This window comes from Borostomias antarcticus, assembly GCF_949987555.1.
Source record: "Borostomias antarcticus genome assembly, chromosome: 14".
Taxonomy (NCBI): domain Eukaryota; kingdom Metazoa; phylum Chordata; class Actinopteri; order Stomiiformes; family Stomiidae; genus Borostomias; species Borostomias antarcticus.
This window is the reverse complement of record NC_140247.1, coordinates 1,861,963-1,934,051: the sequence shown is the minus strand read 5'-3', so window position 1 is coordinate 1,934,051 and position 72,089 is coordinate 1,861,963. Positions and strand designations below refer to the sequence as shown.

The 72,089-nt window shown below is 43.6% G+C and overlaps 2 protein-coding genes across 2 annotated transcripts; both read right to left on the bottom strand.

Annotated features, from left to right (window-relative positions):
- Positions 1-13,627: 13,627 nt before the first annotated feature.
- Positions 13,628-27,940, bottom strand: elovl6 (ELOVL fatty acid elongase 6). The gene is made up of 4 exons (XM_084448758.1): positions 27,796-27,940; positions 17,107-17,238; positions 16,759-16,910; positions 13,628-15,193 (listed from the first exon to the last, which is right to left on the bottom strand). The coding sequence occupies exons 1-4, from the start codon at positions 27,876-27,878 to the stop codon at positions 14,754-14,756; spliced, it is 807 nt and encodes a 268-aa protein (XP_084304884.1). The 5' UTR covers positions 27,879-27,940; the 3' UTR covers positions 13,628-14,753.
- Positions 27,941-43,141: 15,201 nt separating this feature from the next.
- On the bottom strand, positions 43,142-45,988 carry pitx2 (paired-like homeodomain 2; the record flags this gene model as incomplete). Its single annotated transcript, XM_084448808.1, has 3 exons — positions 43,142-43,705; positions 44,871-45,067; positions 45,796-45,988. The coding sequence occupies 3 exons, from the start codon at positions 45,986-45,988 to the stop codon at positions 43,142-43,144; spliced, it is 954 nt and encodes a 317-aa protein (XP_084304934.1).
- Positions 45,989-72,089: the final 26,101 nt, after the last annotated feature.

The following is a 72,089-nucleotide window of genomic DNA, read 5'->3' as shown; positions in this document are numbered from 1 at the left end:
AAATACTGTGATCTTCATCAAGACCGGGAAGTTTTTTCAAGTTTTTTTCATTTTCAACAACTTGATACACTGAATTGGATTGACATGTTTTGAGTCAATGTTTGCATTATGTTTGCCGGTAATAAAATCATTATATGCACACAGACATATTTACAAAATTGGATCGTCAAATTATTCACATTCATGTAATTTTAATACAGAGAAAGTCTTAACAGCAATAAAGTCAGCTGAGACACTTGAAGCCGTATGCTTCTTTTTTGGGGGTTCAAAAGCAAAACTAAAAATCTGTGTAATCAGTCAATAATCAAAGACGCTGTCAAACCCGTTCATCACCCCATCTCTCATGCTCTGATTCTCCTGAAAGAGAAAGCATGGATATCACCTTGTCTCCAGACTCATTCCACCACCACACTCCCAACTTTAGGGAGGTAAAGTGAGGCACAACTGTACCCGAGCAGCAGGGCTGGAGGCGGAGATTATCCCTCATCCTGGTTCCCTCGGTGCAGTCAACTGAGCACTGAGACGCTGGGGAACTGGGGATGAGAGTGACCTGTCTACACTCTTATGAAGTTAGGAGAATAAAAACCTTTACATGTCCTTTCATGGATTGTTTATCATGGAGTTCTGTCTGTCTGTCTGTGTCTGTCTGTCTATCTCTCTGTCTGTCTGTCTGTGTCTGTCTATCTCTCTGTCTGTCTGTCTATCTCTCTGTCCTTCTGCCCCCTCACTCTATGTCTCTTTTCATTCTCTGTCTCTCCATCACATCCCATTCTCTGCCTCTCCATCACATCCCATTTTCTCCCTCAGTTAAAGACTGCTGTGCTCCAGTGATGATGTGTTTCTCTCTTGGTTCAAATGGTCCTTTCTATAACATTCTGTCAATGCTAGTAGCCGTTGTTCATACTCTCCCTCTCTCCTCTCTCTCAAGCTTCACTAAGGACAGATAATAGAGAGAGGAGCAGGCCCCTTCTTAGTTTCGAGTGAAGGGGGAGAAAACAAAGCACTTTCCTTCAAAAACCATCAGTGGCCACATCGATATTGATTTCCTGGCAAGACACACTTATCATTATATTGGCCTCGATCACGGTTAACAGGCAGGTTAGGGTACCACTCTAAACAAGAGTAGATCGGCGCTGTAAAAAAGATGAAATTGGACCCCTGTGTCAATTTATTTAGTATTACTCCTCAATAGAGGGCAATAGAGTCAATAGTAAGTAAAAAAAAAAAAGTCTTTATTTTCAAAAAGGTGTTTATTTTTATATTATTTTAAGGATGTATTAATCAAACTTCAATGTTTTGTATATGATATATGTTCATGTTCATGCTGTCTGTTGATAGTTTTGCTACTGCATTCAAAGTTTCTGAACACAGTTGCTTCCTATTGTAAGGAAGGTATTTTTGAGCCAGAGATAGACAGGGAGAGAGAGAGGAGGAGGAGGATCTCTGTCCCCATCACCATCTGTGCGCATCGTGATGTAGAGGGAACCAGAAGCTCCCTGTCCTCTCTGTCTTTTCTTCTTCTCCCTAACAGAGTGCAAAAAGTGGATCATTTGGATTTTGAGATGTGTGCCACAGTCCAGTCACATTTTCAGCGTCAGCTGTTGGGAATTAAAACCAGGGGATCAAGGGATGAGTGAGGTAATCCACCTGAGAGAGGGAGGGGGGGGGGGTAGGTAGAGAGAAAGAGTAGGAGAGAGATAGTGAAACAGAGTGAAAGAGCAAGAAAAGGAAAAAGAAAAACAGAGTGTGAGATAGAGAAGAACCAAAAATGACTAAAGGAGAGCAGAGGGAGGGAGCGAGGGAGAGTCAGAGAAAGAGTGAGCCAAAAAACGCGAGAGAGAGAGAGAGAGAGAGAGAGATAACACAACTTCTCTTTTCCCTACAAGACAAGGAGCCCCCTCTTTCTTTGTTTTGGAAGGTTTCTGTCAGATGGGAGCAGCTACCTCTCTCCAAAGAGTTCACAGATGAAGGGGCCTAAAGAAAGCATTAGCCTCCCACTCAAAGGCTTTGCTCTGATCCTCCAGGTCACTGGTGCCCCCCCCCGGCCCATGACCTGGGACAGGCAAGGCTCTGGGCAGATTTAGAATGGGGGTGGGGGGGGGGTAGGGGGTAATGCATGTATTTAGGCATGGACACATGTGCCAAACACTCTTGGGTCTATCAAAGTGCGTAAGTGTGTGTCCTTTTACCTTGTTGCCCCTTTGTCGGTGTCGTCTTGTGAGGGGGTTATGGGGGGGACTTGTGAAGAGTGTGTTTATGTGTGCTAAGCCAGCAACCTGGCACCTTTGTCATTTGCACTGGCCTGCTGTGGTGCCGATCATCAACACAAAGAAATACGACAGACAGATGTATTACACACAAAAACCATGTACACAGCGTTACTGTACGGCTGGACTCAGTTTGTTTTGTTTCAGTTTGATTGTGAAATTGAATTCCACAATAAAGCATTATACAGTATATAAGGCATATACTGTTTGTGTGTATATATATATATATATATATGTGTGTGTGTGTACATATGTACATGTATTCTAATGTATATCCTAATGTGTATATATAATATATATATATATATTCTACTGTACTGATACTCAAAGCTTTTCATATTATTCTACATCTGTTCATGCTGATGTTTCATAGTGTGTGTGTAGACTAATGCATATAGTTAACTACTTGGATTCAGTTGAATATGACTGTAGGATTGGTAAATGTATAAATTGTGATAATATGGACACTACTCTCAAATAAGGCTACTTTTGGTCATTTGTTGCAGTAGCTACTGTATATGGAGTCGAGTGAAGACTGATGCACGGGTATTATTGTTTAATCTGAGACATGAGCTTCTTCTGTCCAGGAGGTGGCGATGGTGGACAACTAACATCTTCCCAGCCCATATCCTCCAGTTAGCCTCTCCCGATATCACACTCTACTCCGATGCCCACTTTCATATTGACATGCTTCAAATCATGCAGCAAACATCAGCATCTTCAAAAGGTTGTGACCTATCTGCTTAAGGATGCGACATTTGTGAATTCCATGAATGCCCACGCAACCTCAAACAAGCTTACGAGTAAATGCGTGAGATCAGACTATCTATTAACAGCCTAATGTATTTTACATAATGGCAAAATGTCTAACTAATAAGAGAAGGAAGGTCCGCACACTGTTTCAATAGCCCCCAAAGTGATTTAATAAAGCGTCAACAACAACAACAACGTCTCGGCCTTCTTAAATATATATATATATATATATATATATATATATATATATATATATATATATGTATATATATATATATATATACACACAGTCTATACAGAGGGAATGGGTTGGTCCCAAGTGGGGTCAAGGTTTAAAGTTCACAAAAGGTATGGTTTCAAACAACTCGTCACATTCTGCCACAGTTGTATACAAATATAAATAGATAGTGGTCACATTCACAATATACAGTAGCTGAGTAGGCATAACATTGTTAAATAGGCTGGGTACAATAAAGGAGTAGATGGCTTTATAGACTCATAGATAATAGCTTAGTACTATAGGCTAAACTTAAAGGAATATGCTCGTTTTTGACAACCTGGACCTTATTTACGACATATTATAAGAAGTTTGACTCACCCAGATCACTTTTTTGTTGTTCGGAGGCCTGTAGAAGAAATATAAAATCCAGCGCGAGCCAGTATATCCATGTAATGGCGGCGCACGGGGCATAGGGAATGCCGTTTCTCAAAATCCATTTTCGGCCGCTAAACGGTTGTTTTCATCAATCACATTGCATGAATCGACAGTTGATATTCCTCTACGCCAGCCATTGTTTTGGTTCCAAATAAGGGATCTTGATCCTCTGTAACAAGCCTCTTTACAAGCCGCTCCCCCACTTGCTCCAGCACGCATGCGCACAGGCCAGCGCGCAGACTTGCTATTCTCCGTCTGTAGGCTACACTCGCGGCTCACATTCTCTGCGCTACGATCGGATTGTTGGTGCCTAGAATATTGTGTGCAATATGGCTGAATATTTGTCAGATTTAGAGGATCTAGAAAATCCGATCGTAGCGCAGAGAATGTGAGCCGCGAGTGTAGCCTACAGACGGAGAATAGCAAGTCTGCGCGCTGGCCTGTGCGCATGCGTGCTGGAGCAAGTGGGGGAGCGGCTTGTAAAGAGGCTTGTTACAGAGGATCAAGACCCCTTATTTGGAACCAAAACAATGGCTGGCGTAGAGGAATATCAACTGTCGATTCATGCAATGTGATTGATGAAAACAACCGTTTAGCGGCCGAAAATGGATTTTGAGAAACGGCATTCCCTATGCCCCGTGCGCCGCCATTACATGGATATACTGGCTCGCGCTGGATTTTATATTTCTTCTACAGGCCTCCGAACAACAAAAAAGTGATCTGGGTGAGTCAAACTTCTTATAATATGTCGTAAATAAGGTCCAGGTTGTCAAAAACGAGCATATTCCTTTAAGCAATTGACCACGAGAGGCAGTGGGTCACAGGGGATCTTACCACAGCTACGGGGCGTCGTTAGGCCCAACGCGACAGAGACGCGATATTCACAAAAAACACTCAGTCATAACATTGTCATTTATTTACCGCTCATTCTTATCATTTTAGTATTTACAAAATCTTCCGCGATAGGCTATAGTTCTGAATTAAATGGTTGCCAGGTAACATTCGTCCATTTGGGTTGGCCTTGTTCACATAAACCATAAGGCATATAGGCCTAATTCGGTTGGTTCACGTTTATTTGAATATTTCCAGCCATGGTGCAGTTATTAAAACACTTCTCCAGAGCACTCTTGCTCGTAGGAGTGTGGAAGTGTTGTAGTCGGACTGATGAGTGCGTTTTTGTAATAGGATATGTTAAAGGTGAGGTTGCTGCGAGTGGTTGCCACGCCTACCTCTTGATTTTATCAATGGCCTCGTCAATGAGATTGACGGCGCATTAATACTAATTGTTATGCGGTCGCAGCCGTGGGTTACAGAGTATTTTACCACGGCTGCTAGCCAATCAGAATCAAGTATCCCAACTCCGCTATCGCGTCGGGCCTAACAACGCCCCGTAGCTGTGGTGAAATTAAGCAATAAACCACTCGAGGCCGTGTGTTATAATAGTGATTTTATAACAGCTAGGGGGCGGAGTGCCTTAAACCCCCCTAGCTGTTATAAAATCACTATAACACACGGCCTCGAGTGGTTTATTGCTTTTATACAACGGTTACTACATCTATTAGTGTAAAATAGACACACAGCAATGTAAAATATTAACATTTATTAAAAACGAAGCATCATTCCCTCAATTCCGCGGAGCAAAATAGTTCCCCTAACAAATGGGTTGCCAAGCAACAACAACAACTACAATGCATTGGATCAAATGGGAGGCGCATTAATACTGAAAATGGAATGATATGCGGTCCCAGGTGTGTGTTACAAAGTATTTTAACACGGCTTCCAGCCAATCAGAATCAAGAACCAGAACTAACCGTTGTATAATAAACAAATATGACCCACGCTCGTTTATTTATGGGCAGTGTCTCTACCACATAAATTCAATGACTGACATAGAACCACCAGGTAACCACATTTTTAAACAGCTTCTATAACATCCAGTGACAAAACCCTAGTTGATTGACCACGAGAGGCAGTGAGTTACAGGGGATTTTACCACAGCTACGGGGTGTTGTTAGGCCCGACGCGATAGTGGAGGGCCTAGAACCCCCATAGCTGTGGTAAAATCCCCTGTAACCCACTACCTCGAGTGGTCAATTGCTTTTCTACAACGGTTACTACATATATATATTCACAAAAAACACTCAGTAGTAACATTCAATCATTTATTTACTGATCATTCTTATCATTTTAGTATTTACAAAATCTTCCGCGATAGGCTATAGTTCGGAATTAAATGGTTGCCAGGCAACATAGGCTATCTTGCCTATTTGGTTTGGCCTTGTTCGCATAAACCAAAAGGCATAACTCGGGTGGTTCACGTTTATTTGAATATTTCCAGCCATGGTGCAGTTATTAAAACAGTTCTCCAGAGCACTCGTTTTTGCTGGTAGGGGAAGTGTTGGAGTCAGACTGATGAGTGCGTTTTTGTAATAGGATACGAAAAAGGCGAGGTTGCTGCGAGTGGTTGCTACGCAAAGCATAGCCTACCGCTTGATTTTATCAATGGCCTCGTCAATGAGATTGACGGCGCATTAATACTAATTGTTATGCGGTCGCAGCAGTGGGTTACAGAGTATTTTACGACTGCTGCTAGCCAATCAGAATCAAGTATCCAAACTCTCCGTTGTAGAATCCCCTGTAACCCACTGCCTCTCGTGGTTAATTGCTTAAATATCCAATGTAAGACTCATATGTTATAAATTCTGGTGTAATTAAAGCAATAGTAAAGGAGGAAACTGTAACAAGCAAAATCATAGACAGACTTGTACAATTATAACAAGGCCAGGTCGAGCCTGGCTTATGTGAGTTCTTCTCATTTGTAGGAGCAGGCTCCTTGGTCACCTCTTCTGCCACAAAGTCCTCTTCCGGAAACACATCCTTGTTAAAAGGCCACAGCCCACAGGCCCTGAAGCCCACCACCCCTTTCTGGATATTGGCCGCCTTGTTGTAGGCCTGTGAGAACAGACCAGCCATGTTGTAAATGTCTATCCTCTTCCCCGGGTGTGTAGTCATCCAGCTGTTGGTTGCCCTGTTGTACTCAGCCTTGAGACTCTTGAAGAGCGTGCGATCAAGCGGCTGCACCCGATGGCTGGAGTGAGGAGGGAGAGTGATGAGGATGACTCTGCGTTCCCTTGCTAGGAGGACAGCCTCCAAGGTCTTGTGGGAATGGTGGCCATCCAGGATCAGGATGTGAGGGGTGTCTGGGGTGCAACCCACATGGGCACAAAAATGTTTGAGCCAGTCTACAAAAAGGCTGCTGTCTATCCAACCAGAATCTGAGACACCACCGATGGACCCAGCAGGGGCTCCGTTGAGCAGAAGTGGGTTCATCCTCTTGCGAGGGAAGATGAACATGGGTGGCACATATTGTCCCGCAGCACTCATGGCACACACCACTGTGACATTGAAGCCGCGCTCCGCACTTGTCATTCAGCCAACCTGTCTCGCCCCTTTTGTGGCCACCACTGACTGAGGCTTCTGGACGTTTTGGATGCCTGTCTCGTCCACATTCCAGACATTCATGGGGCCAAAATGGGTGAAACGTTTCAGCTCCTCCTCATAGATGTCGAAAAACTGTGCCACCTTTGGCTTATTAAAGCCAACAGCCCTTGCCAGACTAGTGGCTTGTGGGACACGCACAGACAATGAAGGGTGTCGCTCCATAAAGGCATAGAACCAGTCCATCCCAGCCTGTTTGGAATGACAGTTAAAGGGATGATCCACTCCACACCGCTCGGCCAAATCAAAAGCCAGTCTCCTGACATCTTTGGGTGTCAACCCAAACAGTGTCTTCTCCATCATTTGGATGTGGTGTGCAAGTTCTTTTTCACAAGATGGAAAGAAGACTGCCTTTCTCCCCACGCAGAGATGGCCTGGTTTCCTCACCTTCGAATCACTGTGCCACCTCAAGGTCTTGGCTGGCACCTTGAACATGCGGGAGGCTCCCTTTAAGCTCTCTCCATTTTCGATAGCTTTGAGAGCTCCTTGAAGTGCCTGCTCCCCATAGCTACCGCGGTTTGACTTTCTCTTGTAGTTTCTCATCTGCAAAAAAGTCAAATGTTAGCCTAATGTTGCCTATTTATTAACCTTAACTCCACTCCTACCCCTTAACCTAACCCTTACCAGCCCCCCAGCTACCACCAACCAACCCTAAATCCTAAACCCAACCACCTTACTGTGGGATGTATAGCCTTAAAGAAAAAAGTACATAAAAATAAAAATTCCTCAGAATTTGCTTACAAAATTGCTAGCTAGCTAGTTAACATGCTAGTTAACATATATGCTAGCTTAGTCTACTACCAATATTTCTTTATTTATTGCAGTTATGACTTATACCAACTATAAATAACTATAAATTATAGCTAGCAAACTAACTATGAAAAATAACTTTGAATAAACAAGCCACAAGTGCCCAAAAGGAGCAAACGGGCCTCGGGGGCCTTTTGCCCCATCAGAGGGGGGGCCTTTTGCCCGAAAAACAGTCCCATGAAAAAAACTTATCTTCATAAAAAACTATTATGCTTTTTTTCTCTGAAGAAGTGGATTATTTCTTCTAACGCTCAATTCACACCACAGCGATAACAAAAGCGGAATTCCACTAAATGGGTGTGTCCGAAACGTCAGACACACCCACGTCACCTTTGGGTGCCTGGATAAAGAAATAATTTTTCGAACCGATATATTTGACAGAATCAGTATTCTACGCAAGCTAGTTCTTAATGCTAATTCAGACGGGCTCTCTTTTTTCGGATATCTTTATAGTCCACTAGGGACTTGTCGTACAGGACAGGGTTTGAGGACACGTCCACAATTAAACGGTCGTCCATCTTCAGAGTTTGTTTCAGGAGGGAACATGTTCTTTGACACAACAGCGAGCCTCTGCTTTCTGATTGTTTGCCGCTTTTTTATTTTGCCGCCAAAGTTGAACTTTTCTCAACTTTTTCGCACCGCTTTTTGCTGGCTCCGCCCCCGTTATAGCGAATTTGTTGCTCACCATAGACAATGAATGGAATCCCGCCACTTTTTCAAAAGGCGGCAGCGGAATTCCGCTGATGGTGTGAATTGAGCGTAAGCACTTCCTAATGACATAACAAAAATAAGTGAAGAAGTCTAATTTCATTACATCATGTTAACAACTTCACTTTCAGGATGACCAAAAATAAGATCAACTTACCTCAGAATTGTACCAGTGGAATAATTTGACCTTGAAGTGATGGGACCTTAAAAGAGTGCATTGCGCAAGAGTAGCAGTAGCCAGGGAATGTGTTGAAATTAAATTGGGCGCCATCTGGTGGTTTTGTGGAGAAATACAGCCAGGTGGCCTTTTACCTCACACTACCCCATAGCCTAATAACATCACCAGCAACTATAGCTAGTTGACCTAGGCTAACCTAGCGTACTAGCCAGATAGCTGCTGTGGCTGCATGTAACGTTAGCCATGGTCTAAATAGCCGTGGCTTTCAGCTAGCTAGCACTAGATAGATATGAATATATATATATATATATATATATATATGAATTACTGTCGTACCCACTTGCTATGCATTACCAACTGCTAGTCAAAGCTTTGTGTATTTACTTGATGATAAGGCTATCTTAGCATATAATTTTGCATTAAGGGAGGTGGGCATAGGTCCCACCCCTATTCCAGAGGCAAGCAAAAAATCTGTATCACCTAGGGGCCAGAAAAGTGACCGTAGCGCCACTGTGTGAAGCCGCAGGGCGCCGTAAGAATAGCAAAACTCACCTCTGCCCCGTACCCTTCGCCTTACCTATTGTATTTATTTTGCTGCTCGCACTTTTGCTTTAGCACTAGATATGCTCTTAGCCACTTGCAATGCAATTATTGTAAGCCGGCAAAGTCGCTTTGGATAAAAGTGTCTGCTGACTAATTTAATTAAAGTAGACCAGCTGACACCCTGGTATGTTAGCTAACAAGCGTTGCATACCTTAGCTAACTGCATTTCCCAATTTAACAGTGATAAACATGATATAACTGAAGCTGGCTACATAAAATACCATTTGTAAATAAAACGCATTACTTCCGCATTCCACGATTACAATAGAAATCTATGGAAGTTTATACAACAATAGTTCTGGTTCTTGATTCTGATTGGCTGGAAGCCGTGTTAAAATACGTAACACACACCTGGGACCGCATATCATTCCATGCTCAGTATTAATGTGCCTCCCATTTGATCCAATGCATCTGTTGCTTGGCAACCCTTTTGTTAGGGGAACTATTTTGCTCGGCGGAATTGGGGGAATGATGCTTCGTTTTGAATAAATGTTAATATTTTACATTGCTGTGTGTTTATTTTACACTAATAGCTGTAGTAACAGTTGTATAAAAGCAATAAACCACGAGAGGCCATGTGTTATAGTGATTTTATAACAGCTTCGCATCGTGCTTAACAACGCCCCCTAGCTGTTATAAAATCACTATAACACACGGCCTCTCGTGGTTTATTGCTTAAGTTGCAACTCTCAACGGTTCCCAGTCAATGAAAATTCGACATAGTGAGCTTCTTTCTATGGCCAATGCCTTGCGATATCTAAAATCATCCCCCTTCTATGCATTTGCCATTATTTGGATGGACGTATAACAAATTGATTGATCATCTGAGAGATGTTTGGGCACAGTCACATGCTCCCAGATACACATCCAGGAAAAATTGTCCTGTGATTATGCAAATTAATATGCAAATGAAGTTGGTGTACATCTGCAGCAGAGATGCAAATCTGAGGGCCTCACTAGGAGCCTTGGTTATATCTTCTTCTTAATTAGCTTTAGAGCGTCACAAATGAATATCAAAGGAGCATTAATGAGAAAAGACATTTGGGACCCAGACCGCTGTTTTGCCGTTGAAGGTTCGTCAGTATTTACAGCAGTTTGAATGAATCAATTCAAGGAGGACAAGCTAGAGAGTATGAGACATGCTCATATTACAGCCACAATACTGCAGTGAATGTACTCTGTGTGCAGGAGTGACAGTTGTGATTTGTGTGAAAGAATTCTGCTTGTATGCTTCACAGCAGTGATAATCACAAAAATGAAGTCTCCGACATAACTTCAGGCGAGGCACGAACGTCACGGCCGGGGTAGTCGGCAGAGGTTAATCAGTCACGCATGACGCCAGCACCAGCTGACTGTCAGCTGTCATAGCATTGGTTCAGCTCACTAGAGCGCATGTATTTAAGCTGTCAAAACATGTCATTGTTCGCGCTTGCCATTACTGCTGGTTGTGCATTGCATGCTCGCCCCACCTCCTCCCCTGCTCCTCCTGCGTTTGTCGATGTCATCTCTGTTGTTGTCGTTGCTCTCTGTCCGGGGGTCATGCTTGTCTGGTATTCCACTATGCGTCGGCTAGTGGAAGCCAGAGTAGACACCAGCTGGTCTCTGTGGCTCTCCGTGGTGACCGTGGGCCGAAACATCTCCGAAGGGCCATCCAGCGGTCCCTCCGGTCGCCATGGAGGCAGAGACACTAGGCTGTATCTCCCTCGGAACCCACGAAGCGCTGGCCCGTGGAGGCCAGGGACTATAATGTACAGCAGTCCCCCTGTGGCTCTCTTTGACGGTCTTAGTGGGCTGAGTTACCTCCGAGCGTCTTCCCGATCGCGGCCCACTCTGATCGTCATGAGGCAGGGGGCTAGATGCCGTTTCCCCCTTTCTGGCTCTCTGGGCCAAGCTGGCCCAGAGGGGGGGAACACCTAGATTGCCTCCCCCTGCTAACGCGCTTTCCACATCGGTGGAAGGCAGGGGGCCCCCCGAACAGAGCACACCGCCAAAATTCATATGCTATGTATTTATGCCACATGATAATAAATGTTCAAATTTGACAAAAGTGATCTCGACTGAAACATGTTTTATGTTCATTATTTCAGGGACATGGTTCTGAGATCAGTATTCTGACTGATATTTGGTATGGGGTTTTATGAGTGCACTTTCACATGGACAGCAAGCTGGCTAACACCTAGGCTTCAGCTCAACAGGATAACACAGCCATGGGAATTACACTACTGGACTACTGGAATTCTTACCTAGTTGACCACATGGACATACAGGCTTGCCTCAACTTTGCCATCATTAATGAACGTGTTGATAGCACAGGAGATATTGGAAAGTGGTTTACCAAATAGACATGCTTATCATGGTTAGTGGCATACTCAGATATGGATCACACCACATACAGTACGATTATTTGAATCAGTCAACTACAGCTCCAGTGAAACCAATAGCAAAGCAGTAGAGACTTGCAGTACTGTATGTGATGGGCCAATGTGTATCTTGACTTGTTACTGTGGTGAATGAGTCAGTCTTCTTGTAATGTTGCACGTATTATGGGTTTGTTGCCACTAACAACAAACTGTTAGTAAAGCCTAGCATGGTGTCTACATGGAGTAAGAACTAGTATGGTGTCTACATGGAGTAAGAACTAGTATGGTGTCTACATGGAGTAAGAACTAGTATGGTGTCTACATGGAGTTAGAACTAGTATGGTGTCTACATGGAGGAAGAACTAGTATGGTGTCTACATGGAGTAAGAACTAGTATGGTGTCTACATGGAGTAAGAACTAGTATGGTGTCTACATGGAGTTAGAACTAGTATGGTGTCTACATGGAGTAAGAACTAGTATGGTGTCTACATGGAGTTAGAACTAGTATGGTGTCTACATGGAGGAAGAACTAGTATGGTGTCTACATGGAGTAAGAACTAGTATGGTGTCTACATGGAGTAAGAACTAGTATGGTGTCTACATGGAGGAAGAACTAGTATGGTGTCTACATGGAGTTAGAACTAGTATGGTGTCTACATGGAGGAAGAACTAGTATGGTGTCTACATGGAGTAAGAACTAGTATGGTGTCTACATGGAGTAAGAACTAGTATGGTGTCTACATGGAGGAAGAACTAGTATGGTGTCTACATGGAGTAAGAACTAGTATGGTGTCTACATGGAGTAAGAACTAGTATGGTGTCTACATGGAGTAAGAACTAGTATGGTGTCTACATGGAGTAAGAACTAGTATGGTGTCTACATGGAGTAAGAACTAGTATGGTGTCTACATGGAGTAAGAACTAGTATGGTGTCTACATGGAGGAAGAATCCTAGTAAGAACCCAATGATTTTCTGTTCCCTCTTTAGATGGCATGCAGCTTACAAAGGCTTCGTCATGCCTTCATGAAGTCTCTATAAGCATGACATAAAGGTGCCACAAAGCATCTATAACCATATGTCACACTTTATAAAGGTTCATAATGTCATAACTGTGGTGACATATCCACCAATTTAAAACAACAATGTTCAATAAGAACACAGTGGAATGTAAATCATACTTCTAGCTTTGTTGAATAGCATACAGTAGGCCATGTTGGTTTGAGGTTATAGAAACCGGCTGCAACCATTACATATGTTACGGTTACTTTATTTTCTGTCGAAACTGCCAGATGGAATCCCTGCTATAATTGTACACTGTGCTCCTACAGTAATATACAACTTAACCAGTTTAGGACCTCTTGATAGGACAAAAATTAATTACATTAACCAACACAGGTAAACTTCAGTGTTTAAAATGACTCTGTCTTTCCCTCACATGTACTTCTACACGCACAAACACACCTGTTCACAATCATGGTAAAAAAACAAAACATGCCGACACACATCCTTGTCACTGTCTATTCTGTACATTATTCAAGACAGGATGAATGATTGAGTATGTGACCTAAATACTATTTTTGCAGTGCACATATGACAGTCTGCAGCATAAGTGCACTAAGAACATAAACAGAATAAAAGGTAAGTATAGAGCCAGGATAAGTGTGCTTGAGACCAGAATAAACACACATGACACAATAGGCAGAATCACACTCCTTTTTTTTTTTTGCTCTCATGGTTCATACGTTAAGATCCGCAGCAACAAATGCTTTACATTGATACAGTGCAAATGCACAACAGCACGACAGACACCATTAAATCATACATGTTATTTTAAGTCATTACAGTGGATTTTGCATGTTTTATCCTTTTTTTTTTTACTCAACATATATGTTTTTATTTCAGTTCTTTTCAACGTTCAAATACAGACTGGTCCTCGTTACATTTTGTGAGACCCTTTCTCTCATGAAGTCTTTGGAAATTGATGGCGAGTCACTTTCCAGTATGGTCAGCGACTTAAATGAGGTTGTTACAGGCCATGAACAGATCACTGTGAGCATCCGTTTCCCATCATGCCGCTCGTACAGGATGGTCACATGACTCATTTTCCTCTAGTAGGCTAACTTCAAACGTTCTGACGAACTAAGCAGACACGTGATGCCTTTTGGCTTGTTGTAGCCCAGTAGTGATGTCAAACTCGTCTGCCCTAATGATATGCATATTATATGAAAGAAAGAGAACCTGAGAAAATATTGTTTGCAATGCATGAAAGGCCCACAGAAGGTACAGTGTCATTCACTCCCATCTGTTTACATAATCACCCACCAACACACAGCAACCATCATAAAAACATCCTCTCTCTTACTCTTGCACACCAGCGACTAAAACAATGTGACATATGAAAACAGAACAACACAACGAGGAAAGACAGTGCCAAAAAAACACAGATGGTTTCAATCCAACATTGCATCCATCCATGTTCATAAGTATCAATTCATTTCTTATCTATCTAGTAAACATACCCTATACTGCGGGTAGCTCTACTTCCTTTATCCAGTAATCAAAAGTCCCTTCGTTAATTTATCTTTTTTCTTATTTATTCTTAAATATGGCGAATAAAATGGGGGCATTGGAACATGAGGCGTGGGAGCGCCGGCAGATCGTTGCCATAGAGGCGCCTCCTTAGTGCTGCTCGCCAGTGATGTCACCTCAGCTGGAGGCGTTTGCATCGACGCGTTAGTAGTATACTCAAGCACAAACAGCAGCCGCCTTCCTCAACCCCCGAGTCCTCCGAACCTCACCTCAGCCTCTCTCCGCCTATCCCATTTGCCCGTCCGCCTGTCCGTCAAGCGCTTCTCCCCCTTGTCATTGATCCCTGTCTCTCCTTTCCTTTCCTACGCCCTTTCTTCCTCCCCGACGCGTTCACTGGGCCTTCCTGGCTGCCGCCGCCGCCGCCCTGGCCTTGCCGAAGTACGCCTCCACGAAGAACTGGATGAAGAGCACAAAGTAGCTGAGGTACATGAGCGAGGACCAGACGATGTTCTGCACGTGTGACGGGCACTCCTGGCCCTGCTGCATCCAGGAGTACACCAGGTAGTTGACCACGCAGCCCACCAGCATCTGCGTGATCTGGGTCAGCGTGATGAACATGGCGAACTTGCGGGACACCCGGAAGCCGGCGGCCCGCAGGGCGTAGTAGGAGTACATGACGGCGTGAACCAGGTAGTTCATGGTCATGAACCAGCCGCCGCCCGCCACCATGTCCTTGTAGGAGTACCAGGAGTAGAGCAGCACGGTGATGTGGTGGTACCAGTGGAGGAAGATCAGCTTCTGCTTCCGCAGCACGATGAACAGGGTGTCTCCTGCAGGTGGGAGAGAGAGATAGACAGGGAGGGGAAGAAGAGAGAGAGGTGTGGGGGGAGAGAAGAGAGAGGGAATAGCAGAAGGGGGTGGGGGAGGCTTAGTGAGGGACAGTGAAGTTGGAGATCTCTTTGAGAAGAGAAAACCCACACCCTTGAACAGATGAGCATTAGTCAACCAACACAATGTGGACAGCAAAGGGAAACAAGAACATCCCATTCTGGAGAGTGGCTGGTTTTTCATGTCCTACCTGACTAATTGATGTAGCCACTGATTGATTTTGAGGTGTGGAAATTCACCAGAGGCCTTTCAGTGACTCAGCACCCAGCCTGTTCCCTGTATGTAAAAGTGTGTTTTTATAGCATCTGTGTGTGTGTGTGTGTGTGTGTGTGTGTGTGTTCCACAGAAGCCTCACCTACTTCGTTCTCTGTCAGCACTCGTGAGGGAGAGAGAGAGAGGGAGAGGGAGAGGGAGAGGGAGAGGGAGAGGGAGAGGGAGAGGGAGAGGGAGAGAGGGAGAGAGAGTGAGTGAGAGGGAGAGAGAGAAAGAGTGAGAGAGAGAGAGAGAGTGAGAGAGAGAGAGGGAGAGAGAGAGCGCGGGGAGAGAGAGTGAGAGAGTGAGAGAGGGAGAGAGAGAGAGAGAGGGAGAGAGAGAGAGAAAGAGTGAGAGAGAGAGAGAGAGAGAGAGGGGGAGAGAGAGTGAGAGCGAGAGGGAGAGAAAGAGTGAGAGAGAGAGAGGGAGAGAGAGAGAGAGAGAGAGAGAGAGAGAGAGAGAGAGAGAGAGAGAGAGAGAAATGTGTGTGGTATGTGCGTGTGTGTGTACTTCTCCTATGCCTGTCTGTGTAACCCTCTGTAATAGTGAGCAGCACCAGGGCTAAGTGGGTGCTGTGCTCCATCTGTGGGTCTCAGTAGTGGGTCATGGGCCAGCAGATTTGGATGACACCCAGCCAATAGGAGCAGGAGGCAGAGGGAGGGGCTTGTGTGCCCCCCCCCCCCCAGTGGAGCCCCAGTGACTGTCGAGCAAAGGCAAACACAATAGGATCACATGGGCAGAAAATGGATTCTCAGACACATCCCCCCCCCCCCTTCCCCCCAGGACATTTAGAGAGGCAAGGGGTCAGCAAACAAGGGCCCGTTTAGAGAGGCAAGGGGTCAGCAAACAAGGGCCCGTTTAGAGAGGCAAGGGGTCAGCAAACAAGGGCCCGTTTAGTGGAGGGGGCAGACATTTCACTGATGTGTCCGCCGGGGATAGAAAGATGTCTAGCGTGTCAGACGTTTGTAATTGGGTGTGTAACTGAGTGTAAAATTCTGGTGGTGGCGTATGAGAGAATTTTCGGGGGATCGTCCCTGACTTCAGGTTATGGGTTTTGTAGTCCTGTAACAGAGGTTATGAGCATGAACACCTTCATTATTCACAGCCCTATTACCTTCCAATAGGTCTTGGGTGTAGCTAGGAAGCTGCACTTGATGTGCATCCATGTTGCTACAGCAACAGCTAATAGGGATGTGTTTTCGAAAGCACATTCCTCGCGTGATTAAAAAAAGGATAGCAACGCATGACTCCTTACCCAATTCCGGTGCTTTACTGAGCACGAACGCATACGCCCAGAACTTGCTGACTGGACCGTTGTAGAAGCTCTGATCGCACACGGACTGCTGGAGCCCTTTGGTCATCAGGATGTGTGTCATGAAGCTCCCAGTTCGGACAGCGCCGAATATACTGGAGGAGAATAAAGAGAAGCCTATCAGAACACGTCAGGCTGAAGTCGTCGCCCACGCACACTGGTGAACACCTGATTGATTATTAGCAACCGACAAAGCAACTCACCAGTGCAAATGAGAATTTGTTGACGAAGCTTGGGACATACACAGAAAAATCTTGTTCTGTGTCTCGTCTTGAAAGTGCCGTCCCTTACCTGAAGACTGCGAGGGTGAGGGACCAGAGCACCAGCGGCTTCCTCAGCTCAAACTTCTCTCTCTGTTTCATCACATGGCGCCCACCGAGTATGCAGGCCGCGTAGAGCGCAGAGAAGAGGAAGGACTTCTTCCTGTCAAGGCAGGATGTGGGGTTAGTCATGTTACGTCACTGCGGTGCACGTGATTACAGTACATACAGTATCCATTTACCATTGAAGCACATACAGTGCAGTACTACTGTTTACCAAACACTTTTGAACCAACATCTCTGACTTTTTGTGTTAAGCTGTAGCGGATGGCTGCGACAGTAACTCTTGTAGGCAGCATCTTCAACCTGGACCCAGCTCAAAGCTGTTGTGCTTTCATTTGCTTCAAGCTATCACACTTTCTTTGTGTGTGTGTCTCTGTTTGTGCTACTTGTGTAACTTGCTAGCAATGTGTAATGCCCCATGGAGTGTTACGCACCATCTGAAACAGCACCTGGTCTATCACGATCTAAGAAGAAATATTTCTCCGGGCTCAGCATCACCATGATGACGACAGGTGTTCACAGACTGTATGCTGAGTCGGACCAACAGAATCCTAGGGTGGGCTAGAAGAATGCTACATTTGAAGAAAACAAGCTGTTTGTGCTCCTTTCAGAGCAAATAGTGTAATCAATCACATATGGACGGATGGCAACAATGCCAAAGGAGCAGGAGTGGTGCATTCTGGGAGTGAGTCACTGCACTTGCGTGGGGGAATACATCCATGGGGGAAAGGCGTTATTCTTCCCAAGGTGTGTGTTCCGGTTCGTCGATGACGTTTATGGTTCAAGTCGGGGGGTTGCACTCGTTTAATTTATAATCTGGTCGTTTAGCAGATGCTTTTATCCAAAACCACTTACAATGTTTTTGCTCAAGGGTACAATGGCAGGCAATGATTGTCAAATAGTCTTGAACCAGCAACCTAGTCAGATGCTCTAACCACATGTCAACCTACCACCCTATATCACCTCCTTCAGAAGGGGATCATGGGATCAGTTGTGATTGAGGTCGAAGGCAAGGTCAGAGCATTTGAAAAACTGCAAGGCCATGATTCATTGTTTGGGGATGGATTCTGTAATATGCATGTTATCTAAGTGCTCAGCCCTCTCCATGTGCACTAACAGGGAAAAATGTTCAGAAGTATTATCAGCAAAATCCTACAACCTCACTTCTCAATGTTGTTTGAGAGAGACTGAGATGGTAATCTCTTTTTTTTGTGCAATATTACAAATCCATCCTCACCATAAACCAAGAAACCCCTGAGCCATATGAGCCAGAACCCCAGGAACACTGCAGCGATGCCTCCACATCTGTGTCTGTGCCCCCAGACGGTGACAGGTGTGTCACTATTAGGGATCAGATGGTATGGATTTTTGCATTATGGTACGGTATCTAGTTACACGGTACGGTTTACGGTATTTCACGGTATACGGCAGTTCACCTCCCCAACACACAAGTATTTTACTTTGAAGGAACTACAGTGCAACACATGGAAAATGGATGGAAAATACACACTATTGTAATTAAACTCAGTTTATTAATAGCAAGCTTATATTAAATTACAAAATGAACTGTTGTGAGCAACTTGAAATGTGAAGTTTCAGCAGCGCATTTAGAACCTGGAGTAGGATGCACTCTTAGAACCTGGAGTAGGATGCACTCTTAGAACCTGGAGTAGGATGCACTCTTAGAACCTGGACTAGGATGCACTCTTAGAACCTGAAGTAGGATGCACTCTTAGAACCTGGAGTAGGATGCACTCTTAGAACCTGGAGTAGGATGCACTCTTAGAACCTGGACTAGGATGCACTCTTAGAACCTGGACTAGGATGCACTCTTAGAACCTGGACTAGGATGCACTCTTAGAACCTGGACTAGGATGCACTCTTAGAACCTGGAGTAGGATGCACTCTTAGAACCTGGAGTAGGATGCACTCTTAGAACCTGGAGTAGGATGCACTCTTAGAACCTGGAGTAGGATGCACTCTTAGAACCTGGACTAGGATGCACTCTTAGAACCTGGACTAGGATGCACTCTTAGAACCTGGACTAGGATGCACTCTTAGAACCTGAAGTAGGATGCACTCTTAGAACCTGGAGTAGGATGCACTCTTAGAACCTGGAGTAGGATGCACTCTTGGTTCTACCTTCAATCTAAGATATGTTAAGAGGACAAACTTGACAACAGTCCTCTGGCCAGTGACATCACAACGTTTGCAGGGGTACTTTTAAATTAGGTTACTTTCTTCAAGCCATCATAAGAGACACGGAGAGAGTCTGTCATTCTGTGTCTGTGTGAGTGTGAAGTGTCTTAATTACCATTTACTAATTGAATCGATAGAAGAAGAAAAATGTGTTGACAATTACATCCACTTGGCATAACTTCTCTGTTGGCAGATCACGTTATCTCATTCACTACCGTTCAAAATCTCCTGAAGGAACATCTGTTATTGACAAAGGATGGCCTTTGTGCCTAAGTGATAAAACATGCTATGCATTTGTGCTTTCTGCAGGCTTGCAAACTGATTTAGACCACCTCTGCTGTACAAAGGACAAAGAAGTACAGTCAAAGTCAAAAGAAGCTGCTTTCACAGAATGACAACAAGGTTCAGACTGCAGAATGACATCATTGTTCCAATGCTAAACAAGCAGCAGGGAGGAACAGAGACACACAGACGGTTCTGGCCTACTTAGCCAGGCGGAGCCAACAGCATTCCAGCATTCCGCACACCCTGTCTTCAGGGCTTAGAAGGTCAGGGGTCACAATGATCAATGGCCTGATGATGATCTGACAGTGTTCAGCCCAGTCGCAGTGCTGCCAAAAATGGTTGATATCAATCATATAACCACATAAAGGATCATAGTACACAACCACAAATCTAATCCATATATGTGTTAGTGAAAGTGCTCAGATTAACCATATAGAATATGGAATAGTTGGCATTGTCCGAAGTAAAATAAAAATAAAAACAGATTTCAAGCACATTAATAAAGTCAAAGCAGCGTTTGAGAAATTTGAATTGTATCTACTGACAACATCAGGCACTTGTTAGGGTCACAGCATATTAAATCCAGTCCAGGGTTGGTCACTAGTGAGCCCAGTGTAAACTGACAAAAGACGCAACATGTGGATATGGTACACAAAACTACTCATGGTTATGGGCATTGTTCACTGTGTGAGATGCATGAGGGGAAGGTTGTGGCCAGGAAAAAATCTGGTGCATGGTCCAAGCTGACCAATGTGTTAGAGGACCGTCTTTGTAACTCCACAGAGTCAGCTGAGGCCGAGCTATGCCTCCAGTAAGTGGAATTTATTTGGGACGTCAGTGTGAATTCACATCATCTCTCCACGTGTCCCAGTATCTACATTTGTGCCGTGAGCGTTAGAGTCTGAGCTTTTGGTAGAGGCTGGAAGTAATATTTCTCTTCCCACCAGTCTACTGCTGTCAATATTATAGATAAATATATCATCTCATCACCAGAAAGTTAGGTCAAAATTACTACTTTTTTTTCTCTACTGGAATTACTGACAAAAACTTTAACATTTGAGTTAAACAAGTGTGTGTCTCTCGAGTCCTCTATAAGAGAAGTGCAAAATCTCATATTGATGACATCAGAGTAAGACATCCCTTCATTAAAGGCTCAACTGTCAATCCAGGAATCCTCCCTTCACCTGCACCACTCTTCTCTCTGCTCGATTCTACTCTTTATTATCTCTGCCCTGTTTCCTTTGCAGTGATTTTGTTTGCTATATTTCACCTTCTCTGCACTGCCATCAGACAACAATGGACAAAAAAGCAACCTCGAGATATAATATTTACCCTGGGGGCAATCTGAAAAACAAACAGGATAAACAAAACGTGGCTACCACAACAGCAGTTCTTGAGTATTGACTGTGGCAATATCCATGAAGGGATGGGCGGGTACAGACTGGTGTAGACCAGTAGAAACTTCTCAGTGGAACTGAACCGATGTAGCACAAAGTAAACACTACAATGTCAGAGCATGCTTTTAGGGTTTACCCTGATTGAATCAGTATAATAGGTCCTACTCCCTGCTAGTTCTGAAATCATCACCTTTCCTCTGACTGAGATTTAAAATAAATAAACTTTACAATTCACCACAGATTCTTTAGCTGTCATAAGACATGAACCTGGTGAATACAGTTCAACACAACCCACACTCTGGATAAATATTCATCTCTTTTCATTCAAAACTTCCAAGAAAATTGCTTGAATGCAGCCAGTGTGGCTGCAACCGAAACGGACAAACAGCAATCATGACGTTTTGAGTGAAAAGAGATGAACATTTATCCAGAGTACAGGTTTGCACACCTTGCTATGGACTGACCCAGCACCGGATTAAATGAAAGAAAACAGTTTTTGTGGGTGAGCACATTAATTCTTAAACTTTATGAACCTGTAACAGTGATTATTATGCGGTCAGATTCACATGATTAATGAGACTGCGGACAGGGGTCAGGAGAAATCCCATTTTTGCCACTGATGGGCATCCTCCCCTGGCCATCCATACTTGCTGGGCCATGCATGAGCCCCAGAGCCAGTGCCATAGTTAAGCAAACACAAGAGCTGATCTAATACTTTGTGATGTCGCCAGCGAGCCAGGGCCTGGGGTTCCTCATTCTCTCTTATGTCCACATCATGCATCAGGTCACCCTGTCAAACACCGCTAGCTAGCAGGGTGAGATATGCATTTGTACTTGCTGTATTAACAATGAGGACTCATTTATTCACTATTCACAAGGACGCACTATGAATAAGGTAAAACTATCTTACTTTGAACTCATTGCATAGGTAGATAGTTTTGGGGGAAATAAAGACAAAGATAACCGAGTCATTCTCCATTGCGCCGGTTAGTACTTGCTGGGAACTGGCCTATACTATACACACATCTAACAGTCAAAGTGGATTTTCAATTTAACTATTAGACAGACGTCTAAACAAGGCTTAAATCACACATGAATAAGACTGTGGAGATATTGAGACCTATTCTATGTGGGTCATCTCACCATTGCTATGGGGTAATCTCTTCAATGTCATGCAGCATGGCCCTTCCAAAGGGTTGGGGCTACCACTAGTGTTAAGAAGGCTGATCCCCCCCCCTCTACCCCCCCACCCGGCCTCTCCCCTCCCCCGCTGTCCATGGTGGTCAAAGCTGCTGGCTAACCTGGATTGGCATTAGCTGTGGCAGGAGATTTCACCCCTTACATAACACTGTCTTTGCAGTGTGAGGATGAGTCTGTGTGCGCGCACTTATGTGTGTGTGTTTGTGTGTGTGTGCGTCTCTTTGTTTGTGCTCGTCTGTGTGTGTGTGTGTGTGTGTGCGCGTGTCCTGTCTGGAGCTGCCCTCAGATAAAGCCGACTCAGTTCAGGCCAGAGTGAAGGGCGGTGGGCTGATACCAGTCTGCAGATTGGGACTAGTCTCATTGCAGTGGTAGCGTTCGGCTGTATCTCTATTGTCCCAAGTGTAAGTTGAGAAATGATTTGCTTGTTTTTGACTTGTGATATTTAAATAAGAACTGTACATCTATTCCTTAATGTCCCACAGAAAATAAACGTATTTTGTTATTAGGATTATTACAGATTAGAGAGTTGGAATCACCCTGTGTCTTATTCTGTAGCGAGCATGTGATACCTTTGAACTGAACAGACAAGATACACACCATTTTCATACACACATTTTGTATCAAACCAACTTGTGAAGAGCTTAGGACCAATGGCGAGTGACAGGTTTATTTATAAAAAGAAAACAATGAAGGATTTGCAAAAGCAAGCATGAGACACTTTGCCATTGTCTTTACTACTTTAATTATCCTACATCCCCCTGAACCTTTGCTTTCCCTTGGATGCTATTAGTTCCACCAGCCCCTTGCAATTAGCAATACCCACAGAAACACACACTACTCATATACATACATTATTGACATCTAGGAGAGACTGATGCAAAACTTCTTAAAAAAAACATCTCAGATTGGCATCTACAGACCCTTATAAGTTGCGGTTTACATTATGAAGGTCCAGTAAAAAGATTTGCCTTTCCTTTAGTGTGATATGACATGGAGGCAAAGGTCTGAGGTTCACACACTACTGTACAAGCTAGCTGCTCTTTCCTCCGCCGGTCCACATCGCAGCACTCCACTGACAGCTGGACAAGATGGAAGACATTGAAATGTAAGGAGGGTGCGCTCCTGGTGAAACCTTCCGGATGAGTCACACCACATCTCTCCATCGCCAGTCTCACCGCTCCAGAGAAGCAGAGTGACTGAGGGGCGCGCCCCGGAGCAACTAGTGGGCCGTCCCGTCAGGAGCAATCACCATCATCACATCCCGTCCTTCTCCAAAAGGAAGTGTGGAAAAAAAAAAAACATGGAGGGAAAACTATGACCCTCGTTGAATAGTTACAAGAGCTGACTGTCATACGGAGCCACTTTGCAAATGTCTATTAGCAATTAGACATAGACAATAGGCTGCAGTTGGCAGTGGTACAAAGAGTTAGAAGGCAGAGGGTGAAGTGAAAACATAACGGAACTGAGAAAGAGGGCAATCTTACTGTGATCTGTTGCCCATCATTGGACTTGACACCTACTGTACGATGCAGCCACTGCGATATGATTCAGATCAGGTGACACGTCCAGGGAAAGGATAACGCTCTACAGTGCATCATACTGTGCCACATCTAAACCGCACTCCAATCAAGTATTCATAAACTATACTTTTTAAGTAGTATCCAAAACCTATGCCGATATAATTATTTCTTACTCGTCTGAGTATGACTCTGTAGGTCTACTTCGTTTATGTGTATTTATTTTCATAATAGTGCAACACAGTGTTATGGCAGTGAATCCCTGAGGATAGTATTCCACAGGGTGGTGTCGGCCTGTTGAGACCCCACAGGTCCTGAGCCATGGGGACTCCTGTGGGAATAGTCAATGACTCAGCAGGTTAAAGACGCCTACGGTATCTTAGAGGCATGTCGCCACCGTGTCTCGGACACTGAGACCAGCCACTCTTCTACCCAGGAAGTGTAGAGAGCGATAGGTACACAGAACTAGGAAAGACGCCAGAGCGGAAAGTACTGGGGAATTTGTCAGATGCAGGGAGGATCGGGACGACTGGAAACGCCAACGAAGGGCCTCACTGAGGTTGACTCAGAGAGAGAGAGAGAGAGAGAGAGAGAGGAGTAGGCCCTGCTGTATACTCACTCAGAGAGAGAGAGAGAGAGAGAGAGAGAGAGAGAGAGAGGAGTAGGCCCTGCTGTATACTCACTCAGAGAGAGAGAGAGAGGAGTAGGCCTGCTGTATACTCACTCAGAGAGAGAGAGAGAGAGAGAGAGAGAGAGAGAGAGAGAGAGAGGAGTAGGCCCTGCTGTATACTCACTCAGAGAGAGAGAGAGAGAGAGAGAGAGAGAGAGAGAGAGAGAGAGAGAGAGAGAGAGAGAGAGAGGAGTAGGCCCTGCTGTATACTCACTCAGAGAGAGAGAGAGAGAGAGAGAGAGAGAGGAGTAGGCCCTGCTGTATACTCACTCAGAGAGAGAGAGAGAGAGAGAGAGAGAGAGAGAGAGAGAGAGGAGTAGGCCCTGCTGTATACTCACTCAGAGAGAGAGAGAGAGAGAGAGAGAGAGAGAGAGAGAGAGAGAGGAGTAGGCCCTGCTGTATACTCACTCAGAGAGAGAGAGAGAGAGAGAGAGAGAGAGAGAGAGAGAGAGAGAGAGAGAGAGAGGAGTAGGCCCTGCTGTATACTCACTCAGAGAGAGAGAGAGAGAGAGAGAGAGAGAGAGAGAGAGAGAGAGAGAGAGAGAGGAGTAGGCCCTGCTGTATACTCGCAGGCATTTGCCTGTGCTAAAACACGCACATGCGCACACACGCACGCAAACACACGCATGCACACAAACACGGGTGCGTGCACACACACGTATGCACACACCCAAACACACACGCGCATAAACACACACACACACACACACACACACACTATTTCTGTCTCTGGGAAAGGTACTAAGTTAAGCTCCAGGGGAAAGTAATAATGGATGTTGCTGTGAGCTTCAGTTCATCAAGACTGTATGGTAAATAAACACTTCCACTTTGAAAACACTAACTCCCCACAGCGTGCTGGCTAGCCGTTGTCTCTGGGTTCCAAGGTGTTTAAGAGTTGATCTGGGATGCTTGATATGATACCAGGCTACCTCGGAGTAACCTCTGAAAGAACTTGTATGGTAGTCAGTGTAAATTACATCCAGCTAAAACAGCCAGACTGAGGCCGAGGCTTCCTGGAGGAGGGAGGGATGCGAGTGAGCGTTTTCTGAAATGTGCAGATTTTCAAGTTAAGGCCCCCTGCTTGAGGCCATTGCTATTAGCTACAATCTTTATGATGTTCAGCATGGACCAGCTAGGCCTCATTCATAATAAAAGAAAAGCTGACTCAGCAGGTGGATAACACAGTCTTTACTTCAAAACAGCACACGCATTGGGCTGTGGTACAACGGCAATGAAAGCGCACATTGAAAATGGCTTTGTTGCCAAGATTAGGTAAGGTTCTCCCATCACCTCCTCCCCACGCACATCTCATCACATTCCTCAAGGGCTTTGCTTTTGGCAACCTCAGGTGCACTTGTCTTTTGGAAGGAAGCTGACAAAGATAAACATTAATTGAATTCCACAATGTACACCACACAGCTAGGTCATGATGACAGGGGGGGGGAAACCTATTCCTACTATGGTGAGATTGTAAGAGTGGAGAGTGGACTGTACAAATAACTATGTCGAAGCTGGTGTAGTCTATTAAAAAATAAAAGCTAATTGTCATTTATTTGGAATAAGGACACAACTTGTTGACTGTAGCTAAACATATTTTGTTCTGGAATAGTATTTAAAACGCCACTTCATAAACGATTCTGAAAAAAATGAGGTTCATGTTCACTTAATACATTGCTTTATTTTACTTTATGAGTGAAAAGAACAATCTTGTGCTAAATGGAACCTAGTGATCCGGTTATTCCAGGTCTAAAGGGTGCAAAGGGTGCCTGGGGGTCGTGTCTGGCAGAGAGTAGTCGGCACAGATCAGCTGCAATGTGATTGGCTAAACCTATGTCAGCAGACATCATAAGATTACTGCTATTGGTCAGTTGTCAGTACCAAGTTATGGACAGCTCCTGCTAAATGTTTCCACGCGCTGAATCACTTACTAAGAGATGCACTGAATCAAGATTAGGTCAAAACCTAATATATGGCTGGATCGTGTATGGGTTTGTGAAATTGTGGTCAATTTACACCAATCTGCATAACTTCATCCGGCCGACCAATGCGTAACTAACTTCATCACTCAGTCAGTCCCAGACCAAAAATTCAACATTTTAGCATGAAGTGTCCCTAACAAGCTATGGCCAATATTATTCCACTCTTACGAAGATTAGATTCAATAGGCCTATGATACAGTACTAGTAGCCTACTGGTTAACAGCTGTGAAATCGAAACCATGTTGATAGCATAATAATAATATCTGACCTAGCCTACAATGGATGGTTGTAAGCAGTTTGCTAGCAGCAAGAGCAAATAGGCTCATCCCCAGTGGTCTCATCCCCAGTGGTCAACTTATGATGCTGGACCGAGGACATGTCCAAATATACTCTTACGAGAGATATCAGTTTAAATGAGGGGTCGCCTATAGGCATGTCTGCCCTCACCCACCACAGAGGACAGACAGGCAGGCACAGACAATGTGGGGGTTTATTCTTAATTGTGCCATTCTGGATCATTTAAGCAGAGAAATATGTGTGGAAAACTTTGCATTCAGCTTTTGTGTGTAAGTATAATATCTTGTGTGGGCCTAATCACTGTTTGGAAGGCAGCACCTGACAGACGGGTGATGGGATGCAAGCTAATGGTATCCACACTGGATCCCTTCACATTCCCATCAGTTAGACTACCAGGGCCATAGGGCACTGGATCCCTTCACATTCCCATCAGTTAGACTACCAGGGCCATAGCTTAACATTACCATCAGTTAGACTACCAGGGCCACAGGGCACTGGATCCCTTCACATTCCCATCAGTTAGACTACCAGGGCCATAGCTTAACATTACCATCAGTTAGACTACCAGGGCCACAGGGCACTGGATCCCTTCACATTCCCATCAGTTAGACTACCAGGGCCACAGGGCCGCGGTGAAAAGGAGGACATTCTCGCGTCAACGAGGAGACACAACGATACTGTTGTCTGCCCGACTGCACCAACTTGAATACTTTGAATCTGGCCATAGTGATGCCTAAAATCAACTCCTCTTTCTACTGGCTCACGGCGGAACATCACCCCAGTGGGCGAGGCGACTGGTGATAGCGCATGTAGAGAGATGAGGGCTACACATGGAATAAAAATCAGTCGGTTCGTCAAAGGACCCTTCCTGGATGCATTGTGACCACACACTTCTCTCCACGCATTTTCTACTGGACTATGGGAGATTGTTTTAGCGTCCAGACTGACTTTATGCAGGCTTGAAGCCTCGTGGATTTGATTTTAGAATACAGATAACCTAACCAGATCTATTGCGTCTCGGGCAATGTAAATGTAAGACTTGATCTTGATAAACCTACATAATCTGAAACTAACATTAACAATGTGATGTTTCATTGCAGTATAATATCTTACCAGTTTTCTTGCATCCACCGGATGGCTTCCTCCTCGTTAAACTGCCTCTCAAATTCATACTCTTGCAATGCCAGGACCGACATGTTCGATGTGCTTTCCTGTAAACGGATATAAAATGATATTCTAATGAGGGGTTTAGCTGGTTTCCGCTTTAGCCGTCTATCTCAGCTACACCCCTTCTCTCGCATGTCTCTCGGGCTGTCAGAGGCTTGCAGCTATATAGGCACACGCCCTCTCCGCCAAGGAGGTGGATTCAAGGTCCTAAAGCCTTCAGATGAACTCGATTCTAGTGTGTGCTGCAAGCCACCTCTGTCATCATCACTCTCTGCTTGCTTATTAAGCAAGATGCAGACTTTTATAACCTTGCCCTAGCCAAAATAACTCTTATTTGTACAGTTCTGATAACTACCGTGTCACCATGTTTGAACAAGTGCATTACTAAATAGGTGTTGGATGTGGATAGAGATGACTGGATTGAGTCATGCAGGTCAAGGTTGCATTAGCACCACTCACATTCTCGGAGGCATCCAATGTGTTACGAATGCATGGATATTAGGGATGTAACGATTACTGGTATAATGATAAACCATGATAAAATCCTATTCAATTTATCGTGATAAAATCATCACTAAAACCGTGTTTGATTTCTGCACTTTGGAAAACTCACTGTAAAGTACTGTCCAGCATCAACTTAAGTTAGCAACAGTCTCCAAGACACATTATTTTGATGTCTATGCCAACAAAACGTGCACAGTGCTGCTAATTTTATTGGTGGTTCTCAATATAAAACCTGGTGAAATGATTTCATTTTGTATTTAAGCAATTGACCACGAGAGGCAGTGGGTTACAGGGGATTTTACCACAGCTGCGGGGCGTGGTTAGCTGTAGCTACGGGGCGTGGTTAGCTGTAGCTACGGGGCGTGGTTAGCTGTAGCTACGGGGCGTGGTTAGCTGTAGCCCGTAGCTGTGGTAAAATCCCCTGTAACCCACTGCATCGAGTGGTCACAATTGCTTTTCTACAACGGTTACTACATATATATAAACTCAGTAGTAACATTCAATCATTTATTTACCGCTCATTCTTATCATTTTAGTATTTACTAAATCTTCCGCGATAGGCTATAGTTCTGGATTAAATGGTTGCCAGGCAACATAGGCTATCTCGCCTATTTGGGTTGGCCTTGCTTTATGGTTTATGTGAATAAGCCATAAGGCATAATTCAAGTGGTTCACGTTTATTTGAATATTTCCAGCCATGGTGCAGTTATTAACTGCACTCCAGAGCACTCTTGCTCGTAGGAGTGTGGAAGTGTTGTAGTGTGGAAGTGTTGGAGTCGGACTGATGAGTGCGTTTGTGTAATAGGATATGTAAAAGGTGAGGTTGCTGCGAGTGGTTGCTACGCCTACCGCTTGATTTTATCAATGGCCTCGTCAATGAGATTGATGGCGCATTAATACTAATTGTTATGCGGTCGCAGCCGTGGGTTACAGAGTATTTTACCACGGCTGCTAGCCAATCAGAATCAAGTATCCCAACTCTCCGTTGTAGAACAGTAGTTTTTTAATATCTTCAGCACATTTTAACAATACCACGATAATACTGATAACCATGATAATTTTGGTCACTATAATCAGGGTGTGAAATGTGCATACCATTACATGTCTAATGGAAATTGACTGTGTTGAATGGTGATGCATCCTGCATGTGGCAGACAGGCCCATCCACATCGCTCGCTGCAACTGCAATGACTAGTAGTATGTTTCCTATTCTCACATGCCGAGGTCTGTGAGACAAGCATACTAAATACAGGAAGAGTTCAAGTTTGAGGTCCTAATGCCTTCAGATGAACCTGTTTCTAGTTTTTCCTGCAGGTCCCCTGTGTCATCAGTCTGCTTGTGTATTGAGCAAGGTGCAGCCAACAGAAAATAGAGATAGTGTTAGCAGGACTCCAAATCAAACGCTGCAGATTTCCCAATAATAGCATGCTTTTAATGATCCATAATAATGTAATCCATAATCAAGCTCACAATTCTAGAAGTTTGTTCTATTGCAATTCCATGGCAGGGCACCCTGTAAGAACAGCAGATTGTTAAGCTTACGAGATGGCAGCTCTGGGAAGACAACCACCCAAAACATGTGACCAGTTAATATCAGAGATAGCAGGCTAATGTATCCGCTTTCCTAGCAGCCTTTTAACATATTGCTTATACAGGATCCTGCAACTTAAAAAGTTGCTAAGAGAAAGCTGTAGCACCAGGTGTGGGCGCATTCCAGGCCGGGACATTCTGTATCCAGCATTGTTTTCAACATGTGTCATAGCTCTTGTAACTCTTGCTGAATCCCACGCCAACCAAAGCATGCATGCTTTCCAGATGGCAGCAGGTTGACAAAAGATTCCCTCTACTCATAAGAATGTGCTTACCGCCATTTGTATCCTGCTCATAGGTAGGCAGGCGTCGGTGGGTTGAACTTTGACCAGCATCCAGGCCTATCCCCTAAACCCCTGATATTCAGAAGCTGTTCAGACTGGTGGTTGACACATGCATTAGATTCACCTTTGACTTGTGGTGTGATCCAGCCACGCTTTCATAGTCGTCTGACGTGGTGAACTTTGAACCTTGGCCTAGACAAAATGACAAAATACATATTTGTACAGTGGTAACTGCTGTCTCACCATGTTTGAACAAGTGCATTACTATAGTAAATAGGGTCTGGATTGTGGGTATGGACAGAGGACTGGATTGAGTGGTAGGGAGGCATGTACAGGCCCTGTAGGCCAATTTTACACCACTAACATTCTCTGAGCAAGCTGTTAAGAGTTTGAGTTTTAGTGTGTGTGTGTGTGTGTGTGTGTGTGTGTGTGTGTGTGTGTGTGTGTGTGTGTGTGTGTGTGTGTCCTGTTTGGCTGCATGTGTGGCTCCTGCCCTAGGGGAGTAGCAGCTTCTCTGGTCAGGCACGCCAGACATCTGGACCTTTTTCAATTCGGCAGGGAGAGAGAATCTGTTAAAGAGAAAGGCTGATATGCTATAATGAGAGATCAGATCACATTACTGTATATTTCCCCCCTTCTCTCTCGTAACATGGACCATGAGGCAGTATGCCCATAAAGTCCACTGGGGGAATCTATATAATGCCTGTTTTTTTACTTGCATTTATCGTCAGCTACTGAGTTGTCCCCAGAAGGTCCCTGATCACTCCAATGGTATTTACAGAGATTATAATGTACGCGGAAAAGTGAAGTTTAACTTACAAAGTAGGCTATACTGTAGATACTCAAATGTGGAGAGAGCATTGGTTTAGCCAAACTAGGGACTGGTCCCTTAGCAGATTCCTCTCAACACTGTGCGTTGTTTTACATCATGTATTAATAAACGGCCACTCGTAAAAAAATAAACAGCCAAAGCTCCATATCACATAAGACTTGAGAATAAATACACCAATCTAATACAACTACTACTTGCTTGTCTTTGTTATGAATAAATTATGCAAGAAACAGACAATGGACAATGGGACAAAGGAAAGATTACTCATTCTATATTAAATGATCAACAACAATGACCTTTTCTCCATCTATCCTTTCTTCCTGTTGACCTCTAGAGGTTAGGATCATAGATGTTGTACACCTATACTAACTGTTGTGCAGCTAAGCTGTCCCTCTCTTAGGCTCAAGGTACAGTGCAGCAGAGAGACAGGACATTCAAGTATATCTGCTTCTTAAACATAGGCTACATGTGCAATACCTGATTAACTAGATGATCACTGTCCTGTGACATCATAGACAGCTGTGAGCTGAATGCAGTCGGCCTTTCACCTCTAGAAGTGGAATGTTTATCAGCCGTATCTTTGCTTCACCTCCTGTCTGTCAATGCGCAGCATTTTATGGAGAGTAAGGACTGTTCTTCCATCTGAGCTCTCCTGGCACCTGCTGGTCCAGACCCCAGACAATCTCATCAATGATGGCTCTTCACCTCACTGCACAGCTAGGAGAGAGCAGCTACACTGGATAATCCACTGGTTACCGTGTGGGTTGGACACATGTATGAGCTCTGTAAAACATTTTTACAGCGGCAGCTACTCAGTATTTTATGACTTTACTTGAGAAATTATGAGCTGCCTTCAAGTGCTCAAATGTACTGTAAGATACTTGCTTGATTTAAATTCTGTTTACAGTGAATGTGTGATTATTTTAGTTTTAGTTTAGTTTGCCAGTTAAAAGCTCATACAACGTAGAACCTCTCCCTCCCTCTCCTTCCTCTCCTCTTATACCCCCTTCTCTTTATACAAGTTGTCAGCAGGTCAGGGTTTGAAAAAGGCATCGCCATACATACTGTAGATTTGAACTTTGTCTAGTTGGGTGGTTTTTAACTTCACAGTTGGATAATAGAGTGTGAATTTCACTGCATAGGATTTTATGAACTCCAATTGGATTCTAGCCTGTAATTGTGGTCCCTGGTAAGCTCCCCAGGCCATGTCACATCAGGGAAACTCAACATGGTGGAGAGGGCCTTAGGATGTTTCCAGCAATGTGTATTTTATCTGTAATGAAGACCACTTCAGTTACCTTATTTTGTTCAGATAACTACAGCAACTTAGTGTACAGTATAGTTAGTATATTTTTCCGTGGTGGCAGTGTGGTTGTCACAATCTCACCCCTGGGAGGCATGTATGAAGAGTGTATGTATGAAGAGTGTATGTATGGAGAGTGTATGTATGAAGAGTGTATCTATGGAGAGTGTATGTATGGAGAGTGTATGTATGGAGAGTGTATGTATGGAGAGTGTATGTATGAAGAGTGTATGTATGGAGAGTGTATGTATGAAGAGTGTATGTATGGAGAGTGTATGTATGGAGAGTGTATGTATGGAGAGTGTATGTATGGAGAGTGTATGTATGAAGAGTGTATGTATGGAGAGTGTATGTATGGAGAGTGTATGTATGAAGAGTGTATGTATGAAGAGTGTATCTATGGAGAGTGTATGTATGGAGAGTGTATGTATGGAGAGTGTATGTATGGAGAGTGTATGTATGGAGAGTGTATGTATGAAGAGTGTATGTATGGAGAGTGTATGTATGGAGAGTGTATGTATGAAGAGTGTATGTATGGAGAGTGTATGTATGAAGAGTGTATGTATGAAGAGTGTATCTATGGAGAGTGTATGTATGGAGAGTGTATGTATGGAGAGTGTATGTATGGAGAGTGTATGTATGGAGAGTGTATCTATGGAGAGTGTATGTATGGAGAGTGCATGTATGGAGAGTGTATGTATGGAGAGTGTATGTATGAAGAGTGTATGTATGGAGAGTGTTTGTATGGAGAGTGTATGTATGGAGAGTGTTTGTATGGAGAGTGTATGTATGGAGAGTGTATGTATGGAGAGTGTATGTATGGAGACTGTATGTATGGAGAGTGTATGTATGAAGAGTGTATCTATGGAGAGTGTATGTATGGAGAGTGTATGTATGGAGAGTGTAGACCATCGGATGAAAGAAATGGTCTGTTTGCTCCAGAGGAGCTCCCCCTGGTGGATTTATTTAAGAACTGTGGCTCAAAAGGCAAAACGTCTTGTCAGCTCAGTTGCATCATGCTCTCACCAAACCAAATTGGATTTATAATATATACCTTTACATCAAATATAATGAGCACTATTCATCTGCAGATAATGTCACTTGCAGGCAATCTATTCTAAGCTTTATATCCAAGAATAAGGGGGAACATTTTCAATAAGGAAGATTCTGTGATATGATGTGTGAGTGAACAAGGTGATTGGCCTGGATTCTAGTCGTTGCTTCAATCAGAGGACATCAGGGGCTGTCACAGTGTTGTGGTTTAGAAAGTGGCAATATAATGTATCGGTTTAGAGAGGATCAAATACATTTTCGTTGACCTTTCCACCTCATTAACCCCAGGAGACAAGAGATACATTTCAAAGAATGCAGGTCATATACCATGCCAGGTACCACCATGGGCCATGATCATAGCTAAGTATTGAAAACCACAGGTAAAAAAAATACTAAATAAGGACGAGAAATGGGTTACAATAGTTACATATTGCTGAGTGATCATATCTGCTTGACTTGGAAACAGTTGGACTGCAATTTAAACTGATCCAAACATTGTCATTGTTGTTGAATTTGGGACATATGTTGACTGTAAATCATAAAATGAGCCACTTGATTGTTTTAATTGGTATGATTGGTTATACTGCCCTCTTCTGGATGGATGTGAATGTGTCACACTAACCACCAACCAAACATCAGCACAGTTCAATTTAAATGGATAACACCAGCCAAGATGTTGGACAACCGATAAAGATGAATTTGTGAGTACTTCAATGTAACCACCAAAATTAGCATCGACTGCATCATCACACGAGGGATTGATTGCCACTCTGGCAAGAAATAATAATGCAGGTCTGGTTCAAAGGGAAAATGCAATGGTCTATCGGTGATCTATTGTGTTCACTCCCCATGTCTACCTCTGAGAACAATTTGAAAAAAAGATGAGCCTGGTTCTACTCTTGGTACATTCAATGTTGTGTTATGCAAGCTGTGAATCGACTTGGATAGCATTCAACCCCCAAGACGTGAAATAAGGAGCACTTTGTATTTACATAAGTGATACACCATGATAAGCAAAGTAAACCTATACCGTCCTTCAGATTAGAAAAACAACAACTCCTGTTTCCTCAGGCAGCAGCAGCGTTTCAGGGAGGCCGTGTCTTCATCCCCGCAGCGAACACAAGCCTTCTGTCTGCAGCAGTCTGTCACAGCGTCTTCTATCCCATGTGTGTGTGTGTGTGTGTGTGGGTGTGTGTGTGTGTGTGTGTGTGTGTGTGTGTGTGGGTGTGTGTGTGTGTGTGTGTGTGTGTGTGGGTCTGTGTGTGGGTGTGGGTGTGTGTTGGTGTGTGTGGGTGTGTGTGGGTGTGTGTGTGTGGGTGTGTGTGTGTGTGTGTGTGTGTGTGGGTGTGTGTGTGTGTGTGTGTGTGGGTGTGTGTGTGTGTGTGTGTGTGTGTGTGTGTGGGGGGGGGGGGGGGGGTGTGTGTGTGTGGGTGTGTGTGTGTGTGTGTGTGTGGGTGTGTGTGTGTGTGTGTGGGGGTGTGTGTGTGTGGGTGTGTGTGTGTGTGTGTGTGTGGGTGTGTGTGTGTGTGTGTGTGTGTGTGTGTGTGTGTGTGTGTGTGGGTGTGTGTGTGTGTGTGTGTGTGTGTGTGTGTGTGGGTGTGTGTGTGTGTATCTTGCCTTACCGTTCCGTCCATTCCGTTAATGCCGGTGAGATGGTGACGCCGTCCTGCCGGGATGACTCCGCCGGGCCTCCCGCCGGTCTCCAGTAATGAGACGAGGATGTTGAGACGGGAGCACAGCGGCAGATTGCTTTCCCGCCAGTTGATCATACGGAGAGTGCGTTTGGACGTGTCTGCCTTATCAAAGATTACAATTGGCTTAAGGAAACAGGTGACTGCTTGGCTGTGGTACAGGCATCAGAACAGATCGCTAGGAACATTTATAGACTTGTAATCACCCTGCACAACTCCCGCGCACTATTTCAGAAGCATGCAATTTCACAGCAAACAAATGACTGAACTCTGTTCACCTGGCTGATCAGTTTAAATGGTAAATGGACTGCACTTACATGGTTTTTGATCTAAAGCGCTTTAGAATGAATGGTCTATCGGTTTAAAGTTGTGTGGAAGTGAAGTAAAGCCAGATGACCTGCTGGGTAGGCTACTGCGGGATCATCCCACTGGACAAGGATGGGGGTTCAGAATGGTGCATGGATTTACACTGCAGAGGGAAGTCAAGTAGGCCTGCCTTTATCTGGGATCAGTTTGGCTATCATCCAAATTGGAAACTTGGATTATGGACTGTTCCTGCTCCATTCATTTAGGAGGCTGTAGCCTATTATTCAAGCAAAACATACAAGCCTATCAATATTAACAATTGGGTGAACTTTTCCTCTCAATTCCTCTGGTTGAATTAGCCCTTTAATATCCTTATGAATTTCCCTTAAAATAGATTGTTTTTCATCACTTTCATTAAGCACAACCCTATTTGAACAATATATCAACATTTCCTATTGAAATCAGAACCAACAATTGATTTAGTCAATTGTCATTTTATTTGCAAAGCACAATCAGCTTGATAACAAATTGTATACAAAATAATACAAATGTACTTACTTATATGTATTGTTCACATAAATCACTGAATACGTTGTAACTGCCTCATGAAAACATCTATATTATCAAAGCTGATCATCGCCTCTGACCGGACAATCCATGCAACACTTTAATGTAGCAGCAGCAACACGTCGTCTCTGGACTAGCGAACTGTGGTCCGCTGCGTCCGGGTTTCCAGCAGGCTTGTCCCAGCGCAGCCGCATGGATGTCCAGTACCTGTGGAGATCAGGCACAGAGAGGATGTTTCAAACAATCAATACCCCCCTCAGTGGATTTCCTATAGCAGCCCTCGCTGAGACCCCCCCATCTGTGACGCGTATAGGCTGAGCATGGAAACCACCGCTGGGTGGGTCGGCTCCAATCCAATAACTCCCTCCCTCCCTTCCGTCCTTGCTGAGCCCCTATAGGTCACTATATTGGTGATACTGAGGCAGATCTTTGAGAGCAAGCCAACAAGGATGGGGGGAAAGGGAGCATGCTTTTTAGATGTGCAAATGTCCAGTTACCCCTGTGTGATATTTAAGCACTGCTGTGCATTTTAATTGTATAGATGTTTGCACAGATAGGATTAAGAGATCGCTCCCTATGCCACACAAACAGATAGGGAGATTTGTAATTTACACCAAATTGTCAAATCTTTCCCATCTAGCAGGACAGGCTAGGCCCAAGGACCTGGGGAGCAAATTCCGCAAGAGAACTTCATACATGAAATGACAACCTCCATACCTGAGTTAGCCTCTGGGGGCTCTGCAGGAACACATGATAGCTCAATGGAAAGGCCTTGTACTGCACAATGTGTATGAACCACATCTTCATTCACATTGGAATGATGATATACACATTGACACAAAATTAAAATGACAAAAGTGTGATTAACAATAACAACTTTCTATAAACATTTTAGTCTACTCCATTATTTCCATTAAAAACCAACCTCTGTTCAAAGGTTGGGGATGCATACAAAATGCTTTTTCACTAAATATGAATGCTGGGCCTGAGTCCCCAGCCCTACCCAGAAGGCCACAGTGCTCTGAGAGCCTGTTCCTGGGTCCCCAGCCTTACCCAGGAGGCCCCTGTGCTGTGAGAGCCTGTTCCTGAGTCCCCAGCCCTACCCAGAAGGCCACAGTGCTCTACCCAGGAGGCCCCTGTGCTGTGAGAGCCTGTTCTCAGGGGTGTTAGTCAGTGATGCTGGGTGCCTGACAGGCGGGAGCAACGGTAAATGCCAATTAAGGCGTTACAGTGGGTGACAGCAGAAAAGAAAACATTGGAGAACGACGCCATGCTGGCAGAGCGTGTAAAGTGAAGGTGTCTGAACATGATGTGTCTTATCTTGGATGAAGCTTTAGTCCTGTCAGGTTAACATGAAGAGACACGAAGAAGGTTTCAGTAGATGGTATATTCATGGATGAGCGTTTTAAATAAACTCTTATGCTCCTGGAGGTGTGGGGTTATAAACGGCCATGTCCTGAAGGACATTAGTTCATTAGGACTTAGGTTATTAAGTTGTATAGGTATACAAAAACTAAACCTAGCATGAAGCAATGCTGTTGGCTCCCTGTGATGCTGCAGTATAAGATCTCACCATCGTCAGATTGAGACTCCCCCAAAGACTTGGTGCACATTCCCAATATGTCCCCCTCTGACAAAACTGTGTGAAACTGGAAACTCCAGTAGGCTATAAAAGCACATAACTGAATAATTCAGTTTATTGATTCATAGAGTGGTCTATCTATATTTTTCTATTCCAGGCACATAAACACCATGCTACTGATCCTTTGGACGCGCTCAAGGGTGAAACTTGTATGCTCAATGTGTAGAAATTGATTTGGAGTGAAAACATCTTAGATGTGTGTTTTCTTTGGCCCCCTTTAATATAACTTCACAGAGCAGGAAGTGTGTGAGTCATGAAATGTGCCCTGGTTATCAGCTTTCACACGCTCCAGCCGGACGCCCGTCCTCACAAACGTGATGCCTATGGCACGGGGAGCCACACACACACACACACACACACACACACACACACACACACACACACACACACACACACACACACACACACACACAAACACACACACACACACACACACACACTTACTAACCTACACACACATTAATGCACACAAACACACACACAGACCCTAAATGTGTCAGTATGAAACACACATATACACCCATGTGCACACACAAGCACACACACAAGCACACACACAAGCACACACACAAGCACATGTCCATTGAGATTTGCTTACTAAGCATTAAATACTGATGATTTCTGTAACAAGTAACAGACAAAAGAAAGATGAGAAGGATATGGCCCTGCTATTAACACAACCACTCAGCACATGTATTCACTGTGTGTGTGTGTGTGTGTGTGTGTGTGTGTGTGTGTGTGTGTGTGTGTGTGTGTGAGTGTGTGTGTGTGTGTGTGTGTGTGTGTGTGTGTGTGTGTGAGTGTGTGTGTGTGTGTGTGTGTGTGAGTGAGTGTGTGTGTGGTGTGTGCTCTTCTGGAGGTCAATACAGAAGTTAGGGCGTGAACCCTTAAAACAAAATATGTTACTATACTCCCCTCACTATTTGAATATGTGAGCGGTGAGCTGCTGGGGAGGCGTTGTGTCTGTGCCCAGGGGGACATTTAAGTGCATCTTGTTATTGAGGGTTTTTCTTCTGGCTGTAAGTGAGGGTGAGAATGTGTGAGGTCAGCCCATGTGACCCAGGATTGGCCCCCAGCCCACCTAAAGTGACCTAAAGGGGTATGGTCAAACTCGGCAGAGGGTATAGTGTGCGTGCGCGTGGTTGCATGTTTGAGTGTATGTTTACTGTTTGGGGTGTGTGGCTAATAGACATGATTAAAACGTATGGAATAACATCATATGGCCCCTTGCGATGTCCTGTGAAACCAAGTGCCGACACCTTATTGACCAAAAACGCAAATAAAGTTGGCCTATTATTAAAGTGACCATTCTCTTTTCCTGAAATCTAGGCAAGCTGTCAGTAGTTAATTCTGCCTAAGACAGTGCTAACAATCATCCAAATTATCAGCTTTCTTTCCTTGAACAACCAAGACGTTCTGTAACCTAGTTCCACTAGTAGAAAACCAAGACGTTCTGTAACCTAGTTCCACTAGTAGAAAACCAAGACGTTCTGTAACCTAGTTCCACTAGTAGAAAACCAAGACGTTCTGTAACCTAGTTCCACTAGTAGAAAACTCGCTGGACCAGCAGCAAACAATTGGTATGAAGGCATATCAACTAGGCAATTTTCAAAAACAACAACAACGGAGAACATTTTTACGGCTACCTCTAACCGATATCCTACTTATCCTACAACCTATTTATGATCATATAGTCTAGATTAGGCCATATTACTTCGAAGGCTGGAGCAAGTCCAGTTCGCGTATACGTAGCCTAGGCCATACGAGTCCTATCAAACAGGCCGTTTAGTTTCCCATGCACTCGCATCTCACTTTTTGCGCGTCACGCAATGTCCTCATTAATTGTATGGAATAAAAATGTTCAGCAACAATAACAAAACAGATTAGTTTGCTCGCATATTTAGACAAAAAAGACTAATAATAAAAATAATTACTCATCATTACTATTATTCAATTCAATCCATCCACATCCACTGTTTACATTTTTGCCTCGGCCTATATCCGATATTGGTTGGACGTAACAGCCACGATTGCCTAATATATTTATGTCTTGACAGTTTATATATTTTTATACCAATGAAAAAGTAGCACATAGCCTACTTCAATAGTCCTGGCAGGCGACCGGTGGCATACACAATTGATGTGCTTCAAAATGGGACAAAATGCACACACAATATTGACAAGATGCCTCATATATTTGGCGCATCATGGCATGCATATTGATACCGTGTTCATTATTTAGGGTAAATGTAACCAGGCATGTTTGCACTCACTTGCTTTGTTTGAATCCCATAGTCATACACACCATGCCTTACACCGATTACACAAGACGCAATATGGAATTAGGATACTCACGTTTCATGTTTAATTATAGCCTGTACCTGTACATACATACATACATACATACATACATACATACATACATACATACATACATACATACATACATACATACATACATACATACATACATAGGCCTACATACATATATTAGTAGATTTATAGTAGCTAGAGTTGGCCAAACCTGGTGTTTGGACGCTAAAAGGCACTGAGGTGGTGCAGTTAATAGTCGTGGTAGAATAATTATTGGATCTGCTCTTGAAATAGGCCTAAACAAGGATTCCATAACAATGAGTTCAGTTTACTCTTGGTTGAATGTCCACTTCGCTTGAAAATACCTCTCACCTTCAAGCAGGCAATCCGATTGAGGCGCCTATATCGCATATTACACAATTTGCAGGAGGCAGGTTTTCTAGTAGTGCTAATAATGCCATTTAATACACATAATAATGTTATAAATTAGTTCCAAATGATACAAATCACAAAGAAGCAGCCATTTTAGCCAACAGAGTTACATTATTAATTTGGACATGGAAACATTAAATTTCAGGACTGTAGCCACATATAGGCTATAAAACCTGTTGTAAAGAGCTTAGTAAAAATGGAAATATATCTCTTACCTTGTGGAAGACAGTCCATGCAGAAGTCCATGGAGAGGTCGTCTGAAGTCTTGGGCGGTTTCTTGGCGAATGAGCCTCTCCTCCTGAAGACTTTTCCTTCAGGTCGTCCGCTCCCCATGTTGATTGGGATGTGTATTGAGGCGCAGACGCGTATTCGCTCGGCTGTCAGGACTTATCCATGTCGGTCTATTGCTGCTTCAAGTTACTCACTCAATCAAGAGCTGAAACGGAAGATTAACGCTCTCAAGATTTTCTGAGAAATATCGAAAGGCCTGGGATTATATTGTGTGACTACTTCAAAGTCTTAGGAAAACATATTTTCTTATTTAAAAACAAAACTACCTTTGGGAGCTTTTTTTTAGGGGGGGGAGCGAGGAACGATAGCTTCATCTTGCATTGTTGTAGATTAGGCAGGCTACTGCATGCGTGCAAGCGGCGTCAATTGTATAATTTAATATATAGGCCTATTTTATTCGAACAGCAGATTTGTAGGCTAGTTATAGCTTAGAATGGCGACGGCTACCCATAAACATGGCCTAGGCCCATTTTATCATGTGGACCAAAAAACAGCACTTGACATTGGTTACGCATGCTGAAAGTTTGGATGTGGATTTCCATTCTGAGGTAACCCTTCCATTTTTCATCTTTGCCCTACAGTCATGAGTTCACACGTACCCGCCTCCTCCATCCCCAAGCTGCTGCCTATCTCTCAGTTTGTTTGCTCAAACTTGTGAATTATAGGCTATATTTTCCTAAAGCCTATAATTTCTCTGCCTTTGCTTGGATAGTCTACAAACGTTCTGATGCATTTGGACATTTAGTCTACATATATATATATGCTATATATATATATATATATATATATATATATATATATATATATATATATATATATATATATATATATATATGGTACAAGCTAAACTGTCAAACAGGAATGAGTCGCTACGAAAAATATAGGCCTATTACATTTTTGAGGGAAGTATAAAGATGATAGGCTATTATGAAGGCGTTATAATAATAAAAGTCGTACTGTTACTGTTAGGCCTATGTCTATTGCTAAGTTATTATTTGTAAAAATAAAAAAATAAAAAATGAATACAAAATAATAATAATAATAATAAATAAAATAATTATTCTACAAAATAGTAGGCTAATGGTTACATATTTTCCGTCCTTAACTAAGTGGCTTAGTGCCTTTACTGAATATCAACAAAGGAAAGAACATTCGCGCTTCGAAATAGCCTCTAGTAGCCTAGTCAGTCTAGTCCTGCAGGATCAGCGTTACTCCTGGTTCTGATGCGTTTGAGTAGTAGCCTAGTCAGTATAGCTATAGCCTAGTCAGTCTGGTCCTGCAGGATGAGCGTTGCTCCTGGTTCTGATGCGTTTGAGTAGTAGCCTAGTCAGTCTAGCCTAGTCAGTCTAGTCCTGCAGGATCAGCGTTACTCCTGGTTCTGATGCGTTTGAGTAGTAGCCTAGTCAGTCTAGTCCTGCAGGATCAGCCTTACTCCTGGTTCTGATGCGTTTGAGTAGTAGTCTAGTCAGTCTAGTCCTGCATGATGAGCCTATAGTAGTAGTCTAGTCAGTCTAGTCCTGCAGGATCAGCGTTGCTCCTGGTTCTGATGCGTTTCAGGACAATCAGCTTTCGCCTTTGTTATGTGTTCCAATCCTCGTTTGTTGATTCCAGTGTTATTTCAAGCACCAATGATCACTGGGTCACTGGCTTAGAAGGCAGACATGTATTCAACAGTAATCTGACGGGCCCTTCTTCACCGGTGCGTGAGTCTAGACAGTGGGCTATGTGTATTGAGGGAGCCCTTGTTTTCACTATAGATTGGCCTTGTAATCGGTTCATAATCGAACTTCGATGGACATACTCCTACACTTAGATCAGATCAAAAATTCCCAACAAAACGTTTTGAACAATATATTTACTTCCATTAAATAAAACACAATAGTTTATTTTTTTGATGTTGAAAAAAAAAACGAAACAAAAGTCCGTACCAAATAGTATACACAGAGAAAAACCAATTCAATTTCGCAGGAACATTTGATGCGTCTTTTTATACCCAGGATTGCTATTCTAAATCGATATTCACACAGACACTTAATAATAAATTTATAATATGTTAGAAACACACAACTGGTGCGTTTAGTATGTACATTCCCTTGTTTGCAAGCAAAACATTATTCCTTTTAGGGTTTTCCACATGCGGTGTTAAATTGAACTTTGAGAAGATATGAGAGCTAGAGCATTCGGTTCTATAAACTGGAGATGGTATCTAGATATTTACAATCTTTGAGTCAATTAACGTCCAAAATGTGAAACTTCAAAATAAACAAGCTTATAGGAAACAAAGTGTCCTATAGTCTGCACTAGCCGGTGCAGAACAAAAAAGACTATTCATCAGGAAAGTGTCTACAATTACTTCCGTTTACGTTTGAAACTCCACGGCGGGGTTTAGCTTGTTTCAGTGGTTTAGTCTTCTAGTGCCCTTTTGAGAAGAAAAAAATGAAGTAGTCTCTCGTTCCTGTGGCTGGGGATTTGTATTCTCAGGATTTAGACGGGTCTATCCACTGCGTATTGGCAAGCACTCAGATTAGAGGCCGGATTCTGAACGCTGGCATATCCAAAACTCGAGTGCTGCTTGGCTTTCAGTCTCAGGCTCGCCAGACTGGAGTTACAAGTGTCCCTGTACACATAAGGAGGGGTCGGCGGAGCGTAAGGGCAGGCCGGCGTGGGAACTCCCGAATTCAGAGAGGGGTTGCTGAGGTTGTTCAAGTTATTGAGGCTGTTGAGGCTGGAGCCGGGCACGCCGGTGACTGCGGACGGCACCATGCCTGAAGTCATACTCATGGATGAGATCGAGTTCGGCGGGGAGAACATCGTCTGCGATGACAAGGGGTTGACGTTCATGGAATTGAAAAAAGGAAAGCTTTTGGTGGACAAGGAGGCCGACGTTAGCCCTTTGGCGGCCCAGTTGTTGTATGTATAGCTGGGGTACATGTCGTCATAGGGCTGCATAAGTCCATTGAATTGAGGACCGAAGCCGTTCTTGCATAGCTCGGCTTGTTGATTCCTTTCTCTTTTCCTCCATTTTGCTCGCCGGTTCTTGAACCACACCTACAACGAAAGAAAGGCTAAAAGTTAGTTGTTTTCCCCCCCTTAAACAGATCCGAAAAGATAACCTATTGTTTGACAACTGTAGGTCTGTGTAATTCATTCAAAATTTATAGGCCTATTAGGGCCTACTACATGTAGGCCTATTTCATTTTCTGAGATTCATTTAATGTCGCCCTGTAAATCAGTGTAGCTTAATCGCCTGCCTTAGTATTAGGCTATCAATCTACGAAGGAAATCAACAAAGTCGCAAAAGCATGACGATGCGTGCACTATTTACATTATTTAGATGTAGGGTTACAGACCTATTCATATATGGCTGATATCAAAACAGCTAGTCCTAGACCTCCGCGCAGCTTTACGTTTTTGTGTTTTTTATTTTATTTTAATTTTTATTTAATTTAATTCAACTCTAAATACAGGCCTACCTTTCTCTGCTGAAAAGCTATCTGCTTTGATTCCAGTAGGACCCCAATACACATTCTGCGTTCTTAACTGCCACTGAAACGTCTAAGTGGTTGTGTATTCCAGGCAGAGACATCGTGGTAACCTCCATTACACAACACTGGGATGACAAACGCAAAATACAAGCTTTGCACCTCTTTCACACCAACGGCGACACGATTGGTATCTGTCAACTACTAATGTCAATTGCCCCAACCGTTAACAGCGTTATTGGCCTGTATTATGCCTTTTCGCTATTTAACTAACTCAATGCAAATTGATCCCCTAAGTCAACAATGTAACGTAGCCTATCATTGCGTTCTGATAATTGCGAAATAGGCTTAGAAAATCTATATTAATCACGTCTTAAAAAGTTAGTTTTCTTTTAAATGTTTGGCTGTTAAACCAATCATTAATTTAGGCTATAAGGCTATACGGTGAAAGCCTGTTCACATGTCATTCCTCTTTAACTCTTTTGAGAGTAGCCTAGTTGTTGGATAGCCTACTTAAGAAACCTGTACAAACCTAGTTTTAAAGCAAGAAATTGTATTTTCTTAGTTTAACGCTAAATTGAATGCTATGTTCCACAGGCATATTTTGGCTGTGCGTAATTATGCGTAAAGTTCGTGCGTAATAATTCAAGAGCTTTGCTCAACTTCATCAGGCAGACAAATCATCCCAAATTATACACATAAATGGTGTTTGTTTATTCCCAGGGGCTTACCCTAACGCGGGCCTCTGTGAGGTTGGTCCAAACGGCTATCTCCTCTCTTGTGGACATGTCCGGATAGCGATTCCGCTGGAACGTGGCCTCTAGTTCCTGCAGCTGCTGGCTTGTGAAGTGAGTCCTCTGCCGTCTCTGCCGCTTCTTTTTCGGGTCATCTGAAGAGTCCTCATTTTTGCTCTGGCTCTTTTCTTTCTCTGTGGGGAATAAACAAACAACCCCGTCAGTCGTCAGCTTCATCTCTACACGCTCTCCGTGCTCTCCGTGATGGAAGGGGGTAGGCTAATCAATTTTGAACACATGTTGAACACATGTTAACACATAATATTATTTTGATTTGAACATATAGGCAAATATCTTCACAAATTCATGCCAGAACACTGATCTAAATACGAAAAATGTGTAGGACTATTATTATTACACAGAGTTCAGCATGAGTTATTTCAGTGAGCAAAACAAAACGTCAATGGTAGCCCACGTTATTATACAAATAGCCTACTACTACTAATATTCAATAGAGGTGTAGATACTAATATATCTAGGCCTATATTTGTATTTCACGCAGAATAAATAAGAAAAAATAACGTTTTGAGAATCGATTAGGGTCTATGTGTTTTATGATTTCCCTAAAGCTTGACAGCACACACAAACACAAAAGAAAAGTGAACCCAAAGCCAGCCGCTATAACATACACAGTCAACTGGTTTGTTCTATGATAACACCTGACTAAAGGTGACAATCCGTCTCTGTAATATGTTCAATAAGTAGGCTCACTATTTGCATAATTGCTATAATAACTTCCTACAGTTCAAACTTCCTTTGTGATTAGAGGGCCATCTTTTGTTTGACATAAACATTACAATGTCAATCTTTCTCCGCTTCACTGTGCACACTGCAACAGTCCGCACCATGGGATGAATCTTACCTACGGACTCTGGACTGGAGGTGTCCGACACTGTGTGCACCTCTAACCGGTGTTTGGAGTCCACAGACCGCTGCAAAGGCTGCAGAGTAGAGGCCATTGCCAGTGCCGTGTGGTGCGCGGAGGCAAGTTTATTACCGGATAGGTGGTGGTGGTGATGATGGTCCAAATTCAATGGATCCCTCATAGAGTTCATCGATAGGAAAGCGCACTATACTCGCTGTCAGGCAGATTAAGCTCCCTCAGTGCAAGCAAGAAAAAAAAAAGCCGTCCGTCGGATAGGGAAGGAATCAGTGGTGTCAAGACTTACAGTAACGCGGATCCTATTGCATTTAAGTTGAAAGCCACCTATGAATAAACGGATCAAAATGTCTTAGAAGGATCCCATTATTCGAGAGTAGTAGGCAAACAATCGCTTTTTTGAAGCAGGAGCAAACAGATATCTCGGGCTGGTACCGCTAGCCGCGCAGCATCAGAGTGACAAGGACAGACAGGTGATATTAGATCCAGAGGCACACACACACACACTACACGGCTCGCAGTTCATTTCAGCTGTTCCCTGAGCACTGTCTGTCCAACTGTGCCTCTCGCTAGGCTTTGACGTCACCAAGAACCCTCCCATATTCTGACAGGTCGTCAATGTGGACATGACGGTTTGCTCAGCCAACTGGCGCGCAGAGAAATAGTATATGCCTGCCAGTATATTTATGTGGGATTGGTACTTTTTTTCTTCCAAATAAAAGCATGTAAAGAGAGATGGGACGCATGGTGTACCCACGACGCACAGGGGAGACCGTTTTGCCGCATCCCAAGACAAAGAATAGACTACGATTGAAAATAAGACAGTGTAGTTTTATGTTATGATATATATGTCTACTGTAGTCCAACGCTACGGTTGTGTGGACACCCACGTTGTGGGCACTGTAGTCACTCAAGTATCACTTGGAACACGAACCACTAAAATCTTGAACACGTAAAACTATCACTGACATACTACGTTGGCACTTGTATGTCATCATTTGGTATATCGTTTAAGCGATACCCCCCATCTCAAGACCTGACATTTGCTCACTGCGCACAAATTAACAATTTAGGGATGGACACCTGTAATGCGCAGACGGCAAACCGCATCTTATTTTGTAATTTTCAAGTTGTATTCGAGTCATGTATTCACATCAGATGCCAATCAACACATTGTCCATTCGACCCTATATAAGCAAAATAATGGGGAAAAAAGACTAAAAAGGGGTTTCTTTGACCACAGATAGCCTATTTCATTCATGACGCTCATTAAAGGGCCTTATTGGATATCTTCCTTCTGCGTGTTAGACCACTCTGGTTCTCCATGAGCACACTTGTACTAGTTTGTTTTAATCCGATAAGACTCTAATTTGCCTAAGAATTTTTAAGAGGGACTTTAAATTAGTTTGAGCTGATCTAATTGAATTGCCAATAATTCCCTCTAGATCATGGCGCATACACGCAAAGTAAACATTCGCCCCACCAGATATAGGCTAAATGGTTCTTTTTTCACCTTAGTTAACCCTGGTTGTCTGCAACATCAGGTCACCACAATAACTTCCTCGCACTGTATTTAGATACTGAATGCCTATGCAAAACCAAAGGATGTTTTAGTGTAATCTACAGTATGATATACTACAGAAACTACTTATCCAAGGAAATAGAAAATATAGCAAAAGCAAAACGCTAGCTATGTCTGATAGGCCTATATAACAGTACCACAATAATGAATTATAGCCTGCATTTGATTGAGTTCGATATTATATTTAATGTCACTAATTAGGCCTATAATAATTGGCAAGTGTATTTCTAATTGCGATCTCAGTGTCTAGTTGTAGCATGCATTATGAGGCAATACAGTTATAGGCCTACATTAAACTATCACGCATCTTTCCTGCCGATTATCGTGGATACGGGCGCTACTAAGACGTTATTGAACTAATCCCGTGAAAGCCCTTTCTAGGCCTACACCTCATTTGCAGTCTTGTGAGTGAGCCGTGGACCGATGAGGGAGGGAGAGAGCTGTCAAAACCAAGGCTGGGGTTATTCCCTGTCTAGATAGAGATATAAAAATAACCTCGTGTACATTACCTTGTCTGTTTCGCCACCAGATTGCAGGCACGTATCCGGTTGATAATAAAATCTAATGACGTGGAATTAGCCTACATGTCTTCAGAGCATGAATTTCTCGCTCTTATCTATTCACTTGCCCTGATAATGTATTTTATTGCCCCCCCCCACCCTTGGTTTTAGGCCTACATGCCAAATGAGGAGCAGAAAGCAATCTTTTCGAATTATTCACATATCAAATATCCTAGCCTAGTTTAGTTAAACTAATTGGTCAACACATAGGCTACTAATAGCTATAACAAATAATGAATGGGCCTAATTATCATCTTTGATTTTCATTGGAACAAACAAAACTTCGTTTGTATAATTATCACTATACTAAGCACATAGCTGCAGGAAGAAGCTACAATTCACATTAAGTGCTGTGGGTCTATATGCTATTGCATGCAAGTCAGGGAAATTCTGATTGCTCAATTCGTTCTTTAAGTAGCCTAGACCTACGCAGTGGATTATCATTCCCTCTTAATTTCTGCCTTAGAATGCTTTATCTCTCTTCTTCGGATTACTGCTTGCGATACGCCATAGAGGGCCATTAATTAACAATTCAGTCAATATAGGGGGAGACGACAAGGCCTTTTTACATAGGATTAAGAGGACATCAGATTCTTCCATTAGTATATTCCTCCTCACGAATAAGCTTTCATTATACATTTAGTTTTCCCTGGAGTCAATCTATCCAGAATATATTAGCGGGTGTAAAACAGTTGAAAGGAGATCGCCAATAATCAGGTCGCTCGAGCCTCTCCCCACTCCGTTGCCTACATTTGGCAAGCCTCGTTAAGTCATCATGACATAGCTCATATAATTGTGTTTCTATTTATCTTATTATTATTAATCAATGGCGATCACATCATGTCGCTGGTCACATGCCAATCATTTCTGTATGAGCTAAATTGAGAGTTACTGGTAATTCGTTTACAACAAACAAGGTATGTTCTTCTTCTTTACAAGAGGAATGTCTGCTTTATTTAGATTACTTGACAAGTCATTTTTATTTCAAATGTATTTCTAAAACATATCAGCATATTTTGTCCGAAAAACCATAATTGACCCCCCAAAAAAATGTAAGACATATCAATTCACTACCAGTGCGTTCTGGAAATTGTAAAATGCAATCTAGTCTAGCGTACGTTATGACAAAGTAGCAGTGGGTCTAGGTTGCATACACGGTGGGAGAGATAGTGGCCTTAATAATATGTCAGAATCTACTAAAACGTAGTATGGTTTAATTAATTATGCCCACCCTTTGTCCAAGACTGACATGCTTAACATAGGATGGAACATCAAGTTGCTGTGTTAACACAGGCGATGCTTCTTTTCCAGGCTGCTGCGCACAATTGCACGTCCATGAACCACCGCCAGGTGTCCATCTAAGACAGTGAAAGACTCCACTTGCGCTACATGAACCCACTTGCTAAAGCTATGAGATAGATCGGCTACACGGGCCTGTCGAGTGGCACAGACAGAAGACCAGCGCAATTGAGAAGACACATTTAATGAAAGCACACGTCCAACGGTGTGATGTAAAGAGCAACTAGCAAAAAGAAGAACCCATTGAACAAATTAGAACCCCTTTAAGTCAGAAAGAACCATTGGGGTTCCAGCCAGTATGGAGCAGTTCTGGAGAACCTTTCTTTTGAGGGTTCTTCGACTGTGACAAATGGTTCTAGAACATTTGTGTGAATGTATGTGCTGATATATGTAGGGTTAATGTCCCTTCGGATACAATGTATCAATTGTACCTCAACGCGTGGTGGTGCTGGTAGTGAAACCCACATATTCAGATTGTACTGTACTCACCTAGTTGTGCACAAGTTGACGCAAGTTTACGACAGTGGGAGTCCATTATAGAAACCTTGGAAACCGATTCTGAAAAAGAAGAACGTTTGATTTAGTTTGCGAGTCACATAGGCTTACAATGCGTTATAGGCTAAACTTGAATTTTTTCAATAGGCCTACAATATGGTATATATAGCCTACCATAAGCCTAATGGTTTTCACATGTATTTATTTATTTATTTATTATCTTTCTAATGACAGTAGGCCTATAGCTGTAAATATTTAGACTTTTGAGCTTTTGGAAACATTCTGAAATTTCAAAGTTATAGTCTAGAAATACTTTGCAGCAGTTCACACGCACGCACGTACGCGTGCACACACACACACACAATCAAGGTATGTGACAGTTAGCCTACGTGCTTGTGGCAAGCGGCGGCAGTTCTGCAGTAAAATCACAGGATTAATGTTTGATTGAGATGTCTGTCGGTGTGATATTACAAAATTCATTATCGCAGCTCTATACTAACTCGATATGAAGTAACACAGATGGGATTTTATTAGTCAAGGCTTCCGCTGTTTGCTTATGATAATTCAAGATGAAGAAATTTGCATGCAATCATGCTGTTAACCGTTTTTCCTCCCCCTTTTGCTCTCGACGCGCTCGGCACCAAAAAAAAGCTGCTACTCCTTTCACCTGCTCTACATCTGAGATTTGATTTAGAAAAGGACGAGGTTGAGTTCTACATGGTGTATACCGGCTAACCCGGGTTGAGTTCTACATGGTGTATACCGGCTAACCCGGGGTTGAGTTCTACATGGTGTATACCGGCTAACCCGGGTTGAGTTCTACATGGTGTATACCGGCTAACCCGGGTTGAGTTCTACATGGTGTATACCGGCTAACCCGGGGTTGAGTTCTACATGGTGTATACCGGCTAACCCGGGGTTGAGTTCTACATGGTGTATACCGGCTAACCCGGGTTTGAGTTCTACATGGTGTATACCGGCTAACCCGGGTTTGAGTTCTACATGGTGTATACCGGCTAACCCGGGGTTGAGTTCTACATGGTGTATACCGACTAACCCGGGGTTGAGTTCTACATGGTGTATACCGGCTAACCCGGGTTGAGTTCTACATGGTGTATAACGGCTAACCCGGGTTTGTAATGGAGCCGGCTCTCGGGTATCCCACCGCTAAATGAAAGATGAGGTGTCAGGTTGTAAGGTGTAGGGTTATAGGTTGTAAGGTGTAGGGTTATAGGTTGTAAGGTGTAGGGTTATAGGTTGTAAGGTGTAGGGTTATTGCATATACCCATGTTATCTAATCACTGCGATGAGGTTTGTTTCAGTGCCTCAGTCTTTGCACCAGCTCTGTTTGAATGAGGTTGGAAAATAACTTTGATATCATATTTATTGACAATTGAACAACAGCATTCATAAAACAAAAGACAAACCACCTCTACTTAGATGCGCATTAATTGGGACAGGTAGACTTAAATAATAATCGCTCCTGACACTTAAAGGTGGCCTATGATGTTGGGTTATTTGCTGCTAACCAAGTATGGCAGATGCTGGGAAATGAATGGCACTTGTAGGCCTATTTATTGGCCTACAACGAATATTTTCAAATTGATAATTCAGTTATAGCCTAACTGGACATAATCAACAAATTGGATATCCAATATCGACAGCCAATACTGCTGCCAAAATGAATTTATATTGGAAAAGTTATGCTGATAAAGATACTTAGACTATTAGCCTATTTAGTTCAATGATAATAGTAGGCTAACAAAAACACCAACAACAACAACGTTATCACGCATAACAGAATAATAACAGTAGGGTACTCTCAATAATTAGCAAACTTCTATTAATGCAAACATATTATCTAATTGGTTGAACAACTATGTAAATAACTATGCTTTCCCCATGTAATTTAAGGGTTGAAATAAATTATCAGTTCATCTTTTACATGAGTTGTTTAATAATGATTCTTAATTTTAATTGCTAATTTCCAAGAGCTGAATTTAATATTTAGGCTGTGTAGCCCAAAAGTATATAGATTTTTTTCTTGAGCAAAATATAGGCCTAGCCTATTTTATGACAGAGATTTATACAATTAGACTGTTGAATTAATAATGACTGATGTAGGTTACAGTAACACCTCACAATTGTTGAATCGTTTGAGAAAATTCGATGAGCAACAATGTAATTTCAACGTGACCACTTTGGATGATTTATTTTATTGCGTATACAGTTAGCTGTATACATTTTAACTAAAGTGTAGACTACCACACATGTAGCCTACCACTCGGCCAGACGGATGAGTAATCCCAGCCAAGCCATGTGTTTCTGATTCATTAGAGGCGAGAGACCATGAAGCCTATTCCATTCCTTTTCCATTCAGTGCTAACGATATATCATTATCAGACTTGTAAGGTGAAACCTGGCACGATCTCACTTATCATGTCCCTTTAAGTTACTGTAGGCTAGCGGTGATGAAATTCACATCAGACTTTCACAGATTACACCGAAAAGGCTATAAGGTGGAACGAATTCCTTCACTTGCATTAACTCACATCTCGGTTAAAAGTGACCCGGACTTACCAGCAGACTAGACACCCGCGTGTAATCACTCTTCTGCCTGCTTGATTCTGCTCTGGTAAAGATGTAAATTCCACACCGATGATAGGCTACGCTTAACGCCTTGCTTATCAGAAGGAAATGCGGTCGATCCAATATATTAAAGTTTTTGTCCGCCTCCAGAAGAAAGAGATCAGCGTTGCGTATCCGCTTATCTGGTCAAAACGTGACGCCAAGTATATGATTGTATCATATATATCCGCGTAAGTAGGCTACAGTGCAGTCAGAAGTAGTGAACAGGCACCGTCGCGTATAGGGGTCTCCCTGGTTCGCCCTGCAGTCTCAACAACTTTGTTCCCCAGACGCTCCAAGAGTGGCGCATTTCTTCCTCTCGATCTTTGAGAAGGAGCGCATGTGTGTGTGCGTGTGAATGTGTATGCTTATAGTGGGTGTGTTTGTGTATGTCTGCTTACGTGCGTGTGTAGTTGAAGAGAGTGTAAACTTAGAAGCTCTCATCTTACAACAATAAAAATAGAGGATAAAATGAACGAAATTCAATAGCTGTGGTGGGCTATTGATTACTCTAATTGAATAAGATATATTTCCGTGCTTGTGATTTGAAGGCAATGGGATTGGCTTGAAAAGTACGTGTCACAGTTCTTAGCATTTCTACACTGAAGAAACCTAATCCTTCAACCACAGGTTTTCTGTTCAAGGCCCCTGAAAATACACCAACTGTACACCAACTCATTTATCTTAGCCTATCTCAAAATAAGATTTTTTGACTTTTGTCATTTGCAGTAGGCTATTAGCTAATAATAATATAATAGTAGGCTAAACTCCAACATTAAATGTTTCAGGACTAGTCTACATCTCAAAGAAATGCTTATAACATATTTATTGCATCAGATATTAGCCAAATGTCTCTACTAATATTTTTTTGTCATTAAATGTTGATATATCTTCCCCCAAAAGACGATTTTTAATTTTAAGTGATTTAAGTGGATTTTTGGATCCACTGAGGTAGTCTAGAAAATCTCGGTTAATGTGCAGATGAGGTGAACAGCTGGCTCGGATGCAAATGCACTTTATAGATCCGTAAGATGAAGGCTACAGACTGATTTTACATTCGCATCTTAAGTGAGGCAAGCGGAGTGAACATAGATAGGCTACGTTTCACGTGCCTAATCCTTCTTTTACATTTTTAGTCATACCCCCATTAAACAAGTAATTAATGCACACAACCACATGGGAATTTCGCGGCAAGGAGGCACTGAAGCAAAACACGCCAGGCGACGGGGGCTTCATGCTATTCCAGACATTGCCCCTCAAACGTTGCGATGCTGGCTGGATCGCTTTACATTTGAAACATTTGTAACAAAGGCGTCGTTGGTGGATGATGATCTATAGGCTACTATTGGATGGCCCGTTTCAAAGCTACTGCAAATATCAGGTTTATAAGGTGTTAACTAACATATAGGCTACAATAGTATTATTTGCTCAAATTTGCTTTAATTAATGCACCCCTCACATGTCTGGTTATAGGCCCGAAACCAACAGTCAAACAGACTATATCCACATAAGTAGTCATATGCATGCACTGAAAACAGATGTAGACACTACATTTTCTAAAGATGACCTGTAGGCTACTCACTATAGACTCACTGAACTGCAAAGGCGCATGATTTCAAATCCCCCATCTCTATTCCTGGAGCAACCTTGCATGCACGCCCAACCTCTGCTGTCATATCACATATGGTTTGGCGGCGTCTTGAGAGAAACGTTGGTAGGCTATATATGCTAACCGCTCTTACCTTCATCTAGGGTATCAAAAAGTAGAGCTTTCTTTTTCTCACGAAGAAAGGTGCAGAGGAATGCCTGAAGTTCAGTAAAGGCTGGCGGGTATGAAATCTTTTGCCTCGAGGGCAAACCGGCGGCTTCTTTTCATTTCAAGCTCTTATCGATTCTCTGTTGTCATCTTTGGCGACGCAGAAGGACACTTGAAAGCATTTCTGATGGGGCTGTGATGTGAGAAAGGAGGTGACCTGACCAAGCGCCCACAGACTATTAACTAGCACATCAACCTCTTCGCACATTATTCAGCTGCCGACAGCAATACAGTTGGGACATTTTTAACTTTTACCTTTGCATACTCAGTGGAACTTTTAACTATTATATTTTTTACTATTATCTCACTTCCATGCATCGGCATACGTCACCTCATTCACCTCCTAAGGCTGTAGTCTACCCATAGCCGACCTACATCCGAATTGGTTCTATTGACAACAACGTGCGCAACAGAAGTCTTTTTTTTTTATTGCACTCTTCTTAGGCTACTCTGCTATGTATTTGGTATAAACTGTTTTAGGGTGTGTTTTTCTAGCTGATTACCACGAATTGTAATGCCAAAATATTCAATAACTAGCCTATATAAATATGTTAATGTTAATAAATATGTTCTTGCTCTACCACTTGATGGATTTGTATTTCATCCAAATGAGCAGTTGTATCTGTTGAAGTAGATTACTGACATCACAAAGTGAATTACTGCTTACAAAAAGAAGCTCTCACCTGTGGCCAATCAGCTCAATGTGCTCTCGTCACTCACACTGACCACTTCAAATATTGAAATATTTGGCATTTTATCACACGTTTCCCTAGGCTACCCATCTTCATATTGCCATAAATATAAAACTCCTTATGTATTTTTGATTGAACTTAATTTATTTTGATAGGCTAGGACAAATGGCTTGGCATAGCAATTTTTTCATGCCTCAGTTTTGAGTCATCAAAATCAAATCCAATTTAGGGCATGCTAAATCAAATGTAGCTATAGGCTAGTTACATCAAACTGAAAAAGGGCCCAAACTGGAATGTGTGCAAATGTGTTTGACCCCTGACCTTCATCATGTCATCTCCAGAAGCTAGAAATAAGTGACAGTGTCAGACTGATATGAACCAGTGTAGTCTTGTTACTGACTCCTTGGTTATCGCCAATACAGATTAAAAACAGAAAACCTGGGTCCATATTATGCATTAACTTCACATTATGAGTGACTTAAAATCTGTTTTAATTGGTAGCTTTGGTCATGTGGATGTAAAGTACAGATAGGGTCTTTGCTTGAGAAACCGTGTTGATATTTTTTTTTTCTAGCCTCAAACCAGATTGTGCCGAGTGTTCTGTCTGGGCAGCTCTCTGTGGCCATGTAATAAAGTTTTGAGTCAAATTGGTGTTTCCAAAGCCACAAATCTTTAAACAAATCAGTTTATGTGCTGCTAATATGTTAGACAGAAAGTAAAGGCTTGGAAGTCAGCTTTATTGTGGGTGTAACTTCTCTAGCATGGCTCCATCTGAAGGAGAGAACGAGGCAGGACCACAGAGAGAAAGAGGGGGACAGAGGAAGCACATAGGAAAGCGGAGAGATGGAGGTAATAAAGGGTAGGAGAGGAAGAAGGGAAAGAGAGAGAGAGAGAGAGAGAGAGACTGCAAACTGCCACGAACCCCTTCTTCAATTTAAACAAATTGTGTATTTCAATTTGTCAAGTAGCAATCTAGGTACATTAATAGTGAAAAGCTGCCAGTAAATTCAACAAATTAAAAGGATGACTGTTCGATAGCTCTTGAGCTGGTTGAACGGCTTTAAGGATGATCCTTATTATTCTGTCTGAAAGAAAAGATGCTGCATGCACAGCGCTCCGGCTCCACTCCAGCTCCACGAGCTGAGGTTTAAATCTCCCAGAGGCCCCGGTGCACATGACTTCCACGGCTGCCTGACTGCACTGCGCCCCGCAAGCCCAGCTAATGCGCTGTATATTTAAAAAGTACTCAGCTGTTTGCTTCTGTCTTCTTTGTAATTATCCTATCCATGAGAAGCAAAGAAAATGCATTGCTGATGTCATAGTGGTTTTAGCCTTCAACTGGTCTAATATTAATCTCATACATAAAGCTGCTCCAAATGAACAGGGATTACTTTGAATTAAACTTTGGTCCACGTTTACATGTGAATGCATTAGCTGCTGTCATTTCTGGTCAGTTTTACAAGCTGGTCTGTATTCCTTTTGACTTAGACATTGCTCTGGTGAAGCATGATTTAAAATGCCCCTGTGAACAAGCAGACTAGTCAACCCAGTCGGATAGACTACATTGTGCATCACGTGGGCACTAAAAATATCAAGTTCAGGCTTGAAAAGGAAATATGAATAAGGCTACACGCACGCACACACGCACGCACGCACGCACGCACGCACGCACGCACGCACACACACACACACACACACACACACACACACACACACACACACACACACACACACACACACACACACACACACACAGCAGTGGTCTTACTGTAATTACAAATGGAAAGGGACCTGCTGTATACATTGCTCAAGCAGTTGCTGATCAATTGCATGAAAAATCAATGGGAAACTGCCACTAACTTGCTACAGGGGAAATCGGCCAAGAATGAAATAGGTGTAATAAAATTGCCATGATGCCTCATTTAGTCAATAACATGTAAAACATATCAGCTACACGCTAGGTCCCCTGACTGCAAAACCCAGGTGGAGCGATGGGCGCAATTGGAGTCAGCTTAGCCCTAATTGGTCCACTGCGGCAGAGAGAGAGAGAGAGAGAGAGAGAGAGAGAGAGAGAGAGAGGGTGCAGGAGCAGATGAACAGCAGAAGAGATAAGGGGTGAAATGGTGACAGTAAGGAAGAGAGAAAGAGAGGGAGCAAGGAGCGGGATAGAGAAAGAGGGAGGAAAAGAGTGAGAGGGGGAGGTGGACAGCAGAGAGATAAAAGAAAGAAGAGAGAGAGTAAGAGAGAGAGAGAGAGAGGGAGGGAGGGTGGGGGCACTCCACAAATAGCTGAAATGAAGCCACTAGACCCACAGACCCATGCCACTTATATATCAGCTGGTTCCTGTTGGAGAAGTGCTGGTTGGTCCCTTATTCACCACATCCCTGAATCCCATTGTGTGTACATAGTACAGGTACGTATATTACTACAGCAGCAACATTCAACCATGCAATTGGCAGAGCCCTGGTGGCCCTCAGCAATACATGATAATCTTTATGTTGACACATGGTCATCTTGGCAGTGATATACACTATGCTGGTCTGTAAATATGACCTATGCTCTCTGTGTATTATTGCTGTATTGTACATTGGGTAACCATAGGCTCAGCACTCAAACTTTATAGAGTTAATAGTACTACAGACCAGGGCTGCGTTTCCCAGATACGATGTACCTTGGCGATCTAAGACGCTTCTTAAGGTCGACCTTGGCGAAGGGACAGTGTTTCTCAGACTATCCCTTAGTGGGCGTCTGTAGATACATTCTAAGGTACATCGTAAGGTACATCGTTAGTGGAGCTGTCCCTTGTTGATTACGTTTTCAAGCATTCTCATAATCATTTTGATTTTACCCCAATCTAATATTAACAAAAAGGAGGCTATGCCTACTAAAGCTCTTCTGCTAATATATTTTAGAGTCAGACGATAGTTCCAATTCATACATTATAGTCTACAAAATATAAAATAAAGAGCATTTACTGGGACATATAAGCCTAGTCTGGGACTTCTTGAAAGCCCAGGAATAAATGTATAATGATGATGGCTAATGATGATGATGATTTTGTTGACCCGGTGTTCTGAAAAGTTGGCATACAGTATAGCTTACCTTCTCAAAATGACCTATCACCAACTATGTTATATTCAATTCATGGGTAGTGCATCCTGTCAGGTAGGAAAAGTTGATAGGCATAGAAATTTCCTAAATGACAGAATACGCTACTCATGAATTAAACACAATATTGGTTTAATGCAGCCATGATGTATACACAAAGCATCATTGTGTGCTGTGCTTGCCCAGTTGCAATATAGCGCACATCTACAGTATCTATCCCACCTGCGCAAATAACATCATTAGTGTACAATAAAATTACTAGATATTAGGCGAATTGATCAATCGAATGCGGCCTTCTAGACCCATAGTAGGGTAGACACAGGTAATTAATTAAGGTTCCCTTCTATTTACTGTGTCACAGCCAACTCAAGCTTCGTGTATACATCATGGCTACATTACAACACATCCTTGTAGCCTATTCATCATCATCATCATCATAATCATCATCATTATCATCATCGTCATTATTGTTGTTGAAAATTATTTGATATTATCATGATCATTTTTCCCTGGGCTTTCAAGAAGTCCCAGACTAGGCTTTCATGTCCTAATTAATGCTCATTATTTTATATTTTGTACACTATAATGTATGAATTGGAACTATACAAGGTCTCGCCTTGACTCTTGAATAGATTATCAGATGAGCTTTAGTAGGCATAGCTGTTAATATTAGATTGTGAAATGATTATGACAACGCTTGAAAACGTCATCAACAATGGACAGTTCCAGTAACAATGTACCTCACGATGTACCTTACGATGTATCTTAAGACGCCCACTAAGGGATAGTCTAGGAAACACACACTATACAAGCGACCCTCATCAATACCTTTCACTAGTGGTTCCTCACTCATGGATTTGTGATTGTGATGTAGATTTGAGGAAAAGGCCAAATAACTACACCGGTAGTTCTACAGTTAAGATGTACCTTAGCAATCTACAACGCTTCTTAAGGTATACCTTGGCAAAGGGACAGTTTTTCCTACGATTGTGTGTGTGAGAAAGAGAGAGAGAGAGAGAGAGAGAGAGAGAGAGAGAGTGTGTGCACGTGTGCATGTGCGTTTGTGTGAGTCAGGTGTGTAGTCTTCAAGCATGATTTTATTTGCATGAATTGTTATTATTATTATTATTATTATTATTGTAGTTGTTATGTATTTATTCTTTAATTCTTTTTTTTTCTTTTTAATTTAATTTTATTGCCACTGGCAATAAGTGCACTCATTGTTACGCCCGTCCTTTCTCCTCTCCACGGCGCCTAAACTAGCCCGAGTTTCCGCCTGCCACCACCGGGATTGGGGCGCGTTCCCGCTCCCTCTCACCTGAATCAGACCCGGAGGTCCCCAGCACCTCAGCACGCGCACGCCGCGCCTTACGGCGCTGATTGCTGGTGACGAGCTACGGCTCGGCTCTGCGCACACCTGTCCCGAATCACTCATCACCGCACCTGTTCCTCATCCTTCAATCACCTTCAGCCTCCTACAAGAACCCAGTCTACACTCAACTCATCACCAGATCTTACCAACCATACGTGTGGTAAAGTATAGCCCTAGCCTACATTTCAGTCGAGATCACGAGATCATCAAAATTGACCCATTTATTAGCATGCAATATATACGGCATATTAATTTTTTACGCATATGAATTTTGGCGGTGTGATCTGTTCGGGGGGCCCCCTGCCTTCCACGCATGTGGAAAGCGGCAATCTAGATGTTCCCTCCCTCTGGGCCGCTTGGCCCCGAGTGCCGGGCCGGAAGAGGGAACGGCATCTACAATCTAGATGTTCCCCCTCTCTGGGCCAAGCGCCGGGCCGGAAGAGGGAATGGCATCTAGCCCCCTGCCTCTATGACGATCAGAGTGGGCCGCGATCGGGAAGACGCTCGGAGGTAACTCAGCCCACTAAGACCGTCAAAGAGCGCCACAGGGGGACTGCTGTACATGATAGTCCCTGGCCTCCACGGGCCAGCGCTTCGTGGAGTCCGAAGGAGATACAGCCTAGTGTCTCTGCCTCGATGGTGACTGGAGGGACCGCTGGATGGCCCTTCGGAGATGTTTCGGCCCACGATCACTACGGAGCGCCACAGAGACTAAGCTAGTGTAATTCCCCGGCTTCCACTAGCCAACGCATAGTGGAATACCAGAAGAAAGCAGCAATACCCCCGGAACAGAGCAACGATGACAACAGAGATGACATCGACAGAACACAGGCGGAGCAGGGGATGAGGTGGCGTTGATATCCGTGCCTCGCCTGAAGTACGTTGGAGACTTCATTTTTGCCGCTCGTAAATTGTAATGCTTTTCCCTCGCCTGCTAACTGCGCACATTGCTGTGTCTACCATTTTTTTTGCTCATTGCCATTTTGCTTGTGATCATTATCACTCACCCTCCTTTGTCCTCCTCGTCTCTCCAGAACCCCAGAACTCCTCCTCAGCACCGTGCCAGCCCACACCAACTCCACCTCCGGACCTCCTCCTCAGCACCGTGCCAGCCCACACCAACTCCACCTCCAACCCTCTACGGCTCTCTTGAGCGCAAGGACATTTTTTATTATTATTTAGTGGCAGTGTTTGTGGCACCTATTTTTTCATCCCCGATGTTTTTGTGGCAAACCTTTTTGTGGCTCCCATCCTTTGTTCTATTAAAATCGCCTGCTGGGCTTTGCCCGTTCTCCTGTCTCCCGAGTTGGTCTATTGGGTCCTAGACAAACAAACCCTGACAGAAAGATCTGGCCAGTATGGACTCAGACCGCTCTGGAGATCAACCCGGAGGACCTGCACAGGATCCTGTGCGCACCGCCCTGGTAAACCAAGCCCATTTAATCGCCGACCATTCCAGGCAACTACGGGACATGTCTACGGCCTACCACGACATGCAGGCTCAGGTACAGGCTCTCCAGTCCCTTCCAGGCGCTATCCAGACGCGACTGACCCAGCAACAACAGGCGTTCGCTGCGCAGGAGGCCAGTCTGGCTCAGAAGGAGCAGGTTCTCCAGGGGCTCACAGCAGCTCTGCAAGCCCTCAGTCCTGCCGCCGTCCAACCCGCTGCCTCCCCAGCCGCCGTGCCTTCTTCGGCTCCACCTGTTGCAGCAGTCCCAAGCCCTGACCCTCAGCCATCACCACGCCACCGGGAGACCTGGGTGGCTGTCGGGCCTTCCTCCTGCAGCAACCCCTCTCATACCCCAATGACCACGCCCGCATAGCCTACCTAGTGGGAAGCCTGAAGGGAGCTGCTCTCGTCTGGGGCACCGCCGAGCTGGAGAGGGGTTTGGCCACTTGTGCCTCTTGCTCAGCGTTTATACAGGAAATGAAGAAGGTGTTCGATCACCCCGTCTGTGGAAGGGAGGCCACCAAACGCCTCCTCACTCTCCGCCAGGGCGCACACAGCGTGGCGGAATTCGCCATCGAGTTCCGCACTCTCGCTGCTCAGAGTGGGTGGGACAACGAGGCTCTCCAGGCCGCCTTTCACAACGCCCTGAGTGAGGCCCTCAAGGACGAGCTAGTGTCTCGAGATGAGCCCTGTGACCTCGACCAGCTCATCGCCCTCTCCATCAGCATCGACAACCGCCTCCGTGAACGTCGAAGAGAGAGAGCCGCGAGAACGTCAGCAGTTCCACCACAACCGCTGTGCCTCGACGCGCCCCCCATCACCTCCTCCGTCACCTCACACCAGGGAGGAACCCATGCAAGTCAGCCGGGCCCGCCTCACCGCGGCGGAGAGGGAACATCGGAGACAAAAGGGCCTGTGCTTGTACTGCTGACTGAAGGGGCACTTTGTGGAGACCTGCCCAACCTGCCCAAGGAACCCAAACGTTTAGGCTCGCCAGTCAATAGGGGATACCTGGTGAGCCGCCTCTCTCATCCCCATTCCACTACTGGCTCAGCCAGGTTCAACGCCACCCTCGCCTGGCATGGGCAGACCCTCTCGGTCGGGGCTTTCATCGACTCCGGGGCTGACAAGAGCTTCGTTGACAGAGACCTTGCCCACAGAGCTGCTCTTCCCCTTGTGGCACTGGATGCCCCTCTCACTGCCTTCGCCCTGGATGGTGTGGAACGTAGCAGCAACTGATTGGTTCGTGTCCCTGCCGCTTGCTAAACAAACATGGCGGCTCCCGAAGAAACGAGTAGTAACGTTAACATTAGAAGAATAAACACAGCTATAAGTGCAGTTATTGCAGAAATAGACTTAATCACAACACTTAAACAAGAACAAGAGTATGCACTAGCGGAGTTTCTCAGCGGAAAAGTCGTTTTTGCCATTCTTCTGACTGGATTTGGCAAAAGTTTGCTGAACGCTGATTGGCTGAAGGTGTTTGTCTGTCAAGGCAAGTACCGCCTCCCACATAATCGCTCTCTATGGGGTGAAGGCCAGACCGATATTGTGGAGCGAAGCAGTGAGCTCGCTAGATCGGGATGGTCATACCAGGCTACCTGCTCCTGTCCCTCCAGACCTCTCCTCCGTTCCCTCAGTCTACCATGACCTCTGTGAGGCATTCAGCAGGGAGCGCGCCTGCTCTCTCCCTCCTCATCGACCCTATGACTGCGCCATTGAGCTCCACTCCGGGGCTCCACTCCCTGCCAGTCGCCTCTCTCTCCCAGAGAAGGCTGCCATGGATGCCGACATCAGCGAGTGCCTCATTAGACCATCTTCATCTCAGCGGGGCAGCGGGGTTCTTCTTCGTGAAGAAGAAGGGTGGGGACCTTCGGCCATGTATCGACTACCAGCAGCTAAATTACATCACCGTCAAAAACAAATACCCTCTCCCTCTCATGAGCTCCAACTTCGAACCTCTCACCGGGGCCACCATCTTCACGAAGTTGGACCTGCGGAGTGCTTACCACCTCGTGCCAGGCGAGGGTGGCGTCGAACCTGGCTGAGCCAGTAGTGGAATGGGGATGAGAGAGGCGGCTCACCAGGTATCCCCTATTGACTGGCGAGCCTAAGCGTTTGGGTTCCTTGGGCAGGTCTCCACAAAGTGCCCCTTCAGTGTTTGTGGCACCTATTTTTTCATCCCCGATGTTTTTGTGGCAAACCTTTTTGTGGCTCCCCTTTGTTCTATTAAATCGCCTGCTGGGCTTTGCCCGTTCTCCTGTCTCCCGAGTTGGTCTATTGGGTCCTAGGCAAACAAACCCTGACACTCATCAAGCAAACCTCTCCAATAATGTCTTTGTCTTAAAAAATCTCAATTCCCCCTGAAAAACAGATGCTACAGGAATATCGTCATAATGCTGTGACACTCTACTACATCCATCCTCAAAGTCTGGACTCACACCACAACTGACCCCGGACTCTGAGCAACTGATACTTTTCATAGTATTATTTCCGAGACATCACCACGACGCAATGAGTCAAAATTCTCTGCTTTCTCTGCTGCAAGCAACACTTTGAATATCCTCCCTGCCCCCTCCGAGGGCTTGGCATTGGCAGTGTTGCTAGATTTGGAGGTTTTCCGCCCATGTGGACTACCTTTGATGACATTGGGCGGTTGGGAAATTGTCAATCCGATCTGGCAACACTGGGGTCATGTGAGTTGACAGCGCAGTTAACGTTAGTTTCGTCTGCAGTTAGCTACACTATATTGACAACATTGGGACACCTACACATTACACCTAAAGGAGCTTTTATGACATCCCATTCTAACCTCACAAATACTCTTCTTGAATGGGCAAATATTCCCACAGACACACTCCAAAATCTTGTAGAAAGCCTTCCCAGAAGAGTGGAAGCTGTTATAGCTGCAAAGGGGTGGGGGGGCTCCGTTTTAATGCCTGAACTAAATGAATTAATTTAGAATGGGGTGTCATAAAAGCTCCTGTAGATGTAATGTGTAGGTGTCCCAATACTTTTGTCCATATAGTGTAGCTAGTAGCTGGCTGTAACGAGTACACATTTTGTACAATGATTAATTGTCTCAGAAATAATCGTGATTAACAACGTAATAATACATTTAAAAAAATATTTTTTTTTCCCGTATGTTGAGTGGAGTGGAGGACCTAATCGCGATTTTTGTGGGGGGTGCACTTGTTGTGTAAAGCATGCCCTGGCGGGAGGTTACTAGGTACCAGAAGGGCTCTTGAGCAGTGGCGTTTTCATGTGTTAAATATATACAGGGAAACTACTGCTACTGATGTGTTTTTTAACACTTCAACAAAGGCCAATAATTTGAGTGAGTGAGTGAGTGAGTGAGTGAGTGAGTGAGTGAGTGAGTGAGTGAGTGAGTGAGTGAGTGAGTGAGTGAGTGAGTGAGTGAGTGAGTGAGTGAGTGAGTGCGTGAAAGACAGAGATAGATAAAGAGAGGGAGAGGGAGAGAGTGAGCTATAACTTGAGCAGAGAGGAGGGTTGAGTCCCAGCTCCCAGACCTGAGTCTCTCATTTGCTTTAGTTACTTGCTAGCTTGCTTCTAGAAGCTATCATACACAACAGCCACTATTTGGAACTGCCACCATTATGAAATACTATACTGTAGTACTCTGTCTAAACATTAGCAATTAGCAAAAATCATGTTTTGACGATTATGTAAGAATTGTTACAGGCCTAGCCTGACGTTAGTTTTAGCCTCAGTTATTTCTAGTGTAGCTAAATTGGCATGTTCAAAGGTGGCCCAATGAAAAGTCGACAGTGAAAATAAGCAATTCAGATGAATGGATCGAAAAATGTGCCTTCATCCTCCCTCCAACGAGCACTAAACTGATGTGCTTAATATGCCATGAAATGGTAGCTCTTGTGAAGTAGTAATTTGAAACTCAACTATGAAACAAAACATGGTCATTTTGAAGTGACCTTTCCTCAGAATTCAAAGCTAAGAATCAGAAAAATAAATGGGATGTAATCAGACAGGAGGTGAGGAGACAGGAGGTGAGGAGACAAATCAAATCAAACTTTATTTGCACACCGCATTTCAATAGGGACAAGACAGGAGGGGAGGAGACAGGAGGAGAGGAGTATACTGGAGGTGAGGAGACAGGAGGTGAGGAGATAAGACAGGGGGAGAGGAAAGAGAAGTGGAAAGGAGACAGGAGAGGAGACAGGACTTGAAATGGTTTGATTCACCTTTGTTGGGTGGGTGTGTGAACCGGCTTGGGGGGAGGGGGCTGATGGGGAAATGGTGATATGAATTATATAATTGTTTTCTTAAAAGACGGACCTTTGGCTTATGGGGGGTGGGGGACCTTTAGGACTTGTATTTGAGTACCCCTGCTCTACTAGCTCGTGTGCATAAAATAAATTAGAAAACTGACAACAATATTTCTGCAGCTTGTCCTCACTCCTCAATAACCCGAAAGTGTGGTTAAAATGGCAAGTCAGCAGAAGAATACAGATTTTTATTTTCATAAAGTCAAATATAATGTCAATGACAAAGCCGTGAAAAAGAAAATCAGCATCGGTTCTTCAGCTGCAAACAGTCAGCATCGAGCCAGCATTTTAAGGCTGGTAGTTTAGATGCTAGCTGGATGCCTGCAGAAATTTCTAGCAACGTTCCCCTAACCTGCTCTGCTAGCTAACTCTAACACAGGGGTGGGAAGCTCACCTTTCGCTGTATGGGCCGAGGAGCTGTGGGTCAGAAAAGAGGAGGCATACCCCTAGATCAATTCTAAGCATACACGGATTACCGCATGGGCAAAAGGGGCACGTGCCCAGGGCCCGGGAGTTAATAAGGGCATTTGGTTTTCAATAATAATAATAATAATAATAATAAAAGCCGCAAGCGGCTATACGGGGTGAAGCTTCAATCGGCCACGCTGCAGTGAGCGAATGCAGCAACGAATGAGAGCCGCAACGAGCCCATCAACAGGCCATACTGTTACAGCACATTTGAGTTATAACATCAATGAAAATACAATGAAAGCATGATGGGCGTGGCTTTGCACATAGGGCATAATGTACTACCGTCCCGCCTGCACCCTCACCACCAGCGCGTGGAGCTACTGACCATGGAAGTGCTAGAGTCACGCAAGTGTTTCGACGTAGTGCAACATGGTTGTGCCTTCTTCATATCCAGTGAGTTTAATCTCCCTAGATTATTGTTGTACAAAATTATAAGCACTTGAACATTGTGGCCCAATTTTTTTTTTATGTAATTTTTGAATGCAAGTTTCTCCGCCATCTTGGGTTGGATTTCTTAGGGCACTTTCACACCTAAAGGTCTAGACCAAGGTCCGAACCAGAATCCCGTTTGGCGCTTTCACATTTGTTATTTTTTATTGATTAGTTCCATAACTTTCGCTTTCACACCAGCGGACCAAAGGATTTTTGGTGGCAGACCTACATTATGTCATCATTGCTTGCATGGGGGTGCGTCTCCCTATACTTGACACTGATTGGTTTGTGGATGCACGCACGTCTGTTTGATCCGAAAGTGCGAACCTTTGATTTCACATTAGGCAGCAGCGAACCTTGGTTCGAGTCGAGACCACCTCTTGAGGTCGGACCAGAGACCGAGTCTTTGACCCGTGCATCGTGGTCCAGGAGGTTTCACACCTGTCAATTTGGTTCGGATCAAACTGGACAGTCTGAGGATGTGTTCACACCTACACATTTGATCCGTTTGGAATCGGACTATTGGGAAAAAAAAGTTTGCTCTGCTTCGTTTGGAGAGGTGTGAACGCGTATTCGAACTCGGTCCCCGGATCAAACAACCGAACCACGGTCCACCTAAAAAGCAAGGACTCGGTTCGCTTCGAAAGGGACCATGCTTCGGTTCGCTTTTGGTGTGAACGCGCATCGGACTATCCGTAGGACCAAAACAAAGAGCACGTCTCCTGTGTGATAGGTACACGGAGAAGGTCTCGTCTGCATCCATCAGGGCCTGTATTCTGCGTCGGCACCAACTCCTACGACTCCTTTGCATTGAAAAAAGCAGCGTGCATTCATTGTTTACACGCATCCAGATGGTCATGCTCATATTGGGTCGCCGTTGTTATTTGGCCAGAGCACCTAATAATCACAAGTAGCGCCAGTATGGCAAATGCAATGCGCTGTTGCGGCTCCATTGTAACAGTGATTGCTCTAATTACATGCGGTTAATGATAGATTTTCCCGCATAATTTTTCTAACCAATAGATGAGCAACCTGTACGACCGCATGACATTTGTTTACATGTGTTGGTTTGATGACCGTGTGAACGCGAATCAGACCAAAAAAACAATGTTGCAACTTCACTCATTTGGTCTGGTCCTTGGTTTGGTGTGATTGCAACCTGAAAGGTTGGTGTGTGTGAGGTTGGTGTGATCGCAACCTGAAAGTCCGGACTAAACAACGTAGGTGTGAAAGGGTCCTTAGTTGTCACCACTCTATAGGGAGACATGCACCCTAAACATACCAGTGAAATTTCAGATCAATCAGAGTTATGGTTTATGAGTAGAGCAAATTTGTTCCACATGAGGGATGACGTAAGTGTACAGCGTGGACATGCCAGCACTTTGAAATCTGCGTTTTGATTCATTGAAGTGCCACCTATGGTTGAATATGCAAATGCTTTGACAGGGTGCAACATGGTAGTGCCCTCTTCGTGTTCAGTGAGTTTAATGTCCCTAGATTGTTGTTGTACAAAATTATAAGCATTTGAACTTTGTGGCCCAATTGTTTTATTTTTTATTTTATTTTTGAATGCCAGTTTCTTTGCCATCTTGGATTGGATTTCTTAACCGTGAAATTTGGTTTTGCCAAATTTTCAACCTGCAGCCAAATCCATCAAGGCGGAGACTATGGCAAATGGCAAGTTTGTTCCGCATGAGGAATGACTGAAGTGTACCAAGTTTCATACATTTGCATCCAATGGGGTGGAAATGGCAAGCTTTGTATGCTAAATTGCTCATTATAGCGTCAGCTACGGGCAAATTTGCAAATGCTTCGACGTGGTGCAACATGGTAGGGTTGTATTCATGTAAAGTAAATTTCATGTCCGTAAATTATTGTTGTACAAAATGATAAGCACTTGAACTTTGCAGGCCAAATTATTTTTATTTTTTTTAAATGCCAGTTTCACCACCATCTTGGATTGGATCTCTTAGCTGTGAACATCCTATAGGGAGACATGCACCTTAAACATATATATGAAATTTGAGACCGATCAGACTTACGGTTTATGAGAATAAACTTTTTGTAGGCTTTGCCAAATGTTCTACCTGCAGCCAAAAACATCATGGCGGTGATAATGGGTCCAAATTGCAAAGTTGTTCCTCATGAGGAATGACTTACGTCTACCAAGTTTCATACATTTTTATCAATCGGGGCGGACATGGCAGCATTGTACGCTAAATTGCTTATTATTGTGCCACATATAGGCGAATCATGGTGAGTCTTTGTGGCATAGTTACTCATGGTCTGTAGTTGCGACATGCTGAGTTACAGCATTTTTGGTTGAGGACTTCAAGAGTTATTCAAGGGCGTCAAGGAAAACCAACAATTACAATAGGGTTCTACGCACCTTCGGTGCTTGACCCCTAATAATAATAATAATAATAATAATAATGTATGACTATGAAATTGTTTGAATGTTTTGTAAATTAGCCAGTTCCGCAGGCCCGGGCCGTTGACATTGTATTCAGCCGATGTAGGAGTGAATTAATCACCTCCAATGTATGTCAGGTAATACAAGCTGCTCATCAACGTTCTGCCCAAAAATCGGTAGGCTACGTCATCATCAATCACTTGGCATGCATTGGTCACTAGTACAAGTTCAACAAACAACATGAGTGGATTTAAACACAAACGTGGAACTATAAGAAAAGAAAAATCTGGAACAAGGAAAATCCAAACTGCCAAAGATACATATTTTGTTGGGAATCATCATTCAGTGAGGTTTGCATGGCCACTCTGTTATTTTCCACTCTCCCCATCGCGTTGCGACTGCCGAACGAGCACACATTCTCCATTCAAAACTTGATTGGCCGTCTTATATATATATATAAAAAGACGTTATTATCGATCGAAAATGACCGGCCAAAGAAGTTAGACATTGGGCTCAATGTGGATGAATTCCCGCAGTGCAAGGCTCGCAGAGTGTTCTTCCAATAATGCTGAGTAGGCCTGTTTGATGAACTGGCTACTGCGCCATACCTATTTGCAACAGGTGAATTTTTCCAAACATTGCTATTGATACATGAGTCTCTTGAGTGTGTGCTGTTGTCTATGATTTGTACTGTGTGCAGGCCTGCATGTGTATTATTTAAGTCCCTTCTCTGTTCAACCAATCACACTACATTAAATACAGTAAGTCTGATTAGATACGCCAAAATTGTTTAAATAGAGTTTAGTTAACATATTCTAATAAGTTCTATATAACTTGTGATAAAATGTATCAATAAAGGCTTGTAAGCCCTGCAGTTAGCATGCATGCATGTTAAAGGAGTAGTAAAGGGAAAAATCATGTTTAGCCCTGTTTTTAGGTTACTTATGATCATATACAATGGTTCAGATCAAAAAGTTGACAAAACTAGAACTTTTGAGAAAGTTGATAATTGCTCTACCACCGTTTAGGTCATACAATGGATGTGGGTGGGCACCGTGAAAAATCATTCAAAAAACATGTTAAACTCTAAATTTCAAAGACAAGAAGCTCACTGAGGGGGTAATTGGTGTCCGTTGGTGTTCTGACATCAAATTCGCCGCAAAGTATGAATATTGTGAATTTGTGTCCAGGGGCTGTGCTCATGATGATCCATGATTCTAAGGATGAGAACCTGGGGGGTGCAAATGTAACAAGGAGGCTAGAGTAGAGTAGCAATCCCTTAACATGGATCAAGCGAACAAGTGACACAACAAAAACACAACACAGAGCACCATTAAATCCATGTCCAGTGGTGTGGAGTGAGTTTAGGGGGTGTAACGAGGCTGCCAGAGTAGAGTAGTCGTCAAATAGTGAAACTCACTCCCCTAGTATTAATACCGTCCAGCTGCATCACTGAATAGCTATCTTTTCGGTGGCATGGCGGGATAGAGCGGTGTCTCACAAATGGGCAAGCTCCGAAATACATTGCTTTAAATCCCACCCTGGGCAATCCCTTACCATGGGTCAAACGAGTGACACAACAAAAACACAACTCAGAGCAAAATTAAGTCCGTCACACAACGTTTGCTCATCTGTCCAAACATCACAAGTGAGTAAAACTGGTGATTTTTATGGAAGCAGTGGCGCCTGCTATGCATGGTGTGTTTAGGGATTACAATCTAAACTTCAAACTCTGCATTAGGCTATAGCCATGCAATCAAAATGTCTGGTAATGTTACAGTAAACCAATGTAAGTGATGTTGAATAATAAGTAATTATATGATGTCCCCTCCAAGCTCCTCCGGCTTGTAATTATACATAAATTACTGTAACGTTATGCGTTTGGTGTGAATTAGTTTGCGGATCCTGTGTGTCTGCTATTGTTATGAATTGCATGATTTGTGTGTGGTTAAATGAAGCTATGCCGCACACATTGTGAATGTTGATAAAGTTAGTTTTTGTAATACGGCAGCTAAAGTAAGCATAAGAAGTTTTCGTATATGGCGATTATTTTAAGTCTACTTCTGTGTGCGCTTGGCATTACTCGTGATGACGTCACTAAAATAGTGTTCCCCCACTACAAAATATCCACTACCCCACTAGTGTGAGTGTATGTGTGTGTGTGTGTGTGTGCGTGTGTGGGCGTGTGAGTGAGAGGGGATGCCTAATCCAGTCCCTGTGTGCAACTGTTGACATTTGTGCTTTTCCCCCCCCTTCATTATGTGACTGGGGCTGTTTTGCGCCGGATTAGCAGCAAATCTCCCATCAGCACATTCAGCATGCCACTAGTAGTCTAACTCCATTAATAATGGATGAAGAGACTGTAATCTGCGCGCAGGAAAGCAAGGCTGGAATAAAGACACAGGTTTCTACTTTTAATACAACACTGACACAGTGATAAGGTTCCCAATCATTGCCGTCTACTTGTGACACCGGATCAATATCCTTGTCATGGTTTGTAATTTGCTGGGAACTCACAAAGGTTGGGGGTATTTAAGTGAACGCGGGGAGGGGACGTCTCGGCGGCGCATATCCGGGTGTCCTCCATTGATTGTGTTTACTCAAGCTTCTCACTGCCGACTGTTATGGGAGACAGTGCCCTAACAGCAGGATAAGAGGGATTAACGTTCGACATATTCACTATTTCTCCATCGGCGGCATTGTCTTTTATATTAACATAATGGGAGGTGGGCGGAGTGGGAGGATTTGCCCGGAAACACAGCAAACCATGAATGTGCCCCGACCTTAACGTATCAACAAGATATGGTTACCATGTACTTGGGACCTCCTCCTCACATACATGACACCACATGTTGTTGCTGTTTTGATGGAATTGTCCTGAGGTAGAATAATTGATTGGGCAACTAGCCCTCATGCTGGTGAACTGGCTAGCGGCCAATCTGAATAGATCCCTTATTGAGGCCTTTGTGTTTCGGCTGCCGTCTCATTTGGACGGCCGTGTGTATCAAAGGGGAAATGTCCGGAATCCTGATGAGACTCCACACCCTCCATCTTTAGTAATTATGTCACATGCTGCTGTAATGGAATAAAGTCAAAGAGAAAAGAAAAAGAGAGAGAGAGAGAGAGAGAACCAGGGCTTTGATCTTTTTCAAACCCCTTTTTTCCCAAAGGAATGGCCGTGGAAAGATTTAGAGTTACTCTGGTCATGGTATCTGGTATGCTTCAGTCTTCAGTCCAATCTTCCTCTGCTGCCTCTTTCTTCTTTGTGTCTCTCTTCATTTCTTGAACTTTAATTGAACATTCAGAACCACTATGATGGCAATTCTCCAATTATCTACAGTTGTCACTAAGATTGTCTGCATGATCTTTTACTTTAATTGTTGTACCAAGGCAATCTCTTCTTGCAAGTATTGTTTAAACTCTATGGCATCCAAATAATTTACTTTTAAGGTATTTATTAGTGGTCGTGCTCACATTGGGAAAATACAGTGCTTGGTATGACAGGTAGATAGAGAGATATAATTGTTTTTCTTTTTATATGACATTTCAAGAAAAGCATGGGGCTGTTGCAAGAATGCTTCCCCTTTTTTGAAAAATGTTCTGCCAAAGTGCAGTCACATATGGGTAATCCTGTTTAATCTCGTCTTTCCAAGT

Bases quoted from the DNA above. Each gene is read 5' to 3' on its own strand.
- elovl6 (XM_084448758.1), bottom strand. From the start codon at position 27,878: ATGTCGGTCCTGGCATTGCAAGAGTATGAATTTGAGAGGCAGTTTAAC. The intron at 17,239-27,795 runs GTAAGATATTAT...CTGCCTTGACAG, and splicing joins CGGTGGATGCAAGAAAACTG to GAAGAAGTCCTTCCTCTTCT. The intron at 16,911-17,106 runs GTAAGGGACGGC...ATTCTCCTCCAG, and splicing joins CTCACCCTCGCAGTCTTCAG to TATATTCGGCGCTGTCCGAA.